The sequence below is a fragment of the Aegilops tauschii genome, chromosome 1 (assembly GCF_002575655.3).
Source record: "Aegilops tauschii subsp. strangulata cultivar AL8/78 chromosome 1, Aet v6.0, whole genome shotgun sequence".
Lineage (NCBI taxonomy): Eukaryota > Viridiplantae > Streptophyta > Magnoliopsida > Poales > Poaceae > Aegilops > Aegilops tauschii.
The window spans coordinates 414021382-414093470 of NC_053035.3; the positions used below are offsets into that span (position 1 = coordinate 414021382).

Sequence of the window (72089 nt, forward strand, 5' to 3'; positions counted from 1 at the left end):
CCAGATTGCCCAGCTGGGGAACGTTAACGATTTGCCCACATATATATAGGGCGCCGGTACTCTTATGTGTTGTTGGCACAACAAGCGGGGGGATCGATTGCGTCGCCTGTTCTCCCAGCTGGGGAACGGTTTTCCCACATTTTTTGCCAGTTGCTTGGCTCGAGCTCGAGCTCGACTCCTTCTGTACTCGTGCTCGATGTGCCTTCCTGATTTGGCGCTCATAGTCTGAGTCAACAGGCTTGGGAGCTGGTGGTCTAGCCATACGAATAAAGTGGTCAATCGTTTCCTCAGGCACTTTCTCCCTTGGCGGCGGTGCCGGTTTCGGTCCAAAATGGGCGTCCACTTGGGCCTTCACTATGGCTTTGTTTTGCTCCTCGGCCATGTCGTAAGGCCTCTGAGGAAGAGGAGCGAGGCTTGGACCATATTTATATCGCTTGCCTCCGCCTGTACCTCCTGTACTACCTCGACTCGTAGTGCTACGCACCATAGCTGTGGCGGCTCTCTTCCCCGATTGCTGAGGCGGCGGAGACGGCTGACGTGGCTGAGTTGGAGCAGGAGGAGTGGCCTGACGCTGTACCGGACTTGAAGCAGGAGGAGTGGCCTCACGCGGTGTTGGACTTGAAGAAGGAGGAGTGGCCTCACGCTGTGCCGGACTTGAAGCAGGAGGAGTGGCCTGCAGCTGTGCTGGACTTGGAGGAGGAGTGGCCTCACATCGATGAGGAGTCGGATGACGACGCGGTGTCGGTGGCCTTCGAAAGATGATGCAATCCTTTCTCCATAGGATGATACTATGTATGGCCTCTCCCAGTGTGTGCTCCTCGTGCTGTCCAGGAATGTCAAGCTCTAGCCCCGAATATTGGTCCACCACCTTATCAACCACGACACGAGCATAGCCGGCTGGAATCGGGTTGCAATGGAAGGTTGCTTCGGGGGGATTTGTATAAGCAACGACATCCGCCACCTTCATGGATATGTTCTTCATTTTGAAGTGTAGCTCACAGTTGGTGTTCTCCATGATGTCATCCACAGGGTATCTATCCAGCAGTGCGTCCCCCGGGGCGGAACCAACGCTGCTTCTCGGCATAGATGGGACGGTGCTATCCAATGCTGGATCATCCGCTAGCTGATGCCGCTGCTGAGACCCCCTTTCCTGGCTAAGTGAGTCGATCTGCTACTTCTGCCGCTGGAATTTGAGTGCCAAGTCCGCGTGCGCTGATTCTAGGCCTTGAAGGCGTTCATAGTCCTGCTTCCTCTACTCCTCCTCCATCTTCCTCTTCTTCTCCTCCTCCATCTTCCTTCTTGCACGGGTCCTGCAGTCGACGCTCCATTCCGAAAAGCCCTCATACTAGGGAATAACGCTCTTGCCTCGTGTTCTTCCCGGGTGTTCAGGATTTCCCAGGGCGCGCGTAAGCTCGTCGTTCTCTCTGTTGGGCGTGAACACCCCGTTCGAGCATCTTCTATTGCTTTAAGTAACTTCTCTTCGGCTCCTTTTAGACTTGCCTTCTTGGAAACCAGGCCTGTCTTCGGGTCCAACGCCCCCCATGCGCATAGAACCAAGTTCTGCACCTGGGGGGCCAGCTCCTAGTAACTGGAGTGACCCCTGCATCTAGCATCTCTTCCTCAGACTTATCCCACTTAGGCATTGCCACCGCGTAGCCACCTGGCCCCAGCCTATGGAACCGCGTCTTTTTTGCCGCATTGGCCTTGTTTTTTCTCGACCGTTCCTTAGCTAATTCGGATTCCTTGAATTTCACGAAAGCAGGCCAGTGTTCTCTTTGCTTCTCTAGTGTTCCCTTGAATTCTGGAGTCTTCTTTTCTCATTCGACGTAGTCGGCCCATACAGTTTTCTTGTGGGTGTTGAATGCAATAGCCATCTTCCTAAGTGCAGCGTCCTTGACTTTCTGCACATCTGCATCAGTGAAATGATCTGGTAGGGTGAAATGTTCCATGAGAGATTCCCAAAGCGTTTGTTTTGCTCTATCGTCGACCCAAGTAACATCTGGATGTTTATTTTTTTGCTCTTTCCATTCTTGAATGGAGATTGGGAGTTGGTCCTTCACAAGAACTCCGCACTGACGAACGAACTTGTTCGCAATGTTCTTAGGCATGAGGGGTTCGCCATTAGCTTTGATGGAATCGATGTTGTACTTTACACCCTCCTTCAACTTTTTGCCCGGGCCTCGCTTGGTCCTGCGGTCTGTAGAAGCAGATTTGCTCAATCCGGAGGGCTGAAAGAAGAAAGATCGATTCGTTAATATATCTTCAAATCAAAAAAATGTGATGATCACCAGATGCCTGCTTATATAAATATACCTCGCCGGTCTTTGTTATTTCGAATCAACATTGTCTGCGTCATCATAATCATAATCATAGTTCATGACTTCATCCATTCGGTCGTCGAGATCGAATATCTTATCATCACCCTCCCTGGTATTGTTCAGATATTGGGAGCCTTCATATGCTTCATTCAGATCATCTGGCCTGCGAGGGCTGCGTATGATCTCGAATAGGGCATCTTCTCCCTCTATGCCGGTATTGTCCACCATAGCTTTTATTTAACTAATCCGGAAGAAATATAAAACAATTTCTCTACTACCTAAAAGAAACGTAAGGTTCCCTCTCCCCTCTTACGTTTCGTCCAACCTCCTCGTCAAGACCTCCCGCGTATGTTTCTCACTGTCACACTGATTTTCATAGATACAGTATATCTCCCCACCCATCTGGTTTTCTATTTAAACCGGTTTTCCATCTTTGGTATTGGTAACACAATCATGGTAACGCAATCACGTTCAAAATGAAGAAAGGAATCTATCAAAAAGGAAGGAATCAATCAAGTTAGTATTTGGTAATAGACTATAAATTTAAGGAAAGGAATCATACGATCGTAATCAATATCAAATCAATATAGAAGAAGCTTGAAAGAACATGCGGTGCCCCCATGTTTGGTTTTGGTAATTGATGACAATCTCTATGGACTAATGGTTGCCTTGAGTTATATTTGAAGGATTTGTCCATAGGCATTTCTTGAAGTCCATGTGTTGGTTTCAAGGAGTTTATGTGGTGACCAAGGTGTTATTAAGGAATTATCCAAAGATTGGTCATGTGAGAGTAGAACTTATTGCCAAGCATGTCTTGAAGAAGAAGATTGTGTGATCATTCATGTTTACCTTCAAGACATCATCCAAATGAAGAGAGTTGGAAAGAGTCAAGGTTGATCAAGACTAAGTCAAGAGTGAATCAAGTTGATCAACACACAAAGCGCACAAGATGTACCGAGAGGGATCAAGCGATCCCATGGTGTGGTAAGCATTGTCGATTACGCTTTGTGTACTAACCCATGATCTTCGTGAGATTTCTTTGTGGGGTTAGGTTGCGGTGTGCAAGTTCAAGTGAAGCATCATGAAGAGATCAAATGCTTGAAGCTTGCCGTCCATTGTGGTGACAATGGACTTGTGAAGATGTTGCGGTGTGCAAGTTCAAGTGAAGCATCATGAAGAGATCAAATGCTTGAAGCTTGCCGTCCATTGTGGTGACAATGGACTTGTGAAGATGTGCGGAAGAGTGGCTCACCCATAGTGGAGCATGGGGGAGCAATCAACTAGTCTTCATCGAGCCAACGCAACCAAGAAAGGTGGTCCAACTTGAGGGAGTCAAGATCGTCATCATCTAGCTCAAGTGGACCATGTGCAAGGCAAAGGTTTGCTCTTGATAGGTTTTCTATTTTACCGGTCTCATGATGGTAGTTGGGAGACCGGGTTATAGGATCGATTGCCGTACTATCAAGGGGAGCTCTCGATGAGTAGCTTGATCGTTCGTTCATAGAGAGCTCAAACCATTGCATCCTTGCATCATCTTTATTGGTTCTTGTTTGGTTCTTCTCTTTGTGAGTTTTGGAGCTTATGGTCATCTTGATGACAAGCTCGAGTTCATCGAAAACGCAGTTCACTCGCATCTTCTATGATGTTTTCGATGTTGGAGGTTATGCCGGTTCTTCTCGGTTGGAGGTTTCACTCCTCTATTTGTCGCTGTTTTGATGCTACTCGTCTTTCTCAATCCAACAAGCTTGAGTTTGCTCAATTTGGAGCTCATATGCAGAAGTTATGGCAGTTTTGGCTTCCTAGCGGTAGTACCGCGGCCAGAGCGGCAGTACCGCTTATCGCCCCAAGCGGTAGTACCGCTGTCCAAAGCGGTAGTACCGCCTATGGCCATAAGCGGTAGTACGGCTACGGTTCCGCGCTGGTACCGCCTCGATTTTGGGTCTTGCATTTTTCGTGTCGAGTTTTGCAGTAGTTGCACGGCAGTAAGGCACGGCAGTTCCACCTATAAGCGGTAGTACCGCTCCGGTCGGGCGGTAGTACCGCTACTGCATTTTTGGTCCCGTGTTCTGCTCCTCCAGCGGTAGTACCGCTGGGGTGCGCGGTAGTACCGCTTATAAGCGGTACTACCGCCCCAAGGTTCATGTTTGGTTGCTCCTTTTCCCTGCTTCTTCCGCCAGAGCGGTAGTACCGCTCGTGGAGCGGTAGTACCGCTCGTGTGCGGGCTGAGCACATAACGGTTGGATTTTTCCCTTTCTATAAAAGGGGGTCTTCTTCCCCATTGAACCTTATCTCTTGAGCTCGTGTTCTTCCCCCATTTTTGACCTCCTTCGAGCTTGCTAACTCTCAATCCCTCCATGGATTCTTGCTAGTTTTTGAGGGAAAAGAGAGAGGAGATCTAGATCCACATTTCCACCAATCATTTTCTCCTCTTTGTGAGGGGAACCCCTTGGATCTAGATCTTGGAGTTCTTGGTTTTCTCCTTCTTATTCTTCCTCTCATTTTCCTCCCTAGCATTAGTTGCTTCGGTGGGATTTGAGAGAGAAGGACTTGGGCACTCCGTGTGCCCTTGCCATTGCATTTGGTGCATCGGTTTGAGTTCTCCACGGTGATACGTGGAAGTTACAAGTTGAGAAGCTTATTACTCTTGGGTGCTTGGTACCCTTGAGCTTGTTCCTCTTGGGTGCTTGGTACCCTTGAGCTTGTTCCTCTTGGGTTCTTGGGCGCCCTAGACGGTTGGTGGTGTTCGGAGCTCAATCATTGTGGTGTAAAGCTCCGGGCAAGCGTCGGGGTCTCCAATTAGGTTGTGGAGATCGCCCCGAGCAATTTGACGGGTACCGGTGACCGCCCCCAAGGGTTGCCAAAGTGTACGGGTTCGGTGACCGCCCCCAAGGGTTGCCATTTGTACGGGTTCGGTGACCGCCCTCAAGGGTCCCTTAGTGGAATCACGGCATCTTGCATTGTGCGAGGGCGTGAGGAGATTACGGTGGCCCTAGTGGCTTCTTGGGGAGCATTGTTCCTCCACACCGCTCCAAACGGAGATTAGCATCCGCAAGGGTGTGAACTTCGGGATACATCGTCGTCTCCGCGTGCCTCGGTTATCTCTTACCCGAACCCTTACTTATGCACTTTACTTTGTGATAGCCATATTGTTTCTTGTCATACATCTTGCTATCTCTTAGTTGTTCATCTTGCTTAGCATAAGTTGTTGGTGCACATAGGTGAGCCTAGTCGTTGCAGGTTTTGTGCTTGTCAAATTAACCGCTAGGTTTATTCTGCATTTGTTCAAGCCTAAACCGTAATTATTTTAAAACGCCTATTCACCCCCCCTCTAGGCGACATCCACGATCTTTCAAAGCTATTTTTGGTAATCACGTGCACTACTCCTTCTTTTGTCCAGCCCTTCCCTCCTCGGTGGCTCCACGCACGGAATTCCCCACCGATTGACGCACGTCTCCATCCCTCCGAAGCACATCCCCTCGCTGGTCATCGGCGCCTCCATCCCCAGCACTCCCAGCCGATGATGTAGGTCGTCATCACCATCCCTTCGAAGAACAGTGTCACCATGGTCGCCGCCTCCTCCATCTCCCGCACGCTCGGCCATTGCTGCAGGTCGAGGAGTCCGGGGGCGATCTGCAGCCGGAGTTTCATTTGTTCGTTTCCAATCTTTTTCAAGAAAGCAGAGTGCATATATTTGTTTGTTTTTACTATGTGTAGGGCTTTGAGATGAATGCAAGACCCTTTCAGAAGGTGAGCGGCAGAGATATCAGCTTTTTTGTGCCCTGATGATCACCATGAACGCTATTACACTGTTGTTGATCCTTAATTGTGTGTTTTTAAGTATGAGTGATTCATTTTGTGCGTATGCAATGCAAGAGATAGACACAGCGAGACACACACGCCATGCAAATCTCCTGCAGTTCTGACCGGACCTAGGCATATCCATCAATGACATCGACAATGAGCAGTACTCTATCCAGCTAAAAAGACCTTTCTCTCAGGTTCAATCATTCCACTTTCTTATGTGACTCTGAATGCTAGCTTGTTTCTTGCTATCCCGCAATGCATTCAAGTGTTTCGTTAATTGTTAATACGCCAAGACTTAAAATCTATAGAAGAGTTTTCCTCCAGAATTTCTTTATCAAATATTAAAACCGCAAATCACTTACCAATGCAAGTGCTTTATGGATAGATGAATAATTGCAAAAATATGACACTGTTGACCAAAAGAATGCAGGGCTGCACCTTCTTATTAGACTTTCACCATCACATGCAGTTCCTACTTAACAGTAATTATTGTGATGCCATCACTTCTTCTCTAATTAGACTATGGCACTAATCCTCCCGTTTACAAATAGGAGAGTAAAATTTCCATAGAACTTCGGCGATGTGTTTCTTGCAAAGAAGGAGAGTAAAGTTTGCTTACTCAACTGTTCTCGACTTCTAGCTCAGCCGACCGCCAATACAAAATCAATGATTGCGTTGGAGCATGAAAATTATATGACATATTGGATAATTTTAAAAAAAATTGTAGCAACACACACATATTATAGTGGATGATGGACAAAAAGAAGAGTGAATTTATCTTTTCGGTAAAAAAGAATCGACTACGTTGTTTAAAATAATACTTACCATCGGATGTGAATGATGTTTCACATAATTGATGTTTCCCCGTTGCAACGCATGGGCATGTAGCTAGTAGTATTCAAATTACAATGCATGGATGCAATCAATAAGGAAAAACTGAATCATAGTACATAATATGCATCGTCTCGAATAATATATAATCTCGAATACATCGTCTCAAATAATATATAATCTCGAATACATCCTCTCTAATAATATATATGATCTCGAATACATCATCTCGAATATTATATATCGAATACATCACTAGCTAGGTAGCTAATAAAGATCGAATACTACAGAAGAATCTAGGCCACTCGCGGTTCCTAAGGCGCGGGCGGTGGACACCCAAAGAGAAGGAACCATCACAGGATCATATCTCCGATCATCTGCCCAAACAACCCGCCAGGTATTGGAGAACCTGACATCCATAACAGCCATGTAGGGACGGACGTGCTCGTCCTCCTCCCTGACACGGCGACGCACCACCTCCGGCGGGGCCGGCTCCCTCTGCACCGAATGTGGCCCACGCGAACACCACCAAAGGAGATCAGGGTCGACGACGGGACCCGGGGCCGGGTTCCTCACCAAGCGGCGCGCCCCTGAAGGTAGCACCTCCCAGTGCCAGCCCGGCGGAGCCTAGTCCCGGACATGGGTCCTCTGAAGCAGGACGTCGTCGCAAACGGGTCGATGGCGAGGATGCGGGCCGAGCATCGTCGAGAAAAAATACTATACGCCGCAAAAGTAACATTTTTAAATGATTGGATTGTGACTTATATGCAAATTCTAAATTTCTAACTAAAATTATAAGAAACTAAAAACTAACATTTCTATAACATTTCTAACATTTCTATAATAATTTGAAATTAATCTAATTCATCTAGCTAAAACTAACATTTCTAAAATTTCTAACATTTCTATAACATTTCTAACATTTCTATATATTATTTGACATTAATCTAATCTAATTAATTAATTCATCTAAAACATTTGTATAAAAAACAGAAAAAACAAAGAAAACTAAAAACAGAATCGTGTGTGTGTGTGTGCGCGCGCGCGCGTGCGCGTGTGCACCTACGGTGCCAGCGGCACGGCGGCTTCGATTGGAGGGAGGAGAGGGGCCGGGGAGAGGGGCTCACAGCGCAGGCGACGGCCACGGCGACGGGACGTATGGCGAGGCGACGGGACGACGAGGTAGAGGGGACGGCGACGGGGGCGGCAGCGACGGCGACGGACGGTGACGGGGACGGCGACGGGGGCGGCGACGAGGGGCGGCGGCGACGGGGCAGAGGAGAAGAAGCAGAGGAAGAACAAACTGACGAATTTTTTTGAAGTGTTTTCTTATATAGAACCCACCTTTAGTACCGGTTGGAGCCACCAACCGGTACTAAAGGTCTGTTTTGGCCAGGCGAAGCGGCGGGAAGCGCACCCCTTTTAGTACCGGGTGGTGGCTCCAACCGGTACTAAAGACCCCACCTTTAGTACTGGTTGGAGCCACGACCCGGTACTAAAGGTGGTGCGCTGCCAGGCGAGGGGCGCAAAGTTTTAGTCCCACCTCGCCGGGCGAAGGGCTGCCGCACTGGTTTATAAACCTAGCCGCGGCTGGTCCCTCGAATCCTCTGTATAGCAGGCTTCTGGGCCTAACTATGGCGTGCTGCCCTGTGAGCCTGCTGGGCCTTAATTTGCACACCGGAGGTCTGGCAGGCCCACTGGGCAGCGCCCCAACAATTTTTTATATAGTTTTTTCTTTTCTGCATTATTTATTTTCTTCTATTTATTTCTAAGTAATTTTTTTATATAGTTTTTTTCTTTTCTGCTTTATTTATTTTCTTCTATTTATTTATGAGTAGTTTTTTATTTTTTTTTCTTTTCTGCTTTATTTATTTTCTTGTATTTATTTCTGAGTAGTTTTTTTATATAGTTTTTTTCTTTTCTGCTTTATTTATTTTCTTCTATTTGTAGTGCTTTTCAGAGTTCATTTATAGTGCTTTTCAATTTCAGGGCCATTTAGCTCAAAACAAATCAGTAAATGCATTAAAAATAGCAAATTATGTCAGCAAGGGTTGAAAGTAGATGACGTGGCTTTCAATGGCGCCTGCTGGACGCAAAAAAGTCCGGAGTTGTAATAAGTTATTAAAATTTTGAATTGCCGGTGTAACAGATGAGTTCTCGTCCGAAACCCTGATACTTCGAAAGAGATTGTCCAGTTTGTACACGAAGTGCATCCGGTTTTTGCCGTGAACCTCTCTACTTTTTGCACATGCTATGTGGGTGAAATGATGCTACCATGCCAATTTTCAACATTTTCAGAGTTCATTTTGCAGTGATTTTCAATTTCACGGTCTTTTAGCTCTCTAAACAAATCGGTAAATGACTGAAAAAGAGCAAATGATGTCAGAAAGGGTTGAAAATTGATGACGTCGCTTTGAATGCTGCATACTGAACGCAAAAAAGTCTGGAGTTCAAATAAGTTAAAAAAATGAAGTAACCGTGTAACAGATGAGTTCTCGTCCGAAACCCTGATACTCCGAAAGAGATTGTCCAGTTTGTACACGAAGTGCGTCCAGTTTTTGCCTTAACCCTCTCTACTCTTTTGCACATGCTATGTGGGTGAAATGATGATACCATGCCAAGTTTCAACATTTTCAGAGTTCATTTTGTAGTGATTTTCAATTTCACGGTCATTTAGCTCTCTAAACAAATCGGTAAATGACTGAAAAAGAGCAAATGATGTCAGAAAGGGTTGAAAATTGATGACGTTGCTTTGAATGCTGCATACTGAACGCAAAAAAGTCTGGAGTTCAAATAAGTTTAAAAATTTAAGTAACCGTGTAACAGACGAGTTCTCGTCCGAAACCCTGATACTCCGAAAGAGATTGTCCAGTTTGTACACGAAGTGCGTCCAGTTTTTGCCGTAACCCTCTCTACTCTTTTGCACATGCTATGTGGGTGAAATGATGATACCATGCCAAGTTTCAACATTTTCAGAGTTCATTTTGTAGTGATTTTCAATTTCATGGTCATTTAGCTCTCTAAACAAATCGGTAAATGGATGAAAACAGCAAAATGATGTTAGAACGTGTTGAAAATTGATGACTTCGCTTTGAATGGTGCATACGGAACATAAAAAAGTCTAGAGTTCAAATAAGTTTAAAAAAATAAAGCGCACGTGTAACAGATGCTAAGTCAGCAGAGAGTGAGGGGCGGCCGGTGGGGGAGGACCGGCGCGGGGGGATTGAGGGGGAGACCGAGTGAGTGGAGAGAGTGAGGGCGTAAACATGTAAAAATATACATCAAAAATACATTGATTATCATTGACCTTTTTGTGTACAATCTGAATTGTCAATATGAGTCATCAACGGTTTAGAAACCGGTGAAGACTCATATTGCGACCACAAATTCTACACATAGAGTTCAATGAAGACCAAGTGCTTGTGATAGTTTGAGAAGTAACATATTTAAGGTGGTAAAAATCTTGCTAGGGGAGCGAGGTGGGACTAAAAACAGCCTGCCACAACCTCTTTACTACCGGTTCTTGCCACGAACCGGTACTAAAGGGGCTGGCCGGGCCCCAGCCTCTTTAGTACCGGTTCGTGGCATGAACCGGTACTAAAGGTTCGCCCTGAACCGGTACTAAAGATCTCCTCCCGCCTAGCCGTTTGAACTGGCACTAATGGACACATTAGTGCCGTCTCAAATGCAAACCGGGACTAATGTGTCTCACATTTGACCCTTTTTCTACTAGTGGCTAGAGTCTGATGGGCGACTTCACTCTGAGCTGATGGAGGGGCTACCGCGTAAGTTGACGGAGAATCGAAGCTTAGTTCAGTGGAAAAAATGAGAGAACGTGGATCGGACTGGGACCTAGTGGTCTGATGGAGACATGATACTCGGCATCGGTCGGTGATGATCGATGGTTCTCTACAGTGGGGATTGAGGCAGTGTGGGCTAGCTACCAGGGAGACTCGACCAAGATAGCAGAGGCTCGACGCGGTGATAACGGCGAGGTGTGCGGTAAGCACGGGACACAACGACAGACCAAGACACTAATGGCGAGACATGTGGTTAGACAAAGTGTGCAGGGGTGCTGAAGCAGTGTTGATGAGTACCAGATTCAAGTTGGTGACTGGGTCTATTGGTACTAGTTGATTGGCAAGAGTTGACCGTGGAGAATCTGAGAAAGTGGCGGAAAGTCTGAAATTGTCAAAAGCTGAGAGAGTACATGGCCGTATATTCCGTGGTGTTTAGTGCACATGGCAAAGTGTAGATGACAAGTATAGAAGGAGGCGGAGTGCTATAGTTGTGGGACATGTCAGAGACAATCCAGAAAAAAAAGGGTGAGACAACTGAGAATTTGACTCAGGGTGGCACAGGGCGACAGTGAAATTCCTTCAAGTTTTAGACAAGCCGGCGACATTGAGTTCAGGTAACTCTTTTATGTGGCGTCCAATATGTGAATTGTTCACTTTCACGCATACAGTGGTTGGTGTGTGATGGCGTCGAACGGATACTCCGAAAGTTGGGACCACAAAGTAGAGTAAAGAGAAACTTAATTTTGCTTGAGTGTTGACTGTGAAGAAGACGAGAAGGGACTACAGTTGCAGGTGGAGTCACATGGAGTTTGGGAGTAGCAGCGGTGCTCATGACGTATCTCAAGTCCAATGTACATGGAGGTTTTTCGCATGGATGAATTCAATATGGTGGAGAATATTCGCCAAGGTGAAGTTTGTTAGAGTTGTGTCGAATATTATTGTACAATGTAGGTTACAGTTGACTTGGAGTCGTACGGTATGTAGACAGGATATCGAGTCGTGTCCAAGTAGGACACTTGTATCCTAGGCCTCTCATATATAGTGGGGTAGACACACGATGTAACCTATACCAACATAATAGCACAGGAACGCACGGGAAGCCGACAGCTTGTGCCGGTGCCCAGGACGATCGGGTGCAGTATTGTAGCGGTGTCATGAAGAGGAGCGCCTATAGTCAGACCCGGGGATGTAGTCATATCGGTAAACCTCATTAACAAATCTCGGTATCGTACCTTGTGTGATTGCTTGGTCCTCGGATGATCAACGGTGGCCTCAGATTTATTCTGACATTTCTCTCTTGTATTTTGTAAGACTGGACATGGTGATGACATCCATGAATCATTCCTTTTTGTGTCGTTATTCATCTATGTTTGAGAAATTGATCCAGTTCTAGATTTAGGTATAATCTAGTTTGCAATATTAAACTTTGTGGCATCATGCCACCATTAACTCTTTTCGTGTTGTAAGTAAGACTATGTTGGGAGACGTTCTTTCATACAATCTTGTGAGCACTTGCACATACACCAAGTAGATAGATGAATTTAATGATCATTTGGTTTGTTGAGTACTATCGACATCTCATGTGTGACCACAACAAGAGGTTATATGTAGTGCACGAATGAGCGTGGTAGCCATAGTGGAGCATTTATTTATATAAGGAGCAACCGTTAACCATAGAGCGATGCCTTGTTCTTGTCCTTGTGGTCTTTATCGCTTCCGACTGATGCATCAGTACAGTGTCAGGAAGGGGACATCGAGTTACCTTTGCAGCGGCAGTTGGGAGGTAACGATGTTTGGTAGACCGTCTATTATATTATAGACCTTTGCCACATAATCTCCTCTCTGGTACCGGTGAGATCGAAGCCTAGACACCGTTTGTCATTCTATTCAATCCTACATTTATAACACCCTTTTTACTTGTTATCGTCTACTTCACTTTATGTTCTAGTTTGTAGTTTAGTTAATTCCATTTATTATCGTGGAATAGACTATTTTGAACTACGGTTTGGTGCACGTACCTACGTACGTGACTACGTAGTTGCGGGGCTGGTGGTTTCTTCCTTTAGCTCAAGTGGGGTCGACATATAAAACAGGTTTGCAATACTTCCCACGGATTGTGCTTCAACTAGAATTTGTGCACTTGCAGGACATCATCCCTAGAACACCATGTCGCTGCATCGTGTCTGGTCATTCTTCTCGCGATCATAGACCACAAGTGTCAGATCTGCCTACCGCGGTGTGTGTGCGCTACTATGGCCTTGTCCAACACTGGTTTGATCTCTGTTGGGGGATGCTAGGTTTTGTGCTCCAAGATTTTGGGAGAAATCCCATCCCCAACTCTTGCTGGCGACAACGACGACAATGCTTTCTGAGTGCCACTTTCCTTATTGGAGGTCATGTTATGGAGTAATAGTGCATCAAACCCATTGCGAAGTACCGGGAACCAATGCTTCTATGTTGGCCGATCATTTGCATACCCAATAACGCTCTCCCCAAAACCTCCCTGTCGCCATAGCTCGGTGCCTTTGACTTCATAAACTTGTGGATGTATGAGCCCTTCTTTCACACTCCATGCAGGGAAACTATCCCCCATCTGGTGGAGATGCTTACACTGGTGACATTCTTTGAGGTCATGTAATTCCTCCACCGCTCATTCTTCCCACCTCCTATGGGCTATGACCACCTTTCCAGCGAAGAATTGTGTATTCTTCTCGTACACTACCGACGAGACAAAGATGGTGCGACTACTTTCTTGATGATAACTTGCAGTCTTCCCACCTGTGGTTTCAATGTTGTTTCAACTAGAGCCCTCTTTGTGTGTCCTTGCTCGGAGTTAGCCATGTGTTGTCTTTCGGCATCATGTACGACCATCAATGACCTCTCTCTTTTGCCAGTACTGCTTTGTATGCGGTTATAACATACTCTGCAATGTGCTATGGATCATACTGATAACATACCAATGTGTGTGCCATTGCCACAAGAGCATGGCCCATTCGAGCGCGTACACCTAAGCCGAGTTCACTGCGAGTGTGCACCTACTATTACGACTAACTCCGCCGCTCTTGTGTTGCGAGAGCTACATCTCGCCTACCGCGAGACCGAGTTCCGTCTCGCAATAGAGCGGTAGGATGGGCCGGCCCAATTAACACATTCACAATCGGTGTTCCAAAGGTTTTGTACTGGTTCATGGGATCTTCCACCGGTTTTGGAAGGTTTCACACGATTCTTTTGTTCTAGGTTTGTATTCACTATTATCACGGTTTTAATTTTTGGTTTTCTTTTTTCCGATTCATTTTCTATTTGCTTCCTGTTATTTCTCAAATACATGCCGACTTTTTGAATACATGATGTACATTTTTCTTATACATGTTGAACATTTTTTTGATACACGTTGAACATTTTTCAAATGCATGATGAACATCTTATTCACATACATGTTTTCGAATACATGTTGAACATTTTTCAAATACACGTTGAATATTTATCACACATTGAACATCTTTTGAATACATGGAAACAATTGTCAGATAAACCCTGAACATTTTTATAAACACATATGATGTACATGGCCTACAAAAAAATTAGACATTCAAAAAATATGATGAACATTTTCAAAATACAGGTTGTGCTTTTTTGTATACACACGAATTTGTTTTTGATACACATTGAACATCTTTTCAAATGTCACGAACATAATTTGTTTAAAGATGTGAGCATTTTTAAATGTCACAAATATTTTTTAGTGGTGTGAACATTTTTAAAATTTTGCGCAGACAAATGTTTTACACTTCCGGAACATTTTTTTAAACACATGAACCTTTTTTGAATGGCACAACCATTATCTTTTGAAATGGACGGACATTTTTTAGAACTGCGAGGACAAAAAAATTTATATTCTCCGAACATTTTATAATACACGGTAAATATTTTTTAAAAACTAATTACAGTATTTTTTTCACATATATACATATATCTATATTATACCACTAAATATAAACATTTTTTAGCATATCGAAATATAAACGTAAGCAATAAAAAAAAAGCCTGACACTGATAAAAAGAAAAGAAAAATGAAAAAGGCCTGTAGTTGGTCGGCGGTCGGCCTAGTAGTACTCGCTGCCCTCTTGAGGCGAGCTGTTAAAAAAAAGGTTGCTGCGTCTCGCAGCAGTCGAAATAAAGCAGCGCCCCTCCTCAAACCAAAGTTACCAAACCCTATTTCAGATTTATTTTTTTACCAAACCCTACCCTCCTGTGCTCTAGGAGACGAAGATGGCGCGCAAGAGGCATCGCGATCGCGACGGCACGGTGGATTCAGCGCGCAAGCCAGCAAATCCGGCCGATGACAGCGCGGAATCATCACCGGAGTTCGCCAAGCCGGTCTACCTCGTGGCGGAGCGACTGTTTCATAGGACGCCCTACTCCCTCCTCATGGTCGACGCCGCGGCAGGCGGCGGCCACAAGGCGCCGCCCGCCCGCAACCTCGGCGCGTTCCCCGGCGCCAAGCGCGGCATGTCCTTCGTCGCCGCGCACTCGAAGCACGGCTCCTGGATCGTCGGCGTCGGCGGGCGGAGAGGGTACACGGTCATCTACGACCCGAGCACGCAGGCGCAGCTCAGCGGTCCGGACCTCCGCTGCCCGAAGCACGAAAACCCATCCTCATCTCCCACGGAGGCAAGCTGTACGCCCTCTCACGCCACCCCAGGGTGGGGCGAGACGCGACGCACGACTTCGAGCCGTGGTTCGAGTCCCTCGACCTCAACGACGGGGACAACCCATGCGACGATGACGACGATGGCTGCTGGTGTTGCTCCTTCTGGACAGCCTTGCCGCCGCCGCCCTTCTTCCCTTGCTCCCTGCGACCGGAGGAATTCCGCAGCCCGCCGGACATCACCGTCTCATCCTACGCCGCCGTCGGCCCCTACATTTTGATCTCCTTGGAGCAGCAAGACCAGGGCACCTGTGCTTTCCACGTGGTGGAGAAAACGTGGGAGAAGGTCTCCGACAAGGGCCTTCCTTTCGTTGGCCAGGCCGTGCCCCTCGGCGGCAGCCTCTTCGCCGGCTGCAGCGTCATATCCAAGACTGGCCCCCTACCGGGAGATTCGCCGGTGTCCCCCGCCGCCTCGGTGTTCCACATGTCCATCAAGGCCTCTTCTACCCCGTCGGCGCCACCCGAGCTCACTGCCACCTTGCTATCAATCCAAGAGTTGGCCGGAGAATTATTATGGGAGATTCCCCGGCTGTTCTTCTGCCCCCTGGGTAAGGGCAGCTTCTGCTCCATCAGGAAGGGCATTATTTGTGAATACTACGGCAGAGAATCCAAGTGCGTTGTGGATATGCCGATTATCTTGAGTACCTTCCACGTGGACAACATCGAGGCTATCTTGGCTGCCTGTCAGACAGAGCGCGGTGAGGCCCAGGATTTGCAAGTTGCAGTACAAGTGAAACAACATGATCGGACAGACAAAATCAAAGCCCGAGCTCGATGGCTTCCAGGCATGCCTGTGGTTGCAGCCTTGTCCATGTAAGAATCTGATGCTCTCTCTCTCTCTCTGGATTAAATGTTCTGCTGCATAATTGTTCCATACCAGCATTCTGTTTTCATAGATAAACATCACAATCTTATTTGGATTTTAATCTAGAGTGATTCAGATATAGCATTCAATGTCTTATTCCAGTGGTCTGACAGCCTTGTATATTCAACAACGCGCACCACTTTTTTTTCATGTCGCAGACACTTGCAACGGATAAGAAATTTAGGAAGTGGTAGTTTAATTAGTCAGTCAAAATTTTGGTCTCATTCGGTTTGGAGGATTTCTATAGAAAAAACGTAGGAACAAGGATTTCATAGGAAAATTTCCTATAAATGCATTCGGTTTGTAGGAAATGCTTACAGGAATTTCATAGGAATACTATTCATTTTCTATGTTTTTAGAGGAATTTATACATCCACTCAAAGCTCATTTTATGCGTAGGAACGAGGCAACACAATTCCTTAGGATGACAAGTGCCATCCTATCAAATTCCTATACTATTTCTAATTCCTACATTTTGGTTTCTTCCAAACCGAATGAGGCCTTATACTTAACCAAGGTTTGGGCTGCCACCTAAACATAGACCAGATTTGATATTTCTCAGGTGCGTGCAATTTCTTTTCATGCCAGTCACTTTTTTCCTTCTTCCTTCCCTCTTTGGCCGGACCTCGCCGGAGAAGAACTAGCCCCACCATCTATCTTAGATCTCCAACAGGCGCGCTATCTTAGCCACGCGCCAAAAAAATCGCTTTATTGCGCACGCGGGACTGAAACGGGCGCTCCAGCTGCCGCGCTAAAATCACGTGCGGTAAAGTTGGTTCAACACGCGGAGGAAAACGGCATCGCGCGCGCTGCAAAATCTAGGCTGCTGCAGGTGAGCCGCCAGATTGGGCGCCGTGTTTTTGCGCTTTTGATAAAGCAAAACACCTACCCAGCGTGCTAAAAAGCTATTTCGACGTTGCAAAAAATATATAGCACGCCGCGCAACCGCGCGGCCGTTGGAGATGCTCTTAGGATGAAGTCATGGGTGGCGCAGGGGATCGCGACAACCCCATTATCTATCTTAGGGGTTGGGAGGGGGGGCAGGGGATCGCCGGAGGTTTTCATGGGTGGTGCCGGGCATAGAGGGATGGCCGGGGCGGTGGCCAGCAGCAGCGGTTTGGGGGGGGGGGGGGGGGGGGGAGGTTGAGGGGAGGGCGGAGTGGCGAGGCGGTGTGTTATAGCGCCCTCCGGCCACGGGTGGTGGAGAGGCCAGTGGTTAGGGCGAGGTATTCTTGGGGCGTTCAGGAGGAAGAAGAAAGAAGGGGAAAGAAGATGAACAATAATAGACCGATCTTTTTGAACCATTGGATCAGGATCTAGTGGCTGCTGATAAAAGTGACCGATGGCAAAAGAAATTTCAGGTACTTGATGGATAGAGGGTCCCAACATAGATATACAAATTATGCATACCACTAGTTACGTGCACGACTTTCCTAAATCTGCTAGGGTCACGTCTGAAAAGTGTATGATTTTGAATTCAATTACTCTGAGAAATGAATAAACTAGACAATCTCGTGTTTCTTGATTTGCATGCTATCTGCTACTATAAACCTTCATATGGCAGTCTTTCGTCCCAAGTTGGACCACATTTTTAGAAGTCACATATTATGACACCATGATTGTAGGGTTGCTGCAACAACCGTGTTTTGGTATTATTCCATAATTGGTACTCCATCCGTTTAAAAAAAATTGAAGCTATAGATCCGTCCTAAGTTAACTTGTTTAACTTTGACCAACTCAATAGAAAATGTGGTAAGTACAAAAATATATATCATAAAACATCTCATGAGAATATATTTTATAAAAAGTCTCATGGGAATATATTTTCTTATAGACTTGGTTAAACTTAAATAAATTTAACTTCCAGAATTTCAACTATTTTGGAAAGGAGGTAGTACTTCAAGATAGAGCAATAAACCACTCTTTTTTGCACGTTATGTTGGAAAATCCAGCAAATGTTCACTTTTTCTGAAGAATTATAATTTTATCTTCCCTGTCTTACAAATGGCGAGTTCATTTACTTGGAGGAATGAGTAAATCAGTCAATCTTAGGGTTGCATGCCAGCCATTTGGCACTAAAAATTTCATATGGCAATTGGCAGGTGGTTCTTTCAAAACTTGGCCACTGTCAAGTCATCACAGCTTTAAGCAACCACAACATACATGGTTGCTGCAACTATTGTCTGTTTAGAGTGCACTACAGATAATATGAGTTTTTTTGTTGCGAAAAACTACAAATAATAGTTTCAGATACAGAGAAAGCAACCACTTTGAAAATTAATCAAATGCTCATTTTGATAAAAGAAATAATTATATTGTCTCTTCTCCGATTTTATCAAATGACCTTAACCTGACGATAAACTGTTTCTTCTCCTTGTTTATAAATAGAACAAAATGCCTCACTAATCCATAAACTCAAAATTGCAAGCCTTTTTTTTTACGCGCGAAATTGCACGATTAATATCATAAACTCATAGTAGTATACACTTTTGAGTATGCTTCTAGATAGGCTAATTGTACTGCCCATATTTTAGCAAAACTAGCTAGAACTAAGGTGTGTGCGGGGTGGATGGAAGATCCACCTTTAGAGATGTTGATACTCTTGTAAAAGATATTACGGCGATCATCTTGCAATAAAAAATACTTTGATGTAAATAAAATTATTAGCAGTATACACTTTGGGTTCGTCGGGGGTTTCTGCGAGGGAGTTTTTCTACGAGGGTGTTTTCAACAAAATACTCTCTCTAGCGCCTGCCACCCGTGCCCCCACCCCGACTTCCCCATGCCAGCCGCGTGCGCCACGCGCCCACGCCGGCGGCCGCACCTCACGGTCTCCCGCCGCTGCCCGCGATCATCCGCCGCGCACGTTCCCGCCATCCGCGGTCTTCTGCTGCACCACATGATCCTATTTCTCCGTGGCGGCGGCGTCCCCATCCAGCTGGGACTGGATCCGCTGGAGCCGCCACTTCGCGGAGGTCGACCAGGCCGAGAGCTACGCTTCCGTCCTCCGCTTCCAGCTCGAGGGTTTCATGGGGAGCGCTTCTCTGACCATTGAGCCCAGTTTCCGTCAGACATTCATAGGCGAGGTCCGGCGCGTATGCACACTAGGTGCTCGACCAAAAGCCAGAGGCATAGCAGCAGTGCGGTCCAGCGGGAGCAGCAAGCACCAGGCAGAGAAGGGGCGGCGGGGGCGGAACAGACCATGGCACGGCAAGGAGGCCAGCGCTCTGGGCAAGCAGCGCGGACCGGATGGAACAGCGCGGTGGTGTGGGCACCCCGTTATTGTCGGCGCAGCGACCACTGTCGTGCTGCTCGGACCTGATTCGCCTCCCCTTAACGCAGCATTTTGGACGCTGCCTCCTAGCCTGTCGTCGTGTGGAGGAGACTGCACGGAGAAGCGACTTGGTTGGTTCTAGTCCTGTCAGTGCTGAGCTCGAGGATGGCACCGGTAGCATATCATTCTGGTCCACTTTTCTGCTGAATCTCGTAGAAATTACTGCTCTGCATTTCCACTGTTAAGGTTCAGGTTTGACAGTCTGTGAGCTGCGCTACAGCTTGGTTCTAGTGTCGGGATGATAGTATATGTCTAAATTCACACAGCAATATTCTTATACTCCCTCCGTTCCAAAATAGATGACCCAATTTTATACTAACTTTGTACTAAAGTTGGTACAAAGTTGAGTCATTTATTTTGGAACGGAGGGAGTAGTACGCAAGTAGCTTAATCTACATATTTAAATATTGTCATGTTTCAGAGTGTTGTGCCTTTATCCTGATCACGGTTCCTGCCTTTTATTCCTACTGTTCATGTTTAATTATGTGGCAATTGCATTGGACTATAGTTATTATAGCACTGGGATGGCATATTTCTAAATTAACAGCTATATTGTTTAGCAGAAAACAACAAAGGCTTAAAAATTAGAGTAATAAACATATTGTTCAAAAGCCGCATCGGTCCCTAGCAGCTGCAGATAAACATCACATTTGCGATGATTTTCTGAAACACCAATTGGATAACCCTTGTTTACTAGTCAAGAACGGCTGTGATAAATTTGGTTGCCTAGTTATGCTCATCATGTACCTCATCGAGTGAGCGTTCTCTTCAATCTTTTGATGCTTATTATGATACTGAAGAAGTGCAGAGCCATTGCCATTGTTATAATACCGTCAAACCTGTATTTTAGAACTCATTAGCAGTGTGCATGAACTACTAGCATGTCTTGCAAGCTCCTCTGTACGGGGCTTAATAGCTATCATCTATTCACTTTTGACTTTTTATGATGATGCAGGGACAGTGAACAACATATTGAGTTATTCCAAGAGGAAACAACCCAGATACTGAACCAAAAGGGGATCGGCGGCACTGGGGGTGAGGGCCGGAATCTGTCCGTGTACCTTGCGGTATGCTGTCGGGACTGGTCTGTTTCTCAAACCAAGGCTCCCCTGTACAAGGTGGAAATTGCCCTCTCCAATTCCGACGACCCTTCTTTGCTGCCGGGAGCGGAGCCTGCTGGCCGGGTAACCCTGCACCGAGCCCGTAATCTGGAAACTAACATGAACGGCAAGACCTTCGTCTCCTTGTAGTCAGGGTGGATAGTCGGCATCGGGGGCAATCCTGGCAGCACCATCATCTTTGACACCAAGAGTGGGAGAATGATCCGCGGGCCAAACCTGGTGGCCAGGAAGTGGAGCCCTGTGGTGGCGGTCGTCGGGGACATGATCTATGCCCTCACATCAACCCCTGACCACGTTCAAGAGCCCAACTTCGTGCCATTGTTTGAGGTCCTCGATCTCTCCAAGCCGGACGTCATCGAGACTGCGGAGGGGGTGCTCAGCCTGGCGGACACGTGCACCTGGATGCCATTGCCGTACCCGCTCTGCTTCCCTTGCAAGCTCACCCCGACGGACTTCCGCAGGCCGCCCATGATAAGTGTCGCGTCCTCCGTGGTGGTCGAGCCTTACATTTTGATATCGGTCAGTCGCCCGTACAACTTTACTTATGCATTTGACACCAGCTCAGGAGAGTGGCATCAGGTCGAGGGCGAGCAACTGCCGTTTGTTGGCGCCGCCGCCCCGCACGGCGGCGGCATCTTCCTTGCGCCTTCTCACAAGTACGGCCCCATCAAAGCTTACTGCATCCGAGTCTCAACATCTGGCAAGGGTGGTGCTATTGAGTTGTCCACCACTGTCATCCCGGTGAGAAACGAGGAGCATGAAGAAATTAACGCAAGGGGCGCGCGCTACGTTCACCTGGACAGGGAACACTTCGCTCTGTTGTCTTGGCAGAAGGACAGCGGACGCTACATGTCTTACGATACAAAGACTGACGAAACTTATCCAAGGAAGTTATATCTGAACTTGGTTACCTATCGAACTGGGAGGTGTGTACTCGAGGGGAAGACTCCGGAGATTGTTGTCTCCTGCCAATCGGAGCAGGCCTTCAGGATCTGCAGTTCCCCTGGGTTCTCTGATGCGCCCATCGCCTTCACTTTATCCATATATAAATAATGCCATTGGACACTTTTATTTGACAGTATGTTCCTTTTTTTTTAACAACAAAAGGCGCACTAGGCGCCAAACTTTCTTATTTCAGCTCAGAAACAACGTACAGCATGAATTACAAAGCCCTGAAATTGAAAAGTAGAGAGAAGAGAAACTACAGGGCAAGTCATATTCCGATGAGCTGAAGCGAAACAACATATATCAGGTTCTACCACTGATGTTAGAACCTGGTGAGCTACATTGTGTGCAATACCATTGATCTCCCTAGAGATGTGAAACACCTGGGACTGAAGATCTGAGGAGTAGCAGAAGAAATCAGCCAGAATTTTCCTTATAGTCCAAGGAGTAGTAGATTCCTTAATCTTTCTGCTAGCTGCCCATGACGCCAAAGACAGATTGTCAGTGAGGAAAGTGGGCTGAGAAATGCATAGCTGTTTGGCCACTCGAGCCGCCAAAAGAAGCGCCAAAGCTTCACCTTGTAAAGGTGTATCTGTGATAACAGTAGAAGCTTGGATCTGCACATTGACCTCCAATTGGTCTTGTGGTAAAGAGAGGTAAATTCCAATTCCAGTAGCAACAGATCCTTGAGTCAAGCCTGGAATTTTTTTGCATCTAAATGCTGCATCAGAGTATACTCTTGGTCCTGTAACTAGAAGATCAGACTTAATCGTTTTCCCCTGCATAGGAATCTGATTAGTAAGAGGTAAAGCACCGACCATCTCATTGGATTTGAGCTGAGAAGAAATATGTATAAAATCATCGAGTTCATTACACAGGGCTATAGCAGCAGTGTTAATATGATAAGGAAGAGCTCTTTTCCTACAAAAAAGATAATCATTCCTAGCTTTCCAAAGACACCACATAAAGTTGAGAATGTTGGGTAGAGAAGCATGTGGATGATTCATATTAATCAGAGCAAGGAAAATACTGTGAATATTAGGATTACTCTGAACTAAAATATCCATTCTAATGCACCAAGGATTCAGAAACCAAGCAGCTCTAGCAAAATCACAAAGAAAAAATAAATGCATCTCATCCTCAAGCTGACCGCATCTGCTACAAAGTTGAGATATGTGCACGGAGAAGCGGCCAGCTCTCAAACCTGTGGGAAGAGCTTTTGTAAGAAGCCTCCAAGCAAAACTTTGTACCCTGGGAATCATCATCTTTTGTTTCCAGACCTCATTTAGAAGATTCTTGACCTGCAAAGAAACCTGAGAAGGTGCAAATCTAGGATTGGCATGAATATCCTGCAAACACAGCTTATGAGTAGATTTAGAAGTACAAATACCATTAGGGGTAAGGTCCCAACACAGAATATCCGGACTGTCCTCTTGAATAATATCAGTCTGCATAATAGTAGAAGCAAGAGGTTGTTGGAAAAGAGAGTAAATAAGGGTAGAATTCCATTCTTTCCTATCAGGAACCCAAAGATCTTTAACAAGAGAAGGGTAACTATATCCTGAAGGTTGAATAATAAGATGATCATAAATAGCATTCCAACGCGAGCACCAAGGGGTGCTCCATATAGAAATATTACCTTGAGTAATCTGATAAAAAGAATGAGCTTTGAGTTTGGGCAGCATTTTGAGAATGGAGGACCAAAAAGCTGATTTTGGATTGGAAGGGCTAGCAGTCCAGATGGAAGAATCATGGAAGTATTTGGACTTAAGAACAAGATGGAGATGGGAAGAAGAATCTTTCGCTATACGCCAAGCAGCTGCAAGCATCTGGCCTTCATTAATGGCTTGTAAGTTCCTAATACCAAGGCCACCCTCTTTTTTAGAATTACAAATATCCTTCCAAGCCCTAAGACACAAGCTTTTGCTCGAATTATGCTCTCTAATACCTGTCCACCAAAAGTTCCTAATAATAGCAGTGAGTTTGGCTATAAACTTCTTAGGAAATAAAATATTAGCCATATAGTAAACAGGAATAGCAGAAAAAACTGATTTATCAATTCAAACCTGGCTGCATGAGAGAGCAAGTTGGCCTTATAAGCAGGAATCTTATTCATGAATTTATCCAAAACAAAATAGTAGGCCGCAGATCTATTATTAGCAGGAAGAATAAGAGGATGACCAAGATGAGAAAAATTAGCATCCATGTTAGAAACAGGAAAAATCTGCTTAATATCTTGAATAACAGCCTGACTAACATGAGCACTAAACATAATAGCAGACTTGGCCCAATTTGGAGTTTGACCTGACACGGAACAAAAATGATTGATAATGTTGGCCATAGCATTAGCTTCCTGAATAGTAGCTTGACCACATACCAACAAATCATCTGCAAACAAAAGAGAGTGAATCGGGGGGCAATTTGGTCCAAGCAAAATACCCTGAAGACTATGAGCAGCTAAAGCTTCGTTAAGAGCAAGAGATAATTCATTAATGGCAATAACAAACAAATAAGGGGACATAGGACAACCTTGACGAATACCCCTAGAACTTTTGAATTTATGAGAAGGCCTACCATTAATGACCATAGAAAAAGTAGGAGAAGAAGTGCACTCATAAATCAAATTTATGAAATGAGCATGCAATCCTTTACGTGCAAGAGCTGAAACAATGAAGCTCCATTCTAAACGATCGAAAGCCTTAGCAAGATCAATTTTAAGCATGAAAGCAAGGTGATTCCAAGAACGAAGAGCAAAAGAGTGAGAAATCTCTTGAGCAATAATGATATTGTCACTAATTCTTCTACCTTCAATGAAAGCTTGTTGAGCAGGGTCAATATAATCTGTAAGGTGAGGCTTAAGACGATTAGCTAAAGATTTGGCAATGATTTTATAAATAACATTGCAAAGACTAATGGGACGATAATCCATAGGAACCTGAGGAACAAGTTTTTTTGGAATGAGAGCAATGTTTGTATCACTCACATGAGAGGGCAATATACCTGTTCTATAAAAATTGACTACCAATTGAGTGACATCGTGTCCTATCCAATCCCAAGTAGCCAAATAAAACTCGACATTAAAACCATCTGGCCCTGGAGAAGCATTCAACTTCATGTCCTTCAAAATCTGCAAGACCTCATTTTTATCCGGAATTAAATAAGTAGGGTCCAAAGAGCCCTCCGGTAAGTGAGAAGCAAGAAAAGGTCTACCACAGTTGATATGAGTGGAAGAGAAGATATATCTGAAATAATTAACAAAGGTATTAGCAATGAGACTAGGCTTAAAATGCACAATATTATTTTCATCCTTAACCGAGCAGATAGTATTCCTTTTCCTTCTCTTAAGCACAGCTTGATGAAAAAAATTCGTATTACGATCACCATCAGTAGCCCATCCCTTCTTACTTCTTTGCTTATAGAAACTATTCAGTTTAGAGAGAGTTTGCTCATACCTGAGAATAAGCGAATTTTCTAAAGCATGATCTTGCTGATTGATTGGAAGCTCCTGAATCTGCTTGATACTAGATTCTAGTTCCTGAAGCTCTTGCTGAAAAGGTTTCTTCTTCCTACACCAAGTTTTCAAAGCCCCTGCCAAAGAAGGGGTTTTTGCAACAAAAGAGCCTGCTCTAGCATTGTTCCAAGCAGACTTAGCAAAACTACTGAAATCCTTCTCCATTAACCACCAATTTTCAAATTTGAAAGTCTGCTTAGGTTTAACAAAACTACCATCAGTAGAAATAAGTATGGGAGCATGGTCACTAACGATGATAGGTAAATTAAACACCTTAGTATTGGGGTAATGAGCACACCAAACAGCATTAACAAGACAACGATCCAAACGTCTGTAAATAGGATTAACAGTGTGCTGCCTATTGCGCCAAGTGTAAGCACGACCACTAAAACCGATGTCAAAGAAACCACAGTTTTTGACAATAGAACGAAAAGCAGACATACGAAAATAATTTACACTACCATTACAGCCATCCGTATCATACAAAATATCATTAAGGTCTCCCATACAGATCATGGGTTTTCCGAGGTTATCATACACAAAAGTGGAAACCTGATTCCAAATGGCACTAGTCTGCCTATGATAAGGATCACCATATATACATATCAAACAAAAGTGAACCCCCGAGGCTAGATGAACTACATTGGCTAGGATAAAGTGAAAGGAGGAACTATGAACAGAGACTTTAAGATCATCATTCCACATAAGCCAGAGCCCTCCTGAAGCACCTCTAGAAGGAACAACAAAACTGTTAGCTACATCAAACCTATTCAGAAGATCAACCGAATGAACCTTCGAAGATTTGATTTCCGAAACAAATATTACCTGAGCTTTCGTAGAACGGATCAGATTCGCCAGGAACAACATTCGATCGCTACCGAGGCCCCGACCCATACCTCGGCAATTCCAATCTATGGCTTTCATGGCGCCCGAGGCGCGTTAGGGCCATGCGCCGCTGCCCGAGAAAAGGATTGCGCTAAGTTCCTATCTGCATCATCATCCAACTCCATGTTATGTCCAGACTGATTCTTGTTGATATCCAGTGTACTAGAGTCATCTTGATTTTCCATTGTGACTTGAGCTATAGGGCTACAAATGCTACCATGAACATGCAGACCCTTGTGATGGAGGCGATCAATGCCAGGAGGAGAGAAAGCCCCCTGACGGGATCCAACTGTACCCTCACTAACAGACGGCGAAGGTGTGCTCAGGGTCGAGGGATCATAGCTTCCTCCTTCGTGCTGACGAAATGCCATAACTGATCCGCCCTGTTCAGTGCTGGCTTCAAAAGTCATGCTCCCCAAATTTTTGCATCGGCTTGTGCACCCATTATTGCTACTGTCCAGTTGAGCTGAGCCGCTGTCGCGCTTCCAAGTGGAAGAACGAGCACGATTGCGAAGTAACCCATGGAAATTAGGACACACACTTCCAGATTCGCCGTTCGGAGGAATGTCCCATCTGCTATTCCTAGATCGATGGTAGCTCCGCTGAGATGTTGTGGATCCAGGAAACTCAGCGCCCCCCAAAAAAGCTCCTCTGACTGAACTCCTTACCACAGTGCTGGCAACACCGTCATTAAGAACAGGGGCGGCTCCCACACCACCAGCTGGATATGATTGTCCAATGAAAACTTGTGTGTCGGGCGGAGCACCGAGTAAGCTTGATTGACTAGCAGCCTTCTTCGCCGGAGGAGAGGGGATACCAAAAAGCGAGGCGGATGTACGTTTGGGACTGGATCGAGTAGGCGAGGGGATGGGATGGCGGGTAGGAGAAGGGAAAAGAGTTGTGCCCGGGGAAGGGGAAGGACAAATAGCGACATTTGCATCGGAAACTTTGTCCTCCAAATGCATTTGAATAACAGAGGTAGGGGAAGTCTGCACAAAGTGAGATGAAGGGACAACGCACAGACTAGGAATATCTGCGAGGCGAAGAGGATTATTTTGGGCAGTCCGCTGGTCCAAATCTGGCTCATATCTCTGTCCCTGAATATGCATCTCTTCAGCAGACGTGCACGGAGGGCCTGGCAACTGCTGAGATAATGGGCCTGACTGTTTTGCACCCCCTACCTGCTCCGGGTCAGCAAGAGAACCACTTTGCTGTACTGAATGCTGAAGGGCTTCAACTTGCCCTCCTTCTACGTAATTGCTTCGCCCAACATCTGTCTCCTTATTACCTGCATCTGGTAACACCGTTGTATCCATTAAATCACCGCTTTGACTCTGCTGCTGACTGTGAATGAAATTAGGTAGAGCAGTATTAACTCCAACCTGCTTTTGAATTATCTGGAGCTCTGTATTTTTTGAAGAATTGTCTCCTTCCATTCTTTTATTTTGTTCATTAATTTTCCTTAAAGATAATTCCTTCTGATTTCCTTTATCAGCAGAATCCTCTTCTGACATCTTTCCTTTTCCTTTGGGATCCTCTATGAACTGCTTCTGCAACCTTGCTAGCTGAGGATTGATGAAAGATGAGAATGAATTTGCTTCTGCCTGAACATTTCCTCCTGAAAGAGTAGGAATCAACTCTGCATTAGTCATCCACTGCCCAAATCTATTTGGTGAGATTTCTTCCAAAGAAACTTGCAGCCTGTTTCTTGAAATGAGAACACTATTTCTGATCTTGCAATGCTGAACACTATGAAACATAACTCCACAAAAAGTGCAGATTCTGCCAATTTTCTCATAGAATAAGTAAGCCCAACCAGCAGAATCCTTGGCAAAATTAACCCAAACTCTATCTCTGACTGCTTTACTAACCTGATCTTTAATGGTACCCCAAATGTAATTCTCCCTAGCAAAGATCATACTCTGATTTATAGGATGAAATTCTGAGATCTGGCCAACACTTTGCAAGATGTTTGCAAGTAGAGCTTGAGTTCTGAATCTCATGGAAATACCATAAATCCGAATAGTCACGTAGATAGTGTCAAACTTATAGTCCTGAATATTCCTATTTTGCTCCTCCGGATCCATCCATTCAAGCAAGAAATTGTCTGAACCCATGCTCCAAGGCTGACGAGTAATGACAAACATAACAGCATCCAAAGAACGAAAATGAGCCACAAAGATGTACCTTGATAATTGTGATATACCATAATAGTTATCCTTCCATGCGCCATAGATTGCTGCACAGCCTGAAGGGAAAGAACCCTGATAGGACCTCCTGTAGATGCAAGCTTCATCAAAATATTGAACTCTGCATCCTGACCCTCTTCTTGCCTGTACTGCTCAGCCTGAATATGAACTACCTCCGGCTCATTGATCGACAACGCTTGCATGTTGAGTTCAATCCCAGGATCTGACCTCACAACCCGAGAGGAAAGCTGCGAGACTTGATTTACTCCATCTCTTCTCAGATCCGCCTTCTGCGGAAGAGCATCAGGATCTTCCATGCGAGTACAAGATCTGTCCATATTCACATCTAACTAGCGAAGGGAAAAAACGAGGGAGAGGCAACGAAATAGCAGGAGGGAAAGCGAAGTAATCAGAAAAGTAGATGGGAGAAAGAGTAGGAGATTAGAGAACAAAAACAAGATTATGTGGAGAGAGGGGGGAGGGAAAGCAGAGGAGGAGAGAAGGCTAGAGCGGCATAGCGCCAGTCCAGAAAAGTCTCCAGTATGTTCCTTAAGAAGCCTTGCTTTTTAACTGCAAATGTATAATGCCATGCACCTCTGCTCATTGCTCATAGTTTCTACACTTAATAGGTTGCTTTTTAACTGCAAATGTATAATGCCATGCACCTCTGCTCATTGCTCATAGTTTCTACACTTAATAGGAAGCTTACCTTGTGGATTATTATCACCCTCCTGCATTTTCTACATTGGCATAAAGTTTTTATTTTTCCCACTGGCCAGTCATATACTCCCTCCGTCCGGAATTACTTGTCGCAGAATCCATTTCTGGGACAAGTAATTTGGGATGGAAGAAGTATTATATTAGTAGTGTTAACTTCAACTGCACTGTTCTGCCCTCTGGCCTTTTTACATCATTCTGCCTAAGAAGACACATTAAAATTTGATTTTACCCTTTTATCGTACATCTTGGATGTTCGACATGCTGAAATCTTATTACAATATGGATGATGGTTGTGCCGCTACCGTTAATCGGTATTTTGTGCTGAGCATGTTAAGAGGATGGAAAGCATCCTGTCTCACTGATAAATAGTCTTGTAGGAGTACTAGCTATTCCCCCCTCCTCGTGCTATAAACATTAGGTTTTTAGTAAATAAATACACATTAGTAATAGAATAATCACCTGTTTCAATTTCAAAGGTTCTGATGTGCTATTTGGTAGGCCTGGAACTTGGGCTTTAGGGCTACCCATATGCTTAATCCTCCCTTGGGTTCCATAAATATATCTAGTTAGAATTGGCCCCAAGAAAAAACACATCGAATTACTTCGTCTCCTTTCATTTTTATTTTTAACCCACATTGGGAAAGATGCATAGTTTATTCTTTGAGTGATGGATTTGGAGAGGAGTTGAGAAAACCAATCTAGTTGGCCAAAGCAAACCGATAGTTCGAAGAGAATTACAAAGATATCAAATCATGCATAAAAGAATTCAGAGAAGATTCAAATAATATTCATAGATAAACTGATCATAAATCCACAATTCATCGGATCTCGACAAACACACCGCAAAAGAAGATTACATCGGATAAATCTCCAAGAACATCGAGGAGAACATGGTATTGAGAATCAAAGAGAGAGAAGAAGGCATCTAGCTACTAGCTATGGACCCGTAGGTCTGTGGTAAACTACTCATGCTTCATCGGAAAGGCAATAGGGTTGATGTAGATGCCCTCCATGATCGAAACCCCCTCCGGCAGGATGCCGGGAAAGGCCCCAAGATGGGATCTCACGGGAACAGAAGGTTGCGGCGGTGGAAAAGTGTTTCCATGGATACTTCTGGTGGTTTGGGAATATATGTGAATATATAGGAGGAAGATCTAGGTCAGGGGGTCACAGAGGGGCCCAGAAGGTAGGGGGCGCGCCCTCCCCCCTTGTCGCCGCCTCGTGGCTCTTCTGACTTGAATTCCAAGTCTCTGGGGTGTCTTCTGGTCCAAGAAAAATCATCGTGAAAGTTTTATTCCCTTTGGACTCCGCATTCCTTTTCTGCGAAACTCAAAAACAAGGAAAAACAGACGCTGACACTGGGCTCTAGGTTAATATGTTAGTCCCAAAAATAATATAAAATAGCATATTAATGCATATAAAACATCCAAAATAGATAATATAATAGCATGGAACAATAAAAAATTATAGATACGTTGGAGACGTATCAATCGCCAGGTTTCTTCAGCAGCTTTGGTTCTCTGTCACTCGATCAGATGCCTCACCGTTCGTTTATCATCACGGTCCTGCGACTGCCTACCTGCTCCTATACGTCGACGACATCATCCTGACAGCCTCATCCGCTGAGCTTCTCGAGCTGATTACCACTCGGTTGCGTGATGAGTTTGCTATCAAGGATCTGGGTGCCCTACACTATTTTCTTGGCATTGAGGTGATTCGGAGACTAGATGGGTTTTTCCTTCATCAACAGAAGTATGCACATGAGTTTCTTGAGCGTGCTGGCATGCTCAATTGCAAACCAGTTGCTACTCCCGTCGACATGAAGGCCAAGCTCTCTGCCCTTGATGGCTCTCCTGCGTCGGATGTTCCTTTCTACCGCTCCATTGTTGGTGCTCTTCAGTACCTAACACTCACCAGACCAGATTTGCAGTATGCAGTTCAGCAGGTGTGCCTTCATATGCACTCCCCGCATGACTCCCATTGGAACCTGGTGAAGCGGATATTACGGTATATTCGAGGTACTATGGCTCTCAGATTGACATTGACGGCATCTTCATCTCTAGATATGGTGGCTTATTCTGATGCTGACTGGGCTGGCTATCCCGACACATGCGCCTCCACCTCTGGCTACTGCGTCTACCTCGGCTCCTCCCTCATTTCGTGGTCGTCTAAATGACAACCTACAGTATCACGCTCTGGTGCGGAGGCTAAGTATCGAGCAGTCGCCAACACAATCGCCGAGTGTTCTTGGCTTCGACAGCTATTACAGGAGTTGCGCCATGACGCCTGCTAGGCTACGGTGGTATACTGTGATAACGTATCCGCCATCTACCTCTCTGCCAACCCTGTCCATCATCGCCGGACGAAGCACATCGAGCTTGATATTCATTTTGTGCGCAAACAGGTGGCCCTTGACGCATTCGGGTTCTTCATGTTCCGACAGCACAACAGTTCGCAGATGTGATGACTAAGAGATTGCCTACTCCCGTTCTTGAGGAGTTCAGGTCCAGTCTCTGGGTGTTGAATATATGGTTGCACGTGTATTTTGTATTATTGGCCCACCTCTTATTCTTTGTATAGTGTTGAGGCCCACCTTGTACATGATATATACATGCACTTGCACCCAATCAATACCTCGAGAGTTGCATTGCCAAACCCTAATCTTCTACAGTCAGAGCGGCCAGGAACCTCAAACACCCCTCAAACGACGTGAGTGACCGGTAAAAGAAAAAGACTCAGACGGGCGCCTTAAATCGGACTCAAACGTCCGGCGGACCGGCACCCCTAACATCTAGCCGAAATACGGGATGGATATGGGGCGGCCGGGTGTGACCGGGAATGTCCACCACGCGGATCCGGCCCACGTTGGCCCATCCTGATTCCACATATATTCATCTCCATCCGCTCCCAAACAAAATCCTAGTGAGTCCACTCCCCCCACCGCCCCTCCCCCGCCCCAAGCTCATTTTTGGCGAACTCCGGCCTTCTCCGACATGGCAGGCAGCGCATCTGTGTCCTCCGTCAGGCGATCTGCTAACTAGGTCTTCATTCCAGTCGGGCCCGAGGAGGAGATGGTCGTCCACATTGCGCTTCAGCGCACTCGCGAGGAGAATGTCCCGTAGTGATCGGATTCGATCCGTTGGGAATCCATCGCCTCCGCCCAAATGGCGCGTGGATCCACAGCGCGCGCGTCGTCGCTGCGGCGGTGCGCTCCGTTTGTCATCCGAACGCCTTGACACGCACAACCCCTATGTTGGCGCCCCGAAGACGAGGCCATCCGTGGCCTGTCCGCTAAGGGTATGACGGCGATCAATCTGCAGAGGCCGCGACAGCTCTCACGGCTGACGTCGGTGAGGTGAAGTCGCACTCTGTGGCGCCTCAGCAGATGGCCTGCAACCTCAGGCTGCACAGATGCGTCATGGTGGACGTGTCGGCCTTCCCCAAACACGACAGATCCATTGTCGACCTCACATCGACCGGCATCATGAAGGCTCCGGACTCCGGCGAGGAAGAGTAGGGCATGAGAGACGGCGGTGTCTCGAGCCCCGTGAGAAGGTGCATGTCCCATGTCCTACCCTATCTTGCCGGCGACCAGAGCAACAGTTCGAGGGGCGCAACCAGTCGTCGGACATGGGCACGACGGAGCCGGGCGAGCTCCGCTTAGATCAGGTTTCACGTTGCATGTAATTGTATGGATTTAAGGTTTCGTAATTGAGATATCCGATTGTGAAAATGATTTTGTTGTTGTTGTGACAAGTCACTATCCGCAGGGGTGTGAGGGGTCGGATTTGGCGTATCAGGTTGTAGATGCTTTAGCAGTAAAGGAGGGAGTGCGGCATTTTGGAGTCTGGGCTTGTCTCCTCCCGTCCATGAACATTAATCTATACCTAATAATAAAGGGGCTATTACTTTTTGCGTACGTAACGGAAATTGCCCTCAAAGTTACAAAATATTACCCACCAATGCCACATATAAGTGATACTAGCATTTATACACGTGCAATGCACGTCTTACAATTATGGAGTGATTAAAGAAAATGGCCATATACATGCTAATATATTTAAGGTAAACAATATTGCTGATATAAGAATGCAGATTTTTTTCCCTGACAAATATGTTGATTATAAGTATTGTTGAGGTAGCAATTAGTATGGAAACTCACTCTCATGACACGGGTAAGAATCAAAACTTGTACTACTTTTATTTTATCTCTATTTCATTTGAGACAAACTACTTTTATTTCTCTTCTTCCCTCCTAGTCTCGTTTGGGCTCTGCACGTCCTGCACTCAATGTGCAACGTGGCCCAAGATGTATCACATATGGGCCTTTTTTTCTGAAGAGCGAGGTGATGGTTCGAGAACATCGTGGAGGCTGTTGCGGTCCACTGTTCATTGCGAGTCCCGCTCCTCACAACCGTTAGATTTAGCAGACCAATGGTTAGGATTGATGCTCCAGATCCAATTCAAAACTCGTACACTATATAGTACTAGCAAATTGCACGTGCCTTTGCGCATAATAAATATAGGGTCTATCTTGGGTACACCTATTTTTTTTACAAAAATTTCCCCAGATTATCATGAAACTTCACGTCTTCACCTACAATACAAAGGACCTTGAAAGTGATAGAAACTACAAATAGGTCCTCTGACCACCAAGCAACCACTTCCACTGCCTGCACGGGCTGAGGGCACGCCGCCGCGACCTCCACCGCTCCACTTGAGTCGGTCTGACCTTGAATCTGGTTGTCTTGAATGCGGAGGGGAAATCTTTGAGCCAAGGCCTCAGAGGGCCAGCACACCGGTAAGGAAACCGTCGCCACTGAAAATCCACTTCAATCTGGAAACCATGAACCAAGCATGTACCTACTACCACGCCCCACAGACTGACAGAGCGCCACAACAGCACCTCCACGAAGTCCATATCAAGGCCAGGACAATCGTCACCATGGCGAAGAAAGATCAGGAGGACAAAAGGCTCCACAACAAGGTCCGTCCATTGCCTTCGCCGCAAGAACCGCACCAGGAACACGAACACTCTCCAGATCGACGGATCCGGGAGCACACGACGCCGGAAGCTCCTCGGCTATTCCATAGTTGGTGTCGCCACGATAGGGAAGAAGCTCCTGCCACCTTGTTCCACAGCGCCGCCGCCACCAACCTAGCTGCGACACCCGGGAGCCCTATCCTACTATCAACATACCAAGAGAGGGGAACCGTCTAGGGCACATCCTTGTGCCCTAGTTATTGCACATCTAAGTGACCCAAAACAAATTATAAAAAGAGAAAAAGTATTCGCATATATCTTTGCATAAAATCAATGATATAAGACTTAGTGCCACACTTAGGGCACATCTAAATGAGCTTTAGTAAACCTACCGATTAAATATATTGCTAATCAATGTATCTCCAAAATGTGTCCTAAAAAAGCCCCACATATTGGAGATGGAGCAAATTCTAAGGTTAAAAAAATGTGAATTTAAATTTATCGTAAAATTAGCCTATCAAGCCATTTTTAAATTTCTAGCAAAATAAAGAATACGTGTGGACCTCTTACATTTATTTAGTACAATATATACCTTTTATGGGCTAAATGTTGCATTTCTTCCCATGTAATTAAAAACAACTATGAATATTATATTCCTAACAAAATATTACCTTTGAGACCAGTTTTATTTTCGTCGGAAGCCTGAACGGCGTACATGGGCGGCTGACTCGAGGTGCAGGTCAATACACTCTCCAGAACCTTCTCTCTTCTGCAGTCTCCTACACACTTCTCCACTCCTCTCAGCTGTGTTAAGATCCAAATGGATCATTCCTCTCCGTGCGTGCGAGAGCTGTATCCGTCAGCTCATGATGCTATATTTTGTGTTAGCGCTTTGGCCACCACGGCACAAGACTCCATGGGACCATGCAACTCTTGGTCGCCGGCATGCGCTCCCCTGAGTCTTGTGGCCGGTCGCAGCCAGCGGATTGCGTTGGTTGTTGGACACTATGTGGAGGAAGCGATCTATTTGTAGCTTTAAATGTAGCTTGCTTGATGTTTCTTTTTCTAGATCGATGTTTCTCCCATTATGAAACATGTTTTTATTCTCTCCTCATTTCCATTGCCACCTTCGTTGTGTGTTCTTTTTTTTAAATGATGACTCGTCTTCGTCAAACTTGTCGTTCCCCTCGGCTCTCTCTGGTTGATGCTTATTATCTTGCTGTTTTAGCTGCAATGAGCGAAGATGTGGCAAGCTAGCTGCAGCATGAATAAGGAGGCGTGTAGAAGATTGTCACATATACCCATTTTCCATTTGGGATGTGTGCCGATGTCCTTGTTTGGTGGCCGTGAGAATAGAGGTTCTAGAGAAATCAAGAAGAGATTCCCAGAATATGGGCATGAGTGCCCATCCACGTGGCGTAATCCTGCACAACTCAGGAGATGATCCAACGGCCTGCAACGCTTGGATTTTCCACTTATCAACGTCGGATGCAGCAGATCAGACGGCTATTATTCAAACTTATTCACACACTATATAATGGTATAGAAGTATAGAAAAACGTTTATGGAAAATGCCCTCAAAGTTGCAAAATATTACCCACCAAGTGATAAAAAATGTTTCACACAAGGGAATCCCCGCCTGGGCCGGCCCATTATTTTTTATTTTTTATTTTTTTTATCTACTTTAAATAATTTTGGGACTTCAAAAAAGTTCCAAAACTTAAGAATTTTTTATTTTAAATATTTAATAAATCGTAAAATGTTTGTGGATTGAAAATATGTTCGTGATTTTATAAAAAAAATGCGTGCTTATTTAAAAAGTATTTGAAATTTTGGAAACGAATGTTTTGGAAATAAAAAAAATGTTCATGATTTTTTAAAATGTTTGTGTAATAAAAAAAATGGTAATGAAATTGAACAAACTTTAAAAATATTCATAAATGGAAAAAATATCATAAAAATTCAAAAACTGTTTGTGACGTACAAAATAGTTTATTCATTCATAAAATATTCATTGATTCCCAAAATGATCATGCATTTCAAAAAATAATTGTTAAATAAAAAATGTTCATGAATTTTAAAAAAATTCCACCAATTTCCAAAACAATGTTCGTCCATTCTAGAAATGTCAGCCGATTCAAGATAATTGCTAAAAAATGTTCATAATTTTATTTTTTTGCGAATAGTAAAAAATGTTCATGGACTCAAAAAATGTTCTTCATTTTAGAAAATGTTTAAAATTTTCTAAAAGTGTTCATGAATTTGAAAAATGTTCATGATTTCAAATACATCACGAGTATAGAAAAATGTTCATGATTTCACAAAATTGAGAGTGATAGTGTATTTTGGTGATGTAGCAAAATGTGATAATGGCCATTGAAGATTATGATTTTTTTTCTCCCGTTGCAACGCACAAGCCCTTTTGCTAGTAAACTAAAAAAATTAGCAACAAAACTAAAAAAATCCTGATTTTTTTGGCATCATAGATGATGTAGTGCGACAAGTATGTGCGAAACATTAGAGGAGCTGAGATTTCTTTTCTTTGAAAGCTCCTCAAATGCACATTGCACGCAGATAGCGCATTAGATCAGCTTTGATGCCAAAACATTTTAGATTTTGTTGAATCATTTTACAATTTTTTGTATCGATTGTTCACCGGATGTAGATACACCTTGTTTCTCTTGGGCGACACCAAGGGTGCCCAACCATAGCCGTCGGCAACTTCCGCTAGTAATTTAGTGATTGGAGATGTCCGATCCAGTGGGGTAGTTGGAGACATCCAACTCCCCATGGCAAACATGAAGTTAATAGATAGTTGTGCAAAATGATAGACCTTCGAAGTGACAGGTCGTGGATATCTTGAGGGGAACATAATTATAATAGGAGTCATGGTTGTTCATAGAACTTATTGCCTTCGGTCCGGTCCTCGTGACCTTAATGTCTTTTCGTTAGCCGCCGCAGGTATGAGATATTAAGTAGGACGATTGAGTTGTCTCCACATGGTGCGTCTTGAGAGACAATGTTATGCAAGGGACCATCCATCATTTGTAGAATGCACGTATCCTATAATGCAGGTATCGACGTAGTCACAACGTGGCGTAGTCAAAAAGCGTAACTCCATCCTCCGCCAGGGCCGAACGAGACCGTACTTAGATGCCAACGATCTCATCTAAAACATCACATTACTTATCGCGGTTTCTTTTCTCTGTATTTAGTGTTTATTTTTTCATTCGTTCTAGTACCTTAGTTTAATTCTCTCTTTAGTTGGTTTCCCTAGCAACTTACTTAAGTGAACTATTAACAAACTCCAGTTTAAATTTGAGCATAGTTGCAAAAGCGACAACGCAGTTGTGGGGATTGTAATACCTTCCTTTTCGCTCCATGTGGGATCGAAAACCTTACTTATTGCGAAATTGCTACATAGCTCTATGCACTTGCAGTACATCAGAGCTCTAGCCTGGGCGTCCGCCAACGCTTTCGTCTTCTCCCTCGCCTTGACACGCCACCCTTGTCGTTCCGCAAATATGCGCACGGACGCGTCTAGGTCCGGAGGGACATAACCTCACAATGGGCTTCCGAGGATCCATCACAGCGGTGGCGGATGGTAGAACAGGCGGGGTCGGCTGCAACCGGGCGGAGAGGTCAAGCTTTCGCACAAGAATATCGAGCGGATTGTCCATATGTGCGGGCTTTGATCCAGTTTTGGGTGAACCTAGCTTGTCGAAGACCGACATTGCAGACATCCAAATTTCCTCCGATTTGGGACTCGATGGTGGCATTTCGGATGCCTGGACAAGTCTAAACGAATTTATTGAGTCGTGTTGAATGGGTAAGGGTGTGAGGATTGTGAGCGGTTTAGTGATCTGCCTTGGAGTTGTCCTAAGTGAAACTCTAACACGGATCACCAAATAGCCCTTAAATGTTTGAATCAAACAGTCCAGACATTTTTTGCCATCCAGCGGCAGTCAGCAAAAATGTCCGAACTGGTCTAGATGTCTGAAATCCCACAAACTAGGACCAAACTGTGGGTGGTATGGGGGAGTCCAAACGTCCACCACACACGCATCTGACAATGTGAGCCCACCAAAAAACCCTCACTTTGCTCGGTCACAAACCGACACTCCACTCTCTGCACTGTATTCATGTCGGTTAGAGTGGACATGACCAGACACTGGCGGTCGTGTACCACATTGATGTCGGCTGAACGGTGCCGCGACTGAGAAACCAGCTCCGGAAGCTGGCCGCATTAAAGTAGCGCCATTTCGCCTATCTCGGCTATTTAAGTCAGTCGACCGCCCTACACCCTACCTGGCAGCCTCGCCTCTCTTCTCCTATCCTCCGCATGTCGTCCAGATCATGGAGCCTCCTCCCACTTTCTACAGGTCCGTTGGCGTCCACTACTTCCTCCTCCATGAAGTTAGATACCATCTTGTCCGACAATGGGGATCAGCAACAACCGCCCTCCTCACCAAGGTTGCGCAGATGGGTGAGTTTGCACGACAGATGGAGCTGTTGCTCAAGCGGTCCCTCTACGACTGCAGTCGGGCGTCGCCCCTAGCAACCGTGACGTCCAAAATGGACACCATGTTAAGGAGGAGCCATCGCCCTCGCCACACAATCAAGACGTTCAAATTGGATGCGGCGTCGAGGAGCCACTATCTCCGCCTCAACAAGGAGGTTGTGCAGTCATCATCGCCCTGTCGACAGTCTAGGAGCCAATGACGCCCAGTCCCCGTGAAGGAGTCACCCTCCCCAATATTGCCAACGCTCGCGCCCGCCTCGCCTACCTCCTCGGCGGCGGCGGCAGTTCATCCTCCACCATGGCGGCAGCCTCCGAGGCGACGCACGCACAACACCGATCGTCGTTCGCACGGTCGGACGTTGCGCCGCCCTGGGTCCCCAGTGGACCCCATGTAAGTGCATCTAGTGCCACCCCTAGTTGGTTTTGGAGTATTGACGACAAACTTGGTTGAGGGACTAATGTGTTTGTGAGAATTGCAGGATAACACAGGTAGTAGTCCCTCATTGATTCGGTTTTCCTACCAGAGATGACCCGTAAAAATGTGTGAAGACATTGAAGACAATGGTGGTCTGTGAAGATATTCACAACGAAGATTATGACTCGAGAAGACATTCACGTGAAGACTATGGAGTGTGAAGACATAGTTGTTTCGTAGTTTCCTTTTCTTCTTTGTTGAGTCATAGGAACCACCGCACTGTTAAGTGGGGTCCAAGTGAACAAAGTCAGAGTGACTAAAGTGATGCTCAACCAAATCCTATGTCTTCGATCGAAGACAATGAGAGCAAATCTTATCCAGAGCTGGATGAGTCAGCTTTACTTGTAGCCCAAGTCAAGCTGTCGTGTGTGTTTGAAATCTGACTGTTGGACACGTGTCAGTTCCTTAGTGACCCAGGGTCATTTTGGACAAATTAGGTCAGGTTGCCTCCTGGCTACAAATAGCCCACCCCCTACACCATAAATTGGTGGCTGCTCAGAGTTAGTGCACGGCTTTTGTCATTTGAGAGCAACCCACCTCCGAAGCATTTAAGAGAGAGATCCTTGCGAGGACAAAGCCCAAAACACCCAGAGCCAAAGAGTGTTAGGCATCACTAAAGTCTTTCTGTCCGCGTGATCTGAAGACTTATTACACTTGAGGACTGTGAATCCTCCAGCCGGTTAGGCGTCGTGTTCTGAGCATCCAAGAGTCATTGTGGATCGCCAGTGAACGAAGTCTGTGAAGGTTTGGAAGTCTACCTTGAAGACTTACCAGAGTGATTGGGTGAGGACTAAGTGTCCTTAGCTCAAGGGGAATAAGGTGAAGACGCGGTCTTCTGAGTTGAATCTCAGCCTCCCTAACCAGACGTACAGTTGTCATAGCAACTGGAACTGGTCCAACAAATCCTTGTCCTCACCAAGCAACTTGTTCTATCTCTTACCTCTCCTTACTTACAGTTTGTCTTCGTGAAGTCATTGCCTGCTTGCATGATCTGATTGACTTCACTGTGTGAAGACTGTTGTTGTTTGGCTTCATACTATCTTCCATCCTAATCCATTCTACCTAGCTGCTATTAGTCTTCGTGCTTTCACTTCATTGCTTACTTGACTATGGCTTGTCTAGTGTAGTCTACCTTCCGCTGCATATCAATAGGTTCATTTCTATTGTTTGTCTTCGAAACTCCCATGTTTTGAAGACTTTCATAAAAATCGCCTATTCACCCCCGTCTAGTCGATCACTATCACTTTTAATTGGTATCAGAGCAAGGTGCTCCCTTGTTCTGTGTGATTCAGTTTAACCACCTAGAGTTTTAGCTATGTCGACTGCAGGGATAATCAAAGTCTTCGCTGCGTGCCCTGTCTTCGATGGCACTGATTACCCCTACTGGAAGAATAAGATGCACATGCATCTTGAAGCCATTGATGTCGACCTCTGGTATGTCGTCAAGAACGGCGTTCCCAAGACCGGTGAATGTGTCACCCCTGCTGATGTCAAGAAGTTCATTCAACTGGATTCTACTGCCAAGAACATCATCTGTGGTCATCTGACCAAAGGACAGTATGGTCGTGTGAGTGCTCTGGAAACTTCGAAGCTAGTCTGGGACTGGCTCTCCAAGGTCAACGAAGGCGTCTCAACCCAGAGAGACTCAAGGACCAGTGTTCTTCGCAACCTCTTCAACCGCTTCAAGAGAAATGACAATGAGGATGTCCAGCTCACATTTGATCGCCTCACTGATATCACAAATGAGCTTCGCGCACTCGGCGCCACTGAGATCACCAAGCATAAAATCGTCAAGACACTTCTGAGATCGCTTGACAGCTCATTCGACACCCTGGCCCTGATGATTCAAGAACGCCCTGACTTCAAGACTCTCGATCCGTCTGACATACTTGAGAGGCTCAACACACATGAGTTCCAGAGAAAAGAGACATCTATGGTCCCAACTATGGCCGAACTCGCGCTTTGAAGGCAAAGGTTGTTTCCTCTTCTGAAGAAGAATCTGACAGCTGTTCTGAGGATCCTGAAGACATTGGAAAGGAGCTTGCTATGCTTGTGAAGAAGTTCCAGAAGTTCACCAAGAAGAAAGGCTTCAGAAAGTCTTCATGATCCAGCTCAAGAAATGATGAAGCTTCCACCCGTGATCACAAGAAGAGAACATGCCACAAGTGCAAGAAACCTGGTCACTACATCTCTGAGTGTCCACAGTGGGACAATGAGACCAACAAGAAGAAGAAGAGCAAGGAATATGATTCTGATGACAAGAAGAAGAAGAAATCCTCAAAGTCTTCTTCCAAGTCTTCATCATACAAGAAGAGCTCATCTGGCAAAGCTCGTGTTTTTGTTGGCAAGGAGATGGATTCAGAGGAGGAGTCTGCTTCTGAGGAGGCAGAAGTGGAGTCTGAGGAGGAGTCCGACTCTGGCGTTGCAAGTCTGGCTCTAGCTACAGCCTATGTTGCCAAGTCCATCTTCAACACTGAAGACAATGGCTCCGTCGCCAACGCTGATGCTAATGACAAGGACGACTCTGCTCCCACCTACTGCTTCATGGCACGCGGTGCCAAGGTAAACTCACGCGATGCTTACTTTCAAACATCAAGTGAAGATGACTCTGAATGTGAATCTAAACCTAGCTACAAAACACTTGCTAAAATTACAACTGAACAATAGAATGCCATGGAACATATTCAAAAATTGCTAGACAAAAGCGATGACCTGTTGGACGTGAAAATGACCCGATCTCAGTCCTTAATTGAAGACATAAAAAATCTTCATGTTAAGTACGAGGAACTTGAAAGTCATCATGAAACGCTCTCAACAACTCATGAAAAGCTTTCCTACGATTATCTTCAAAGGAAGCAAGAACTTGAGAACTTGAGAACGGCTCATGAAGATCTTCAAAAAGAGAATGAGTCACTCCGTGCTCAACAGATCAGTTCCGCTCAGGAAGGATTTGAACCACCATGTCTAAAATGTCTTGAGCGTGATAACGCTGTCTCCATTGCTGAATGTTCTATTGCTGATACTGTTGCAATATCTTCAACTGTTAATGTGGTAACTAACCCCTCTACTGAGGATACCACTACTATTGCTGATGAGAACGCCAGGTTGAAGACATTGCTTGAGACAGGAATGTACAAGAGTCTCAAAGGGCATCAAACACTATGTGATGTCCTCAAAAAGCATATTCTGAACTGAAACCCTAGGAAAGAGGGTGTTGGGTTCGAGAGGAAAATGAATGTTGATGGTTCCTACTGGAAGCCTGAGCAGTACCCCAAAATCACATGGGTTGCTGCAAAGGAACCTTCAGTGGATCCGTCTACCTTGTCTGGCTTCACTTGTGCTAACCCGATTATCATTGATGAATCCTTTGATGCAAACTATAAACTGTTTAAGAATTAGAATGGTGAAGTGTTTGCCAGGTATATTGGTACTAATTGCAGGAATGGGCCACCTTTGAAGAAGATCTGGGTACCCAAAAGTTGTCTTGAGAATCTTCAGGTGAATGTCATCATGACACCACCAGGGAAGAAGGCAAACCCCAGACCAAAGGCTTCATATGGTCCAAAGGCTTCATACAGATAGAGAACTCAACAGAGACACCCTAACGCCAATTGCAGGGAAATCATACTCAGACTTATGAGTATGAGCGTGTTTCGTCAAACCGCTATGTTCATAAGACCAAAAACTATTCTGCTTATTCATATGAGTATTATTCACCTCATGCAAGGCTATTTGCTAGGGCTCCAAAGCCGAAGTTCTCAGATGCTGCACTTAGACTCATTGCTTCGAAACCACCCCTGAAAATATGGGTGGTTAAGAAAACTTAACTCTCTTTTGCAGGGAAAGGTCTCCAGTCGGAAATCAAAGGCGTCAGATGCTATTGCTGGGGACCTAAAACATCTTGTGGGGCGCAAGATAAAATGCCCAAATGGTCTTACTATGTATTTTGTTCCTGGTTTCCTTGACAGTCATCCTATCTACCCTAACCAGGATCTGAACTTTGATAATATGCTTGTCCGTCAAATGTTTATGCTTCACATTTCCCTTGGTGAAGCCTCCCCTAACTGCACTGCAGGGTACGATACCAAAGGCTTCTGAGTGGATTATGGACAGTGGATGCACTAACCACATGACTGGTGATCGAAGTCTTCTCATGGGCTCAACCTTACGTCCATCTGACAAGAGTCACATCACATTTGCGGACACTGGTAAAAGCAAGGTATTGGGTCTAGGTAGAGTTGCAATCTCAAAGGATCATCACATGGATAAAGTGACGCTTGTTGAATCCCTTGGTTTCAACTTAATGTCTGTCTCAATGCTTTGTGACTTGAACATGATTGTGATATTTGGCAAATATCGTTGCCTTGTGCTTATGGAGTCTGACAAATCTCTAGTCTTTGAAGGATATCGAAAGGACGATTTGTACATGGTAGATTTCTCAGCAGGACCACAGTTGGCCGTATGTCTTCTAGCAAAAGCTTCAGAGTGCTGGCTCTGGCATCGGAGGCTAGGGCATGCTGGCATGAGGAACTTGTACACTCTCGCGAAGAAGAAACACGTCGTGGGCATCGAAGGCGTCAAGTTCAAGAAGGATCATCTGTGTGGTGCCTGTGAAGCTAGGAAGATGACTAGGGCCAAGCATCCCTCGAAGACAATCATGACAACATCTCAACCCTTCGAGCTGCTTCACATGGACCTATTTGGCCCTACTCACTACTCTACTCTTACTACCACTGCTCGTCTATATGGCTTCGTCATTGTTGATGATTATTCAAGATACACATGGGTGCATATAATCCTTTACAAGAATGAAGTGCAGGATGTCTTCAGACGCTTCGCCAATCGTGCCATGACCAACTATGGCATCAAGATCAAGCACATCAGAAGTGACAATGAAACAGAGTTCAAGAACACAGGCCTCGACACCTATCTTGATACATTGGGGATCACTCATGAGTTCTCTGCTCCATACACACCCCAGCAGAATGGCATCATGGAGCGCAAGAACAGAACACTCATTGAGATGGCTCGGACGATGCTTGATGAGTACAAGACTCCAAGGAAGTTATGGCCTGAATCCATTGATACTGCATGTCACGTCATCAACCGTGTTTATCTTCACAAGTTTCTAAAGAAGACATCCTATGAGCTTCTAACTGGTAAGAAGCCAAACGTCAGTTACTTCAGAGTATTTGGTGCTAGGTGTTGGATCAAGGATCCACATCACACTTCAAAATTTGCACCGAAAGCACATGAAGGTTTTATGCTTGGTTACGGAAAGGATTCGCACTCCTACAGAGTCTTCAACCTCTTTCACTATAAAGTGGTTGAAACTGTGGATGTGCGGTTTGATGAGACTAATGGCTCGCAAAGAGAGCACCTGCCAAATGTGCTAGATGAAGTCCCTCCTAGTGAATCATTAAGCTTATGGGTATTGGAGAAATCATACCTTCAGAGGCACAGGCTGAAGAGAAACTTATCATTTCTGCGCCTAATCAACCTGAAGACACTGCTCAGCCTGAAGCCAATGATGAAGAAGACGACAATGGTCAGCAAGGGCAAAATCTTCGTCCAGTTCATCCTCGTGTTGCAAATGAAGTACAGATTGAGAAGATAATTGATAGCATCAATGCACTTGGTCCACTCACTCGTTCAAGAGCAACACAGCTAGCAAATTTCTGTGGGCACTTTGCATTTGTCTCTATATCTGAACCCAAGAAAGTTGCTGAAGCCTTTATGGAACCTGAATGGATTCAACCTATGCAAGAAAAGCTTCAACAGTTCGAGCTGAATAATGTGTGGGAATTAGTCAAGCGTCCTGACCCTCGCAAGCACAATATCATTGGCACCAAATGAATCTATCGCAACAAACAAGATGAGTATGGTCAAGTTGTCAGAAACAAGGCTCGTCTCGTTGCTCAAGGATACACTCAAGTTGAAGGGATTGACTTCGATGAAACATTTGCTCCGGTGGCTAGGCTTGAAGCCATTCGCATACTGCTAGCCTATGCCAACCATCACAATATCCTCCTGTACCAAATGGATGTGAAGAGTGCCTTTCTCAATGGCAAGATTGAAGAAGAAGTGTATGTTGCACAACCACCTGGCTTTGAAGATCCAAAACATCCTGATATGGTATACAAGCTCAACAAGGGATTGTATGGCCTCAAACAAGCCCCTCGTGCTTGGTATGACACACTCAAAGACTTCCTGAAGAGCAAAGGCTTCAAACCTGGTTCCCTAGATCCCACTCTCTTCACGAAAACATACGATGGTGAACTGTTTGTGTGCCAGATCTACGTGGATGACATTATCTTCGGCTGCACTGACAAAAGATACAATGATGAGTTTGGACACATGATGCAAGAGCAATATCAGATGTCCATGATGGGTGGGCTAAAGTTCTTCCTTGGTCTTCAAATCCGTCAGCAGAGCAACGACATCTTCATATCTCAAGAGAAATACCTCAAAGATTGCCTGAAGAAGTTTGGAATGCAAGACTGCAAAGGGTACACGACGCCAATGCCAACCAAAGGTCAATTGGGTCCCAGCGACAATGGTAAAGAGTTCGCTCAAAAGGTATACCGCTCCATGATTGGTTCTTTACTCTATTTATGTGCATCTAGGCCAGATATCATGCTTAGCGTTTGCATGTGTGCCCGATTCCAAGCGGCACCAAAGGAATTGCATCACTTAGTTGTGAAGCAAATTCTTCGATATTTGACTTACACCCCAACACTAGGATTATGGTATCCAAAGGGCTCAGAGTTTGATCTAGTTGGATTCTCAGATGCTGATTATGCTGGTGATAAGGTTGATCGCAAGTCCACATCAGGCACATGTCACTTTCTTGGACGATCTCTTGTCTGTTGGTCTTCAAAGAAGCAGAACTGTGTGTCTCTCTCCACTGCTGAATCTGAATACATTGCTGCTGGATCTTGCTGCGCTCAGCTTCTATGGATGAAGCAAACTCTCAAAGACTATGGCATCTATCTGAAGCAAGTGCCACTCTACTGCGACAATGAAAGCGCCATCAAGATTGCCAACAACCCAGTTCAGCACTCGAAGACAAAGCACATTCAGATCCGTCATCACTTTCTCAGAGATCATGTCATGAAGGAAGATATTGATATCATTCACGTCAAAACTGAAGAGCAATTGGCTGACATCTTCACAAAGCCCTTGGATGAGGAAAGGATTTGCAAGTTGCGGTGTGAGCTAAATATCTTAGAATCCTCGAATGTCCTGTGATTGGACACACATCCTAACGCTTATGCATGTTGATGACTTAGATGTGCAACACACGAAGTAAAGTATATCTTCAATAAATGAAGACATACACTCTAAGTGTGAATACATTAATGCAATTTGACTTCGGAGTGCCACGATAATTGTGCGCCGTGTCTGGGTCTAATATTTCCTATACGGTGGGTAACGCCACCACCAAACTCTTGTTTGAAGTGTTTCAATTGGCGTTACAATTGCAAAGTCTTCACATTTGATTTGTCTTCAACATTGATTTGACTTCACGTTTATCTTTACAATGTCGATTTGGTTTCATACTGATATATACATATATATTTGTGTTCTGTCCTCTACAACATTCACTTATAGCTATGTCTTCATGTTTGAATCTTTTGATCTAAGTGAATGTGATCGGACCCTAACCCCCTCTCTGCCTCTACCCCAGATTCTATCTATCCAAATAATATGCATTCTATTGAAACTATCGATTGTCTTCTCTGAGTCCTTGTCAGCAGAAGACACAGAGACATAAGTTGAATCTGTTTTAATGCTATATCCTTATTGCCTGAAACCCGGAGAAGCCGGAACGACCACCCGACAGTCCAGGCGTGCGTGGGAACATGGAACAACATTCAATGTGTTGCATGCATGCCACGTGTCCTTCAGATGTGAACCGCCAGGGGCACCTGCGTAATTACGCTGTGCTGTCCCTTTCCTTACAAATACTCAACTCACCGCGGTCACAATCTCCTTCTTCCACCTCGCCACCTCGCACAAACCCTAGCGCCTCCGCTAGCTCGCGACGACGCCGGAGACGAAGCGCTTAGCTGCCGCGACTTTGACGCCGTCCTCACGCCGGCCGCGGACCTCGTCCTCTCCGCCGCCAAGTTAGGGCGCGGGAGATTGAACTGCTTGTCTCCCTCTTCGCCTCGTCTAGAAGTTCGTCAAGGGTAATTAAAACTTACTTTTTACTGCCTTTTTGATCCGTCAGATCCATCCACTTCAACCAAAAGTGGTTTCTAAACTTCCAAATTTGGATCTATCTTGTTCTGCATCTCATATCATGCCAAGTATATTCACTTATGCTTCACAACTAGTTAGACTCCTCACTTGTACTTATTCATGGATTCGTACAAATCTGGAACCAACTCTCTCCATATAAGTGAATGTCTTCGCACTATGAGGTCAATGTCTTCAAACTGATTTATCTTCAAAATCTTCTAAGAATGCATATGACCTCTTCCCCTTCCCTCGCACCTCTAATGCTGTCACAGGTACATGTCCGTGGGAGAATCCCTTGGTTCTCATAGCCTGCATTCATTTGCAGAGTTCTTACAGCGTCACATCAACTCTCCTGAAGCTAGTTCCTGTCTGACCAGCAGACGGAAGCCATTCACAGTCTTGAAGTCTTTCAGCTTGAATATAATGGCCACTGAGAAATTAGCTAGAAAGGGCGGCAGGCAGCGCTGTGGGGATACAACCAAGGACTTGCCACCAGATCTCTTTGAAATGTACAAGACAGATCCTGAAGAGAATTACAATCAGCGCAAGACTCGAGTCCAATGGATTCGAAGATATTGGGCAGAGGAATGGTTCAAGTACAGATTTGTCACTGCTGAATATGCTGAAAAGAACGCCATCAAGCGACCATGGGGGGATATTGTATACAGAGGTCTACTGCCCAAGTCCCAGTCTGAAGCTATTGCTCAAGGCTTCTACCCTTGCATGGTCCGTGGACTACAGCCAGACAATGCCGACCCATCATCTCTGTTATGGTGTCGTGAAGACAATCTCTTCAAGCGCAATTTTCAGTTTGCAAAGGAGTCTACGGCTAAGAACAAGAAAGCATTTGGACTTGACTTCAACCCTGGTCCATCTGCTCCAAGGGCTGATGGCAACCGCGATGCCAATCCAAATGTCATCGGCCCCTTCTATAACCTCGACGGCCTTCTCACTCACATAGCTGTACAGGGGGCCGCCGTGGAGCACTCAGCTGATGACGCAGATTCTGATGAAGCGCTAGCTCCACCTAAGCCGCAGAAGCAGAGGAAATCAAAGGCTTCAAAGCCCTCTGCCGCACCAAAAGCTTCACGTGCGAAGCCATTGGCAACTGCACCTCCTGAACTCAGTGTGCAATCTGAAGATCTTTCTCGTGTCTCCAAGAAGACGGAGAAGCCCAAGAAGAAGAAGCCCATGAAGATTTCTGGGCATGAACTTACTCTAGCTGCCGTTCTGCAAAACGAAGACGAAACCATTGATCTGTCAAGCGACGAAGATCTTGGTGATGATGCCCTTGAGCTACTGATCAAGAGCAAGCAAGAGGCGGAGATCTTCAATGATCTGCCCCTCTTTGATGTGGATATTCTGAACAACTTCATCGTTGAGTGGTTTGACAACCCGAGCCTCAACATTGATGATCTCCAGCTACCAGTTGACATCAGCGTCACCTTCCATGGAGCCATTGCTGATGAGTTGGCCTTGGCTCATAAGATTGTCGAGCAGAATAACAAAATTGATTATGAAAAGGCTCACTTCAAGAAGAACATGGCCAAGCTCAGCGTGGCTGATGTTCAAAGCTTCAAGGAGACGCTGCATGAGCTCAAAGAACAGTTTCACAAGAAACGTGAAGAAGCAAAATGTTCAAGAGAGCGGATGAAATACTTCGCAGAGAAATGTGTTCAAGCACACAATGAGGCAAAGAAGCGCAAGGCACTTGGGTGTCCTGGCATTGACCCCAAGATGGCTGCCAAACAGAAGAAGAAGCCTGCTGTGGCCCAAGCTGAAGCATCAAGGCAGGAAGCACCTCGCATTGTCTTCCCTGCCAGCATGACAGGCTCGAAGCCTAAGGTCCCCACAGCAGCTTCAGAACTCAAGAAGACAAGGGCAGCTGAAGCCGAAGCCAAGAAGCGCAAGCACAATACTTCAGAACTCAAGAAGACAAGGGCAGCTGAAGCCGAAGCCAAGAAGCGCAAGCACAATAATGTTTCTGATGATGCTCCATCAAAGAACAAACTGAAAAAGGCTTCAAAGAAAGAGCGTGCTGCGGCCTCTGAGCCTCTTGTTGTCGAGCCCATTTCTGTTGCTCGTCCTGCCTCCACCAACCAAGAGCGTCAACTTGTGATCCACGAGCCTGCTTTCACAGAGGCTCCTGAAAATGAAGAAGTACAAACTGTTGACCCCATCACAGCTGAATACATTGGTCGTGAAGACAATGTAGATGATGATGAAGTCCTTCCTCAAATCGAGCACCAACCGGTATCATCGCCTGTTCTCACGAACAGCGAACTCATCAGCATTGGTCGTCCTTTGACGCCAATTGCTCAGGATGATTCGTGGGCTGATCGCCCCCAGCAAGACACCCCCGCTCATGATGAAACTCTCACAACACCAACACCTCAAGTTACCACTCCGGTGCTTGACGATGACTACATGGTGCAGACGACTCCATCACCACAGGCGTCGCCCGCATTCCGTAGGCTTCACAAAGGCCCTAGGCCACAGGTCACCATGTCGAGCATTCCAGAAGGAGAAGTGCAACAAAGCTCAGTTGCACGCGAAGTGTTTCCTGAAGCCACTCCTACTGCGAATGTCTCTGAGTCCGAAGCAAAAGCTGCTGAAGACATTCCGACTGCATCAGCCAATGACAATCAAGAACCAAGACAAGAAGAAGAAAGAGTTGCCACACCCCCTGCCACTGAAGAAGTCATTCTCGAGGAGAATGTGACTGTGCCCGATCCTCCTGTCATTGAAGACACGGAGGTTGAGAACACTGAGGCTGCCACCAACAATGATACTGAAGCCAATGACGTTGTCATGGCTGAAGATAATGTGGAGCCTGAAGCCAATGTTGTGCCTGAAGCTCATGTGCAACCTGAAGCCCATGTGGATGCTGATGCCACTGTTCCAGCCCCAAGGCCTCATACAATTGAACATGCCTATAATCGTGGTGACCTTGTCACAGTTCAGTGGCCCATCATGGTGCCTCCCACTGCTCCCGGACCTCAATATGACTATTATGTGGAGCACATGCCACAAGTTCAGAAGCCAAAGCCCAGGCTACCAAGGCTTCCAGGTGCTGCAACCTCCCCAGGATCGTTCTGTGTGAACAGCTTCAGAGCCCACAACTCCTTCTTCGATAGCGCCAAGAATCCATACTCGAAGCCAAAGATCTCATCTGATCGCTTCTGGAGCTATCAGCAGCGCAACTATTATTCATGTGTCTTATACAATCAAGAGCGAACCTTTCCTCACATGCGTCTGGATTGTGAAGCCATTGCTGGTCTTCCCTGCCTGGAAGAAGCTCTGGATTGTTTCAGAGAGGTTGGTCTTCTACAGTTTGTCATGGACAAAGAGCACTGGAATGAAGAGCTTCTGCTGCAGTTCTATGCCACTCTTCACATTCGTGGCTACAACAGGGATATGAAGACATGGATCCTTTAGTGGATGACAGGTGATGTGCACCATGAAGCCAAAGCTCAAGACATTATTGAGCTTACTTCCCTGCCCACTCCAGGTGAACTCTATGAGCCTGGTTGTCAGCTACACCAAAATGAACTACAGAGTATCTTCCAGCGGCCTGAACCAAACATGAGTCAGATGCTCAGCATGATGAAGCCATTGCCTCAAGATGTTGATTATCCCAAGGAATTCTTTGTCAAGGACCTTGAGTACCTGCCCCGCACAGTCTATCATATTCTGAGGCGTACTATATGGCCCATCAAGGGACACTCAGCTGAAGCCAAACTTGAAGGAGCCCTGAAGACTTTGGTGTTCTATATTGTCAATGGCATCAGATTCAATTCCCAGGATTTTTTCATCAGACAGCTTGCTGCATCTGGAATTGATCTGTTTGGCTTGAAGTTTTATGCTCCATGGGTGATGCGCTTAATCAAGCTTCACTCTTCTGTCGACTATCAGCCCTCAGCGCGCAACCATCTTGTCTTCTTGCCTGAGGTTGATATGTCCGTCGAAGCCATCTACCCTGAGCCTGCCAAGGAGCCACTTTATCTTCATAATGCTGATCACCAAAGCTTCTCGCAACCAATGGAGGGAGTTCTTGCTGCAACTCGAGTCTATCCTCTGGATGGAAATATGCATGTGCCTCATCGTGCAAACACTGAAGCCATTGAAAGCACCATTGCTCAAAGGCCTCGGAAGCGATCTCGTGTACTCAATGACCGAGAGCTTCTTGTGGCCTTACATCAGAAACAGGATAGACACCATGACTGGCTAAAGCGTCAGATGCAGAGCATCTTGGGGGATGTCAATCGCATTCGCAACCTTGCCACCAAGAACTCATTCGTAGCTCATGAAGCCTGTCGGCGGTCTTGGAAGAGTCTCACATTGCTATGCTCTGAAGATGATCTTCGCGACGATGGCTTCACAGAGCGCTTCAAATTTGATTCCACGTCTCCCCAGAATGCCGTCTTGCGTCGGACTCCTTCCATAGAAGACTCTGAGTATTCATTTTCGGCTGCAACTATTGTTGCGAGAGTCGTCGATGAAGAAGATGATGCCACTTCACCAACCATGGCTTCGCCGCATCTCGACACTGCACCAGGCCCCTCTGCACCACCAAACTCCAACGTCGACCCTGCACCTTCATCTACTCCTGATGGGAACGATGAGATGCTTTATGTCTTCAAACCTTTTTGGTCCTTACTGACAAAAGGGGGAGAAGCATCTGAGTTGATAGTCTTCAAACGGGTCCATATGGGTGGTTGCGATATTTTTTTGCCAAGTGGTTACAACTCTCGTTTTTGATACATTTGGTTCTTTGGGTTGTAACACTTAAACTTAATGGTCGTCTGCTCGTTTTCTGTTACTCTGTGATGCGATGATAAATTTCGCATGAAGTCATCACAGACGTCCATTTTTCATTATGCATGTCATTATCTTCGTTACATCTTTATATGCATGATGAATTGTCTTCATAGGCTGAAGAGGATCTCCACAAGTAAAATCTGTCATGTGCATTTGCATTCAAGAGCAAACTACTTATATGCACATCTTCAGGGGGAGCCTTTTGTTACTTATGAAGACAATGCCTTAAATCCTTAAACTTTCACATACTTTTATCCCCGTTGAAAACTTCAACCAGTTTGTCATCAATCACCAAAAGGGGGAGATTGTAAGTGCATCTAGTGCCACCCCTAGTTGGTTTTGGAGTATTGACGACAAACTTGGTTGAGGGACTAATGTGTTTGTGAGAATTGCAGGATAACACAGGTAGTAGTCCCTCATTGATTCGGTTTTCCTACTAGAGATGACCCCTAAAAATGTGTGAAGACATTGAAGACAATGGTGGTTTATGAAGATATTCACAACGAAGATTATGACTCGAGAAGACATTCACGTGAAGACTATGGAGTGCGAAGACATAGTTGTTTCGTAGTTTCCTTTTCTTCTTTGTTGAGTCATAGGAACCACCGCACTGTTAAGTGGGGTCCAAGTGAACAAAGTCAGAGTGACTAAAGTGATGCTCAACCAAATCCTATGTCTTCGAGCGAAGACAATGAGAGCAAATCTTATCCAGAGCTGGATGAGTCAGCTTTACTTGTAGCCCAAGTCAAGCTGCCGTGTGTGTTTGGAATCTGACCGTTTGACACGTGTCAGTCCCTTAGTGACCCAGGGTCATTTCGGACAAATCAGGTCGGGTTGCCTCCTGGCTATAAATAGCCCACCCCCTACACCATAAATTGGTGGCTGCTCAGAGTTAGTGCACGGCTTTTGTTGTTTGAGAGCAACCCACCTCCGAAGCATTTGAGAGGGAAATCCTTGCGAGAACAAAGCCCCAAAACACCCAGAGCCAAAGAGTGTTAGGCATCACTAAAGTCTTTCTGTCCGCGTGATCTGAAGACTTATTACACTTGAGGACTGTGAATCCTCCAGCCAGTTAGGCGTCGCGTTTTGAGCATCCAAGAGTCATTATGGATCGCCAGTGAACAAAGTCTGTGAAGGTTTGGAAGTCTACCTTGAAGACTTACCAGAGAGATTGGGCGAGGACTAAGTTTCCTTAGCTCAAGGGGAATAAGGTGAAGACGCGGTCTTCTGAGTTGAATCTCAGCCTCCCTAACCAGACGTACAGTTGTCATAGCAACTGGAACTGGTCCAACAAATCCTTGTCCTCACCAAGCAACTTGTTCTATCTCTTACCTCTCCTTACTTACAGTTTGTCTTCGTGAAGTCATTGCCTGCTTGCATGATCTGATTGACTTCACTGTGTGAAGACTGTTGTTGTTTGGCTTCATACTATCTTCCATCCTGATCCATTCTACCTAGCTGCTATTAGTCTTCGTGCTTTCACTTTATTGCTTACTTGACTATGGCTTGTCTAGTGTAGTCTATCTTCCGCTGCATATCAATAGGTTTATTTCTATTGTTTGTCTTCGAAACTCCCATGTTTTGAAGACTTTCATAAAAATCGCTATTCACCCCCCCTCTAGTCGATCACTTGCACTTTCACCCCACACTTGCGAAGGCCTATGCCATTGATCGGTCTAATACCAGCACGAGAGACCTCTGCCTGCCACCGCGGCTAGATCAAACACTAGCTCCTCAAAGTGGGGCTCACCTAGTCCGAGCGATTGGCCTTGCTCATAGGAAATGGCAGGAGGCGGAAGCTGGACTCCGTGCCCGACCGGCGCCGCAAGGTGGAGGTGGTCAAGCGTCTGCGTCTTGCAGAGCCAGTCGAGCCGCTACGCTGTGAGCGCGTAACGACAACCGATCAGAACTGCTGCGATGCTTGTCGGCCCTTTCCATCATCGGAAGGACGATGATGACGACGGAGGTGTCGGCATGCCTACGAGATCACCGTCCGGTAACTTGTGTAGTTTTTTAGTTTAAATTCCATTGCTCTTTGAAGCTTTGTTAATTTTCGTCCCTTTTTAGTTGTAATGTATCCGAATTTAACAAATATCGTCCAGTTTCGTATCAATTTCGTTTCTTTTTTGAAAGACCCGTTTACCATGAAGTGGACATTTAGGGTGTGTTTGGTTCGGGGACCAAGTGTAATGGAATGTAATGGTTCCGTTCCACAGGAATGGAATGGTTCCGTCTTTGTGTTTGGTATGAATAATGAGGTGGAATGGAACGGTTACATGTCAATGTTTGGTTGGTGGAATAGAATCGAATGAAAAATGTTTAAATTTGTGTTTGCTTTTCTGGCAATGTATGCAACATTGATATTATTTTTAGAGGCATTTTATTAAAATTCCGAAAAAACATTTTTATTATCTTTGCATCACCACTTAGTCAATGTACATACACAATCATACATTTTTATTATCTTTGCATCACCAATTATCTTTGCCTGAGCACTGGATCGGGTGCCCCTCTTCCCAGCCTTGGCCGCGCGGCCGCCTGCTCCTCTTCCCGGCCGTGAGCCCCGCATCGCCCTCTGCTACCCCCGCTGCCGCCTGTATTCCCGAACATGGGCTGCGCACCACCACGCCATGGCTGTCGGCTGAGCGCTGGGCACTGGCGCCCGTCTTCCTGGCTGCCGGCACGAATGAGAGAGAGGAGCAGCCGGCGGCGCTGTTGAAGGAGAGGAGCTGCCAGCGGTGCTGCTGAAGGAGAGGACCGGCCGCGCCGCAGATGAAGGAGACGCGCAGCCGCCCGCGCGGATCCAGGAGGAGCGGCCAGCGGCGTGGATTCGGGGAGGAGTGGTTGGCGGCGCGGATCCAGGAGGGAGCCAGGTTCGTGCGACAGAAGGAGATGCGAGAGGCTTCGTGCGAGGGAGACGGGTGAGCGGTTCCGCGTGGTCCGCTCGATTTGGAGGAACCGCGCGAAACGGCATAAACAGGGAATATACCGTTCCTGGAATCAAGTGGTTCTCGTTCGTTTCACTATCCAAACGCATGAATGGGCCTCGAGGATGGAACCGACCCGTGCCGTTCCATTTCGTGACAGAAACTAAACACACCCTTAAAGTCGCTCCGGTTGCGTTTTGGTGATCCGCTTTAGAGTTGCCCTTAACTTCGTTCCTTACGCCGGCCGCACTCCTGTTGCTGCTCCCCGCCGCCGTCACTTGGTCAGGTTCCCCCCCTCAGGACATTCTGCTAGAACCCCCCCCCCCCCCCCCCCCCCCCCCCCCCTGCATCTCCCGCGCCTCTCCCCTTCCCGTGGGCAGGACGGCGAGTGACCGCCGCCGTGCGCGCGCGGGGCGAGGCGGGGCTGGCTTGCTTCTGGATCCCTGCCATTCGGTCTCGCGGTCGGCTTTGGAATCCCAGTAGATTCGATTTTGGCGGCAGCGCTTCCGTGCCGCTGGTTGGATGTTGGGACGAACCAGCCTGAATTGGGGCCTGGGGAATCTGAGCTGCCGACTGCCTCTGCCCTTTCGAATCTTTTTCAGCAACCTGACGGACAGTGTGGTGTTAGACTATTCTTGCGATTGCTTTGATTCCGAATTTCCGAGTAAGTAGGTTTTCTCAGCTTTGTCTGCGTGGCAGCTGTGAATGGGAGCTCCTGAGCTTGATTCAAGCTCGCCCGCATGCCGCACACGAGCTTGGGCATTGTCCTGTTCTCGTTGCAGTAAATTCCTCCGAAGTACTCCCTCCGTTCCAAAATAGATGACCCAATTTGTATAAAATTGGGTCATCTATTTTGGAACAGAGGGAGTAGATAGCTGGAACAATATTTCTCATGTAAATGTATAGTCCAACTCGTCGACCAGCATTTTGTCCTCTGTTTTGGCATTACTGTAACCATGAGTCTGACAGACTCAGGTTCATAGTTGAGGACAGGATACGAAACGGGGGTAGATGCAGATTTCGGATAATTGTGCAGAAATATTGTTAGCTTGTACAAGGAGATAAGATTGACAACAAACTAGCCATATCATGTGATGCTACTATTTTCACTGGGATTTTCTTCCCTTTTCTATTTGAAATGTTGCATTATCATATCTCATCGTAGAAATATGCCACAACTAGACAAACTAAGCATCGAACCTATACACAATATTTCGTTTCCAGTTAGCATGTAGATTATTTAATTTACCATGTTGTACACAAATGAAAACCATATAGGTAAGAACCTAATATTCCAACTACAACTAGCCTTATACATATTGATTGTCATACTTTTGCTGTGGGCCTACTCAAAATTGATGCTTGTGGAAGATGGAACAACTGGCTGTGAACTAATAAATTTAGAAAGCATTTCCTCACTTTTATTTATGCAGCTCAATCAGTAGGATAACCATGGTGATTTGCGATTGCCTATGGCTGGGTATGATCTGATAGTAAGTTGGCATAGCTTTGGTCCCTTCATAACATTCATAGTTTGGTTAATGTGTCTAATGACGATCAGAGGGAAGGAAGATGAGCGTGTGCAACATGATTTGTTATGATTGTACAGGAAGGCCCCCCACCATAGGAAGTTGCCAATCAATGTGGAATTTTTAGCTCTTCTCCGTTTTTCTTGTTTAATACAGTGAAATTTACCACCACTATCATTAATGTGAGTCCTCCATTCACACCTCTGTTCTTTACCAAACCTGGTCAAATACAAAGAACCAGACCCTTGCTTGAAGTGGTCTGCTTTCTTACTTGTTGTCCCCTGGAGAATTTTCCTTGTTTTATTCCCAGAAATCTATTATAGGAAGTAAGCCACCAGCTGGAAGCCTGCATCTCATGCTAAACCAAAAGATGATATTGGTTCGAAGTTTATGATTCATGGTGTCGGGTCGAGTTTCCTTAGCCCGGATTATTCGGTGACTAGTTATAACTAATGGCCCCAAGTCGCCTCAACTAGTCAGGGGGATTTACAGAGAGGGTGAGAGGATGTTGAGGGTAAAGTTGTTGTTGTGGAGGACCTTGAATGTGATGTCAAGGTGGCGGTAGGTTCTGAGGCAAGGTCCTGGTGGCTGAAGCTGGGGTACGGTAGATTGCGGTTGATAAGGGAGGACATATTTGGCCCATGAAGGCCCATTTGAAAACCCTAGCTTTCTTGATGTATCTAACCGTCCATACTTATCCGAGCCATCTGTACCATCCATCAAGAATAGAAGAGTGGTAACTGCCCAGCAGTGCGTGGCCAGCACCATACATAGCCGCCGCCAGTGCAGATCCCTTCTCTCTTCGCATACCTTCTTCCCTCTTACAACAACTAGCGGCGGGGTTGATCAATAGCTGGCGGTGGCACGGTGGTTGATTCCTCATGGAAGACCTCGACAACTGCCCAAACCAGCACGCAAGCGTCTAGTGGGGGGTGAGTTGCACAACTTGCCCTGCTAGTTGAGTCACTTTTGCAAGGCTTCATCGCTGGTCCGGCAAGGCGATTAGCCCGTGTCTAATCGGTGATTAGTCGGCAACTCAAAAACCTTGTATTGATTTCATACCACACTGTTGTTTTCATGTCTAGATTTATTAGAGGTCCACAAATACGAGGGCCATCTGAGGCAGTCCTAGTCTTTGGCGTGTTGCAAGTTTTAGTCATGCCTTGTTTTTTTGTTCAGTATTGATATATTGTTTCTTTCATTCAGTACTTTCTTTGTCTAATATTTTTTGTAATTTTATAGAACCTTATGTTTCCTTTTAGATATAAGCTAGTAACTTGCTTGTAGGTGTAAACATGGAAACAATCATGCTTTATCCTTGGTATCAATCTTCCTTCTTTAGTGCTTGGCAATTTAGGTCTCAGAATGCTAATTGTATGTTCTAAAATACCAAGCCGGTCCTGGAAGTTGCACACAACCTCATTTGTTTTCTAGATTGGTTATCATGTTTTTCCTACTCTCCTTATTGTGTCATCTTGTTCACAGTATTTTCTCCAGTTGCCAGCTGCTTCTTCCTCCAGTACGAGTAGTAGCTGTAGCAGCAGTCATCTCTTCACAGGAAAAAAGCCCAGCAAGGTGTGATTAGTCTGCACAGTATAGCTTCCAACTCCCCACTTCTCAGAGCAGGTTTGCCATGTCTTCCCCCATCGCTTGTGTCGGTGAGCCGTCGGGATCCGCCTCTGCCATCGTCGCCACCTCGGCGAGAGGATATCATACCCTCAAGATCGACGGTTACTGGTGCGCCAAGGCGACCCCCACGGGTGAGTTCCTCCAATCCAGTCAATTCTTCGTCGGCGGCCATTGCTGGCGCATCTACTATTTCCCCAATGGCAAGGACTCCGAAACAGCAGATTATATTTCCTTTTACCTCAAGCTCGATGAAATTGCAACCGAGGATGTGAAGACGATGTTCACTATTAATTTCGCCAAGGTGGCTGAGAAGCGACTGTCATGGCCGTGGGCATCCACAACTAGATATGTTTTTGGTGGTAAGCAAATGTGGGGCTATCCAAAGTTCATCAAGAGGGAGGATTTGGAGAAGTCGGAGCATCTCAAGGACGATTCTTTCACAATCAGGTGTGACATTGCCGTCATCCATGACATCTGCACCAAACAGACCAGCGCTCCAAAGTTTGTCTTTGTGCCCCCACCCGAGCTGAATCAGCACCTCGGTGATCTCCTCAAGACTGAGAAGGGCGCTGACGTTGTGTTTGAGGTAGGCGGTGAGAGGATTGCTGCACACCGGTGTGTGCCCGCGTCGCGATCTCCAGTCTTCAGCGCGGAGCTCTTTGGCGTGATGAAGGAGGGCGACACAGCCAGTGTCATACACATAGATGACTTGGAGGCACAGGTTTTCAAGGAGTTGCTCTACTTCGCCTACACTGACTCATTGCGAGAGGCAAAAGAAGAAGAGGAAGATATCATGTGTCAGCATCTGCTCGTTGCGGCGGACAGGTATAACATGGAGAGGCTAAAGCTTATTTGTGAGGAAAAATTATGCAAGTACATTGATGCAGGCTCTGTTCCGACCATTCTAGCACTTGCTGAGCAGTACCACTACAATGGGTTGAAGAAGGCATGCTTTGATTTTCTCAGCTGCCCGGCACATCGGAGGGCAGTCGTGGCCACTGAGGGCTTCCAAAATTTGTGTAAGAGCTTCCCTTCTCTTGTGATGGAGCTGATTGCCATGCCCTCGCCACCTTAGCTGAGTGTTGCCCCGTATTTTAGCAATGGTAGTTCATGGTTTCTAGATGGTTGATATCAACTAGATCTCTTGTTTACCAATGTGTACTGGTATGTGGACTTTGTGACTTATGTTATCAGGCAGTTATCTTGTCATGTGACTGTATTAAGTAATCATGAATGACTCTGTTATCAGGTTTGCTTTATGGATTCAAACCCCCAAGACATGATTGCTCTGTCAGCATTTTGTTTTCTTACAATGCTTTGGACGATTAACGCATATCACTTATGCTTTTCTTTCCTTGTCCTGAGATGTGAAAAAAGTTTTAACCCTGTTTTGATGTTTGCCGACTGCATCTCTACTTCTCTGCCTGTTACTCCAAGAATACTCTGTCATTTCTCGCGAAAAAAGAACAGATATCGTTTGCTAGTACATAGCTTGATGTTAATTCATGATCTCTTGAGAAACCAAAAATACTTTCCATGTTGCCATCTCCTTATGCACAAAACAAAAGCCAAAAATATTTTTCTTGTAAATTCATTATCACTATGTTTTTGTGTTAGTAGTCCATTACCTTTCTGTAGGGCCTACCAAGCAATCAGGAATGGCTTTTGTAATCAGGTTGCTTACTGATTAAACTCCGGACATGCATGATAGTCCTTTGGTCATTCTGTTTTCTTAGAATACTTTGGACATGCGGGGCCTAAATTCATGCACGCTCAAGATCTCAAACAAGGCGACCCGATATCTCCCCTGCTCTTTGTTATCGCCATGGATATCCTGACATCAATCGTCTCAAAAGCCCAGGAGGTGAGCGTCCTTAGTAAGATGCCAGGCTGCTCCCCGATGCAAAGGATTTCGATATACGCTGATGACGTGGTGCTGTTCATCCGGCCCTCCTTGCCTGACCTCCGGTTCGTCCAAGCGGCCATGCTCATATTTGGAAGAGCATCAGGGCTACAAATAAACTTTGCCAAATCTGCTGCGATTATGATCCGAGAAGAAGATGGAGACAAGGAACTTGTAGCAGCAGCATTACCATGGAAGATGGACAAATTCCCATGCAAATACCTCGGGCTGTAGCTACCAATTTGGCAGTTGACTCGAGCTCAGTGGCAGCCGATCGTGGACAATGTGTTGAACTTCCTCCCTGGTTGGCAAAGAGGGCTCATCACTCGCGCGGGCAGGTTGGTACTTGTTCATGATGTGGTGATGGCGAGGCCGACACATCATCTACTGGTGGCAGATGCCCCAAAATGGGCTGTCGAGTGCGTGGACAAGAGATGTCGGGCCTTTTTCTGGGAAGGAACAGAGCAGATTCATGGAGGGAAGTGCCTGGTCTCATGGCAAAGGGTCTGTAGACCTAAAGAGCTAGGCGGCCTCGGCATCATGGACCTGAAGAGACATGGCCTGGCTCTGAGATTGCGCTGGGAGTGGCTGCGGTGCACCGATCCAACCAGACCCTGGCACGGTCTACCGATGACAAGTGACCCGCAAGTTCAGATGGCATTCAACAGTCTGGTCCACTGGCGATTGGGCTCAGGCGACAAGGTGTTATTTTGGAAGGATAGATGGATTGATGGTGCCTCGATCGATGACATTGCCCCGGATATCAAGGCACTAATCCGCGCCCAAACTGCTAACAAGAGATCGGTGAAGGAAGGGTTGCTGAACCATAGATGGGCATCGGATATCACAGGAGAGTTGTCCACTGATGGCCTAATCCAACTGATCCGGCTATGGGAGATCATGTTGAACACTCAGCTGGATCCTAACCAGCAAGACGAGGCGATTTGGCCATGGAATGAACGTGGCGTTTACACATCTAAATCGGCTTACAAGATGCTCCTCATGGGTGCAATCAAGGCCGCCTATGCAAGCTGGATATGGAAGTGTTGGGCTCCTCTACCCATCAAAATTTTCATGTGGCTCGCAATCCAATATCACATTTGGACGTCTGACCGGAGGCTGAGACATGGTCTGCAAGAAGAAACATCGTCTTGCTTTCTTTGTGACCAAGAGGAGGACAACGTAGACCGCATAATGCTTCAGTGTGCCTACTCCAAGCAAGTGTGATTCATGACTTTTTCCAGGAGCAGGATAGATCCACTACTCATACCCGAGGGAAATGTTGCTTTGGAGCATTGGTGGGGTACTACTCGCAAGCACATTCACAAAACACACTGCGATGCTTTTGACTCGCTGGTGAGCTTGGTATGCTGGAGCCTCTGGAAACAAAGAAACAACTGCGTGTTTCGAGATAATTCCAGTTGGATGAATGCTACGGATCTAGTCATGAAGATCTTTGAGGAGCTACATTTGTGGACCCTAGCAGGAGGTAGAGGAGTCAGCGTGTGGTGTGAGTAGTAGAGTGAGATAGTTGGAGTAGGAGTGGAGTGTTATTAAGCCTTAGCTGACCTGTGGCTTGGAGGCATCAAATTCTTGTAAATACGCTTTCTATCTTCTATAAAGCTACGGTACACATTTTGCGTACTCTCGAAAAAAAAGAATACTTTGGACAGTAATGCGAGGCGCTTGCACTCTTCTTTCCTTAGAAGATGTAAAAAACAAATTCGATCTCTGGTTTGATGGTTGGCAAATGCATTATACTTCTCTGCCTGTTATTCCAAGAATCACCTTGTGATCTCACCAAAAACAGATATAGTTTGTTATCACATAGCTTGATATTTACCCACACCCCATGTAAGAAGTCAAACTCAGGTTCTTCATCTTTCCAAACTTTAAAGGAAACATAATCACCCTTCTTCTTCAGATTTATGGAGGGGTACTCCACCAATTTCTCAAACTTCTTGTTGGGAGGGAATCTGACCAAGAACTGACCACATAGCAGAGAAGTCTCGTTTCATTCTTGAACAGATACTTCACCCTCGGTTTGGGCGTGGTGGAGAGCGCCTGGGATGTTCCAACTGGAAATGCTTGCCCCTTGACGGTGATCAATGATGGATTATGGATGGGCTTAGGCCCATATAAGACAATAATCCCTAGTTAATCTCTAAGGCCCATGCATGTGTACGGCAAGTGGTGGGAAGTGTGGGAAGTTTAGTACCTTACTGCTACAGTAAGAAGAATGAGACCTCTTTATAAGGGTTGCTCCATCACTTGCTATTGGGAGCTTGAGAATAGGAGCAGTACACGCGCGCGCGGGTTGCGGGAATAAGCCGAGCCGAAGCTTATTTTTGCCGGTCAAGAATGGTTAATTAATCCACTGTCCGAGACGTTGGACCGTGGGCTGTTCGCGGACTCGGTCGTGGGCCTGGACCTAAGAAGGCGCTGGCCAGTGGAGTGAACCCTAATTCAGTTCAGTCACTCCCTCTCGTACAACCCTAGCCGTCATCTACTGTTCCTCTCGTTTTTGGGGAGCGTCTCGACGCGACTGCTCCCGATCCGTCCCCTTCACCGACCGCCTCTGCTTCCACTACTTCCCCTGCATCGACTCCATGGCTGACGTAGAAGCCACCAAGAAGAAGGCATCAGCCGATGCCGAGGCTGCTACTGCCGCCGCCGCGTTGGCCTGGCCAACCGGAGGGTATGACTCATTCATCCCCTATTTGCTCGTTCATGTGCTAACCGTATATATGCTGTTCATAGATGTTTCGCTTCTATGTACTGTACGTGCTCACATGCTTAGGTACCGGTATGAGATGCATACCGTATTTGCCATGCTTACTGTTTACTCGTGGATTAGATTAGTCGGAAAAGTGCTAACATTTCCAACAATCCAAAAACCTTATTTAGGCACTTTTCGACTCATGGCTTCGCCGCTACTCTGAAACCGGAAAAGTTTACTGGAACACATTTTAAGCGTTGGCAGACGAGGGCTACCTTGTGGCTCACAGCAATGAACGTGTCCTGGGTTGGTGGTGTGTCTCCCACGGTAACGATTGCTCCTGAACAGGAGAATGCGTTTAGGAAGGCAACCACCATCTTTGTGGGAGCCGTTCTTACTGTGATCAGAGACAAGCTAGTCGACGCATATCTCCATATGCGCGTTGCCAAGAATTTGTGGGATGCGCTCGAAGCTAAGTTCGGCGCAACCGATGCTGGAAGCGAGTTGTATGCTATGGAGCAGTTCCATGATTACAAAATGGTTGATAATCGTTCTGTATTGGACCAGGCCCATGAGATACAATGCATCGCTAAGGAGCTGGAGCTCCTGAAGTGTGAGTTACCGGACAAGTTTGTCGCGGGCTGCATTATTGCAAAACTCCATCCTGGATGGAGGAACTTTGCTACTTCTCTCAAGCACTTGAGACGTGAATTCTCTGTTGAGGATGTCATCAGTCATCTAAGTGTTGAGCAGAACTCGAGAGCAAAGGACTCACACGTGAAAGGGGCAGAGGGTTCTTCTAGCGCCAATGTGGTGCAGAAGAACTTCCACAAGTTCAAGGGAAAGAACTCTGTCCAGCAGAATACTACCTTCAAGAAGAAGGGTAAGAAGAAAGATAAGACGAGAGATGGCTGCTTCACTTGTGGTTCAGAGGAACATTGAGCAAACAAGTGCCCAAACAAGTATAAGAAGTCAGGACAAGATGCCAAGTCAGTCAATGTCACTTTGAGCAACAATGATGGGGCATCTGGGTATGGTAATCTGTTTACCGTACTTTCAGTTTGTCAGTCCACCGATTGGTGGGTTGACACTGGGGCCAATATTCATGTGTGTGCTGATGTGTCTTTGTTTTCTTCTTACCAAGTCACACGAGATTGTTCCGTCCTGATGGGGAACGACTGGCATGCTTCTGTTCATGGTGTTGGCATGGTAGATCTGAAGTTTACTTCGGGAAAGATCGTGCAACTGAAGAACGTGCAGCATGTCCCCGCCATCAAGAAGAATCTCGTTAGTGGCTCCCTTCTATGTAAAGAAGGGTTTAAGTTAGTATTTGAGTCTAACAAAGTATTCATATCTCCGTATGGACTATTTGTTGGAAAAGGATATGATTGTGGTGGTTTGTTCCGCCTTTCCCTGGAGGATTTTATAATAAAGCCGTGAACCAAATTTATTCTAATGTGAACAAATGTGAGGTTTGGCATTCACGTATTTGTCAAATAAATTTCGGTTGTATGACGCGGCTAGCTAAGATGAATCTAATTCCGAGTTTCACTTTAGCCAAAGGCTCTAAGTGCCATGCGTGTGTGCAAGCAAAGCAACCTCGTAAGCCTCACAAGCCTGCGAAGAGAGACACCTGACACCACTAGAGCTCATACATTCAGATCTCTGTGAGATGAACGGTGTGTTGACTAAAGGTGGAAAGAAATACTTCATGACTCTGATTGATGATTCCACTAGATTCTGTTATGTGTATTTGTTAAATACTCCCTCCGTCCTTTAAAGAGTGTACTTCCAACTTTGTTGGAAAGTCAAACTTTTTTATGTTTGACCGTATTTATACAATAATACACCAACATTTATGACATCAAATTAGTAGCATTAGATTCATGATAACATATATTTTCATCATATACCTATTTGGTTTCACAAGCATTGATATATTTTTGCACAAACTCGGTCAAAGTTTGAGATAGTTTGACCCTCCAACAAAGTTGGAAGTACACTCTTTCAAGGACGGAGGGAGTACAAAGGATGAGGCTCTACACTACTTTAAAATCTATAAGGCTGAAGTTGAGAACCAACTTGAGAAGAAAATAAAACGAGTCTGGTCTGATCGTGGTGGAGAGTACTTTTCTAGTGAGTTTGAGTTATTTTGTGCGGAACATAGTATTATTCATGAGAGGCGCCCCCCTATTCACCCCAGTCAAACGGGGTTGCCGAACGGAAAAACTGTGCTCTAACAGATTTGGCTAACACCATGTTAGATACATCGGGTTTATCCAAGGCATGGTGGGGGGAGACTGTATTGACATCATGTCATGTCCTGAATAAAGTTCCCGCAAAGGATAATGAGACTACTCCCTATGAGCAATGGGAAAAGAAAAGAACTACACTCTCCTACTTACGCACTTGGGGCTGTTTGGCGAAAGTCAATGTGCCGATCCCCAAAAAGCGTAAGCTTGGACCAAAGACCGTGGACTGCGTTAATTTGGGCTACGCTAAGAATAGCGTTGGCTATAGATTTCTAGTAGTGAAATCTGAGGTACATGACCAGAAGGTTGGTACAATTATAGAGTCTAAGGATGCTACATTCTTTGAGGATATTTTCCCCATGAGAGATATGCAAAGCACTTCTAGACTGGAATCTGATGAGACTCCTGAACCTGCCATTCCGATGGAATACTATGAACACAAAAGTGACGGAAGTTCCACGGAGGATGATGAGGGAGCTCCTATTAGGAGCAAAAGACAAAGGACTACAAAGTCTTTTGGTGATGATTTCCTCGTGTACCTCGTGGATAATGACACTCCTAGTTCCATTTCAGAAGCTTATGCCTCTTCGGATGCTGACTACTGGAAGGATGCGGTCCATAGCGAGATGGATTCCATCATGGCTAACGGGACATGGGAGATCACTGATCGTCCCTATGCTTGCCAACCATTGGGATGTAAGTGGGTGTTCAAGAGGAAGCTTAGGCCCGATGGTACTGTTGGGAAGTACAAGGCTAGGCTTGTGGCCAAGGGTTATACCCAAAAGGAAGAAGAGGATTTCTTCGACACTTACTCACCTGTGGCTAGGCTGATAACCATTCGAGTGTTACTCGCGGCTGTCTCGCATGGTCTTCTTGTTCATCAGATGGACGTTAAGACGACTTTCCTTAACGGAGAGCTAGACGAGGAAATTTACATGCAACAGCCAGATGGCTTTGTAGTAAATGGTCAGGAAAGAAATGTGTGTAAGCTAGTGAAATCTTTGTATGGCCTGAAACAAGTGCCTAAGCAATGGCATGAGAAGTTTAATACAACTTTGACATCTGCTGGCTTTGTTGTTAACGAAGCTGACAAATGTGTATATTATGGCTATGGTGGGGGCGAAGGAGTTATACTGTGTCTGTATGTCGATGACATACTGATATTTGGGACCCACCTCAAAGTCATTGAGGAGGTTAAGGCTTTTCTATCTCATAACTTTGAGATGAAAGACCTGGGCGTGGCTGATGTTATCTTGAACATCAAGCTACTGAGAAATACCGAGGGTGGAATTACACTTTTGCAATTCCACTATGTTGAGAAGATTTTGAGCCGTTTTGGATATTCGGACTGCAAACCTTCTGCAACACCATATGATCCTAGCGTGCGGATTCGAAAGTTCGAAGGCACGACTGTAGATCAATTGAGATATTCGCAAGTGGTTGGTTCACTGATGTACCTAGTGAAGGAAATATGCCCTAGAGGCAATAATAAAGTTGTTATTTATATTTCCTTATATCATGATAAATGTTTATTATTCATGCTAGAATTGTATTAACCGGAAACTTAGTACATGTGTGAATAGGTAGACAATACCGGGTGTCCCTAGTATGCCTCTACTAGACTAGCTCGTTAATCAAAGATGGTTAAGTTTCCTAACCATAGACATGTGTTGTCATTTGATGAACGGTATCACATCATTAGAGAATGATGTGATGGACAAGACCCATCTGTTAGCTTAGCATAATGATCGTTTAGTTTTATTGCTATTGCTTTCTTCATGACTTATACATATTCCTCTAACTATGAGATTATGCAACTCCCGAATACCGGAGGAACACTTTGTGCGCTATCAAAGGTCACAACGTAACTGGGTGATTATAAAGATGCTCTACAGGTGTCCCCGAAGGTGTTTGTTGAGTTGGCATAGATCAAGATTAGGACTTGTCACTCCGTATATCAGAGAGGTATCTTTGGGCCCTCTCGGTAATGCACATCACTATAAAACTTGCAAGCAATGTGACTAATGAGTTAGTCACGGGATGATGCATTACGGAACGAGTAATGAGACTTGCCGGTAACGAGATTGAACTAGGTATGATGATACCGACGATCGAATCTCGGGCAAGTAACATACCGATGACAAAGGGAATAACGTTTGTTGTTATGCGGTTTGAACAATAAAGATCTTCGTAGAATATATGTAGGAGCCAATATGAGCATCCAGGTTCTGCTATTGGTTATTGACCGGAGATGTGTCTCGGTCATGTATACATAGTTCTCGAACCCGTAGGGTCCGCACGCTTAACGTTCGATGACGATTTGTATTATGGGTTATGTGTTTTGGTGACCGAAGTTTGTTCGGAGTCTCGGATGATATCACAGACATGAGGAGTCTCGAAATGGTCGAGAAGTAAAGATTGATATATTGGAAGGTTATATACGGACACCGGAATGGTTCCGATAAGGTTTGGGGATTTATCGGAGTACCGGGAGGCTACCGGAACCCCCTGGGAAAGTTAATGGGCCTATTGGGCCATAGTGGAGGAGAGGAGGTAGGCCATGGGAGGTGGCGCGCGCCCCCCTTGCCCAACCCGAATTGGACAAGGGGAGGGGGCGCGGCCCCCCTCTTTCCTTCTCTCTCTCCTTCCTTTCCCCTTTCCCCCTCTCCGTTGGAAGGAAAACGGGGGCTGAATCGTACTAGGAACAGAGTCCTAGTAGGACTCCACCTATTGGCGCGCCCCCCTTAGGCCGGCCTCCTCCTCCTCCCCTCCTTTATATACGTGGGCAGGGCGCACCCCAAAGACACAACAGTTGTTTCTTAGCCGTGTGCGGTGCCCCTCTCCACAGTCTACTCCTCCGGTCATAGCGTCGTAGTGCTTAGGCAAAGCCCTGGACAGATCACATCACCATCACCGTCGCCACGCCGTCGTGCTGACGGAACTCTCCCTTGACCCTCTACTGGATCAAGAGCTCGAGGGACGTCATCGAGCTGAACGGGTGCTGAACACGGAGGTGCCGTACGTTCGGTATTTGGATCGGTTGGATCGTGAAGACGTTCGACTACATCAACCGCGTTAACATAACGCTTCCGCTTTAGGTCTACGAGGGTACATGGACACACTCTCCCCGTCTCGTTGCTATGCATCTCCTAGATAGATCTTGCGTGATCGTAGGAAATTTTTTGAAATTGCATGCTACGTTCCCCAACACCTAGCTTGTGCTAGTCGTCCTGACATCTCATTTAATGTGTGCAAACTGAGCCAGTTTGTTTCCAATCTAGGAGATGTGCATGGGCATGCTCTTGAGCGAGTGATGCGTTACTTGCAAGGTACTGTGAACTACGGAATGCACTATTCTGGGTACCCGACGGTACTTGAGGGGTTTAGTGATTCGAATTGGATATCTGATGCTGATGAGATAAAAGACACAAGTGGATATGTCTTCACACTTGGTGGTGGTGCTGTTTCCTGGAAGTCTTGCAAGCAGACGATCTTAACAAGATCGACTATGGAAGCAGAACTCACAGCATTAGACACATCATGCGTCGAAGCAGAATGGCTTCGAGAGCTTTTGATGGATTTGCCAGTGGTTGATAAGCCAGTCCCGGCTGTCCTTATGAAATGTGACAATCAAACTGTGATTGCCAAGGCTAAGAGTTCAAAGGACAATATGAAATCCACTAAGCACATAAGAAGAAGATTGAAATCTGTCAGAAAATCAAGAAACTCTGGAGTGATAGCGTTGGATTATATCCAGACTACTAAAAATCTGGCAAACCCTTTTACGAAAGGGCTATCATGGATTGTGATAGAAAATGCATCGAGTGAGATGGGTATGAGACCCACGTAAGTTGCCATGGGGGTAACCCAACCTATGTGATCGGAGATCCCATTAATTAGGAACTGGGAAAACAATCCAGCGGTCAACTGAGGAGAGTATCCTTAATTAACCCACTCCCTTGGAGATCATAATACTCTCAATTCTATAAGGCAGGCTGACTTTTGTCTTAATGTGTTCCAAAGCTTATGAAAGCAAGATGCTAACCTATAGAGCATTCTTTGGAGGAACATGCCTATGTGAGCCAGACTGCTGGTCACAGTCTGTGAGATTGGGTGATCTCTAGGAAGCTCATGAGAAGGTACAGAGTATGACTAATAAGCTCCACCCGTAGGGTTTAGCCTTCGGCAGCCACGTATCAGCTGACAATAGGGGAAACTTCTGCACGCCAAACTGACAATTCAAGGCCTAGTACATTGTTCAGTTGTGAAGAAATCTAATCCTATTGCTCTAGGTGGAAGTTCAACTTAAAAGTCTTCACTGAAAATTCTGATATATCAAACATTGTTTTGGAACATTTGACAAACTTATGTGCCTCGAGATCTGGTGGGGGATTGATGGATTATGGATGGGCTTAGGCCCATATAAGAGAATAATCCCTAGTTAATCTCTAAGGCCCATGCATGTGTACGGCAAGTGGTGGGAAGTGTGGGAAGTTTAGTACCATACTGCTACAGTAAGAAGAATGAGACCTCTTTATAAGGGCTGCTCCATCACTTGCTATTGGGAGCTTGGGAATAGGAGCAGTACACGGGCGCTCCTCCTCCTCCGCCGCTAGCCTCGCCATGCCTCGCCTCGTCACAACGCGCGTGCGCCGCGGGTTGCTGGAATGAGCCGAGCCGAAGCTTATTTTTGCCGGTCAAGAATGGTTAATTAATCTCATATTAATTAATGAGTCGCTTACGGAAGTGCCAGCGCCCGAGACGTTGGACCGTGGGCTATTCGTGGACTCGGTCGTGGGCCTGAGCCCAGGCCCATCTACCCGACGACTTATATAAGAAGGCGCTGGCCAGTGGAGTGAACCCTAACTCAGTTCACTCACTCCTTCTCGTACAACCCTAGCTGTCATCTACTGTTCCTCTCTCCGTGCTGCTTCTGGCGATCCCATCCCGACGACCGCGTGCACGGTTGGTCGGGAGAGCAGGTGCCTCCGGAACCCTGTCGGTCGAGATCCTGCCCGGGAGAACGACAATAAGGTTTTTGGGGAGCATCTCGACGCGACTTCTCCCGATCCGCCCCCTTCACCGACCGCCTCTGCTTTCCACTACTTCCCCCGCATCGACTCCATGGCTGATGTAGAAGCTGCCAAGAAGAAGGGCTCGGCCGATGCCGAGGCTGCTGTTGCCGCCGCCGCGTTGGCCTGGCCAACTGGAGGGTATGACTTGTTCATCCCCTATTTGCTCGTTCATGTGCTAGCCGTATATATACTATTCATAGATGTTTCGGTTCTATGTACTGTACGTGCTCACACGCTGAGGTATCGGTGTGAGATGCATACCGTATTTGCCATGCTTACTGTTTACTCGTGGATTAGATTAGTCGGAAAAGTGCTAACATTTCCAACAATCAATCTGAAGCTTGAGGGTCAAGAAGGCACTGCAAGCCTGGAGCAGAAACCACATCGGAGATATATTCAGAAGCATCTTATGTTGGTTAATGAAATCATTCTCCAACTTGACACGGCTCAAGACTTTAGGCCGTTAACGATAGAGGAGGCTGACCTGCGATCCAAACTCAAATCTAGGACTCTGGGCCTCGCAGTCCTCCTCAAAATCAAGCTCAAACAAAGAAGCCGTGTCACTTGGCTTAAAAATTAGCTCCACCTCCTCTCCATCAGTAGTAACAGAATGTGTCGAGATGAAACCTGCCATATTATCTCACTGGGCACTGCGCACTGGGAAATGTGACCATCTCTCCATCACATGATCAACCAGGATGCCGACATGTGGGTCCGTCTTCACCAACCTACTCGTCATAGTACCAGATCCCTCCATCTTGACTCTAATCGGCGATCTCCATGTTGTCGTATCGGCTTGTCTTAGAGATCCTTAGCTTCCCACCAACCAGGTTCTACGAGTGGTTTCTCTTGCAGCTCCATGATCCTGCGCAAGAGCGTGTTCTTCGGTGGTGATGGTGGTGGAGGAGAGGCGATCTTTTAGCTCATTGATGTTGCACTCTATCTTCAGAGCATGAATTTTAGCCATAGATGCTGTAGCATGGTGCCACCGAGATCTCTCGCGAACCACTGTGACAATGTTTGTCCTCTCCCGCATCTCAAGACCTCAAGACGAGCAATCATCAATGCCAAATTCTCTATTGAACTCTGCTCCATGGCCCACTTTAGTCACTACCCAATCGCATGCGCTTCCCTCGTTGTGATATCTACCCCTCACAAGTGGGTAGGAGCACCTGAACTTGGGTTGCCCCGTGAAACGTGCCTAATGAGCATGCATGTCTTCCTTAGAATCCTCGTGGATCTACGCTTCCTATTGCCGTAGATCTCTGGGACCAGTAGACTGGATTGTGACGTGGGAGGTGCCCCTTGCCGCCCTGATTTCATCGTGCTTCCACCAGGATTGGATGACCCCGCCTCTTCCTTGATTTTTTTAAAATGGAGGAGGACCCATCTGGACGATGCATGTAGCCACTTTATTAATTATTCACATAAGACCTTACAAAGTCATATAACAGTAAGACTAAAGCCACCTTCTAGGCAACATTTGTCGCTACTCCTATCCAGTTGATCTAGGGTTGCTGATAGTTTGGGCCTAATACCAAACAGATCTCGCAGCCAAACCTAACATCTAAGACCCGAGATCCCAACGAGGACGCCTGCCGGGTATGGGGCACCTACCAGTCCGGCGCACTCCTCAACCAGGACGCCTGCCGGGTATGAGGCCGCCCCAGCCACCTGCCACCAATCCATCTTCAGTGATGTACTGCTGCATCTACCTTGCCCGGTCTAGCTACCGTCGACGCCACCATGACATCAGACAACGCCACCATCCTGCGCTCTTCCATCATCACATGCCCACCGGCCAGACCCCGCTACAACATGCCACTGAGACCCGCCGTTATCAACGTGCCAAATGCCACGCCGCTCCTCCGACGCGAAACACCACCTGCTGCCACTGGTCCCATCCCCTCCGCCTGCAATTCCTCAAACCGAGCACCCAAACGCCCCAGGCGGTGCCTCCAAGAAGGGTACGACA

The 72089-nt window shown here is 46.0% G+C and overlaps 2 protein-coding genes and 1 pseudogene across 3 annotated transcripts; 2 read left to right on the plus strand and 1 right to left on the minus strand.

Annotated features, from left to right (window-relative positions):
* The first annotated feature begins 15022 nt into the window (after window positions 1-15022).
* Window positions 15023-25527, plus strand: LOC120963845 (uncharacterized; annotated as a pseudogene).
* A 150-nt stretch (window positions 25528-25677) lies between these two features.
* On the minus strand, window positions 25678-30136 carry LOC109747485 (uncharacterized). Its single transcript, XM_020306536.4, has 2 exons — window positions 26063-30136; window positions 25678-25967 (listed from the first exon to the last, which is right to left on the minus strand). The coding sequence occupies exon 1, from the start codon at window positions 28267-28269 to the stop codon at window positions 26158-26160; it is 2112 nt and encodes a 703-aa protein (XP_020162125.1). The 5' UTR covers window positions 28270-30136; the 3' UTR covers window positions 25678-25967; window positions 26063-26157.
* A 25216-nt stretch (window positions 30137-55352) lies between these two features.
* On the plus strand, window positions 55353-59424 carry LOC109747492 (BTB/POZ and MATH domain-containing protein 1). 2 transcript variants are annotated; one of them, XM_020306545.4, is made up of 2 exons: window positions 55353-57468; window positions 58022-59424. In XM_020306545.4, exon 2 carries the CDS (start codon window positions 58170-58172, stop codon window positions 59238-59240), a length of 1071 nt encoding a protein of 356 aa, XP_020162134.1. In that variant the 5' UTR covers window positions 55353-57468; window positions 58022-58169; the 3' UTR covers window positions 59241-59424. The 2 variants fall into 2 exon arrangements, with proteins under 2 accessions (XP_020162134.1, XP_040244297.1); XM_040388363.3 differs by having other exon boundaries at window positions 58034-59424.
* The last annotated feature ends 12665 nt before the right edge of the window (window positions 59425-72089 follow it).

What these genes read in the sequence shown, in the direction of transcription:
- LOC109747485 (XM_020306536.4), bottom strand. Translation starts at nt 28,269, where the DNA reads ATGTTTGTCATTACTCGTCAGCCTTGGAGCATGGGTTCAGACAATTTC.
- LOC109747492 (XM_020306545.4), top strand. Translation starts at nt 58,170, where the DNA reads ATGTCTTCCCCCATCGCTTGTGTCGGTGAGCCGTCGGGATCCGCCTCT.